The 58,143-nt window shown below is 33.8% G+C and overlaps 1 protein-coding gene across 1 annotated transcript; it reads right to left on the bottom strand.

Annotated features, from left to right (window-relative positions):
• Positions 1 to 27,919: 27,919 nt before the first annotated feature.
• LOC132746475 (MATH and LRR domain-containing protein PFE0570w-like) lies at positions 27,920 to 44,619 on the bottom strand. The gene is made up of 6 exons (XM_060735650.1): positions 44,500 to 44,619; positions 30,331 to 30,950; positions 29,841 to 29,999; positions 28,676 to 29,063; positions 28,278 to 28,472; positions 27,920 to 28,070 (listed from the first exon to the last, which is right to left on the bottom strand). The coding sequence occupies exons 2-6, from the start codon at positions 30,907 to 30,909 to the stop codon at positions 27,943 to 27,945; spliced, it is 1,449 nt and encodes a 482-aa protein (XP_060591633.1). The 5' UTR covers positions 30,910 to 30,950; positions 44,500 to 44,619; the 3' UTR covers positions 27,920 to 27,942.
• Between the last annotated feature and the right edge of the window lie 13,524 nt (positions 44,620 to 58,143).

Here is a 58,143-nt window from a genome sequence, read left to right as displayed (position 1 = left end):
TGCATATTTGTACTGAGATAAACGAAAGGGGTCAGAATTCAATAACCAGAACTTACATAGAAACTAGACATAGCCGCCACGCCAAATACAATAATTCAATGGAAAGGGACAATTGCCTAAACAACCAACCTTCCAACTCTGTAGGTGATATAAATAAATAATAACACAAACGCAATTTCAATTTGAACTGTATGAGATTAGAGACTAAGTACATTTATACTGAGATAAACAAAAGGTCATCATGCTTTAAGTCGCTCACCTGAGAGCCATTGGTAGAAAAATTTCAAGGTAAAAAGTAAAAATTTACATGTAATTTGGTTGAACGTAAAGACTATAAAATAGTTTTGAAATAAAACAAACATCTTATTAATTAAGAAAGCAGACTTTTTCAGTTATGAATCTGGCATTTTAGAATTCTGAAGAGACCTTTTTTAATTATGAAGAGGTGTTTATATTTAAATGATACATCTTATTTAAGGTCCTGAATATTACATTAAATTGACATTTAGCTCATTCTATTTTGTTTGTCAAGCTGAGATAAATTAGTTGTATATTTTAAAAGACTGGCTATTTTATTGCATTCAACAATAATTGATAAGCACAAATGTTTAGGATAAAATATAAAAATATGCCAAACATATTAATTGCTACACTTTCTTTATAGATTGAACATTTACGGATATTTTTAGATATTCATGCGAGTCAGATGTTATTGAATATTCAGTGTCAGTTATTATAAATGTTAAAACACATGTGGCAAAATGAAGATATTTGATTTTACCTGAACACTCACAATTTACTTTTGGATGGTCATTATGTCACTTTAAGGGATTTAGCTACCTTATATAAACAATGAAAAACAAGATACCACATACATCTTATGTCAAAGGGGTACAACTTGATATATAACCTGTAATATATGTATTTGTTATGAATATATTAAACTGCTGATACTTAAATTGCATACGTTTGCCACTACTGGTTACTGCACTCCTAGTACTTACGTAATACCTGTTGACATACAACTATCGTTCCTAAATGTGCAACAGTAATGTTGGTTTATACAGAATTTATTTTAGTATGATTTTATAGGAAGTTTTAAGCTTAAAGACATAAGCTTTGGAATCAACTAGTAGTGAGCAACGAGTGTAACGTTTCTTGATCAAGGAAACAATCACTTACCCCTGATACGGTTTGAACCCATGCGGTTAGTGATTATTAGGTCTTAAAAAAATTAGTCCGACGCGTTAACCACTCGGCCACGCCACCACTTAAAGATGTTAGGCTATGCCATCATTTTGATCTAGTAGTTGTTTTACACACCAACAAAATATATAATGACCTAAATATTCAATGCACAATAATCTTAACATATGAATAACCACCATAAATATATTTTTTAGTCTTATGTCTTCAACACACTGCCGTCCATTTAGCAGAATACTTGAAAATAGTTTTGACCAGATCAACAATCAAAGAACATTCTGACGGGTATATATTCAGCTTATAAATGCTCTACAGTAAACTAAAATAAGTTTTTCACAACGCATTGACCCGGCGGAAACAGAGAAAATGTTTCAAAGGTTCATCATATCACAGCGAACCCATTTATATACTGTGAAATGACGTTTAATGCTAACAAAACTGTTAAAAAGCGGCTTGAAGCGAGAACTATAGAATTGTTGAGGAGTTATTTTCCGGACAGGCATCTAAAAGAGAGATAACAGTGACGGACAGACAGACAGATGGCCACTATATACTCTTCTTTCGGAAAACATAAAAATCTTGTGTTATTTACCCGCTTTTTCCCGCACATCCCCACTCGTTGGGGCCTGAGTTACAAGTCACTTATTCTTATGTTCGAACTTTTCCAATTCAATAAATATAGTGTCTGCATCTATTTTATATAAAATGTTTATTCATTTAAGTTAAGTCTTATATCATAAAAAAGAAGACAAACCAGCAAAGAAATCCTTACCAAATTTGCAGAAAAAAACAAGACAAGTATCAAATCCATATTTTCCAGCTCTCGTCTGGAGTTTTTTTATGAACTGGATGAACTGCAACAAACACAATTTAATTGCTATTTCATGTGGAGAGGCAGCTCGCGAGCAATTATGAAATGACATATGTCATTGAATCTATTTTAAGCTTTTAGAAATTAAATGGCGCGAAAAAAAGCTTAAAGGCCATCGCATTAATGCAAACTGACGGAAAATAAAACTCGGTTAAGTTCTCCTGATTTTCCCAGCGGTGTCAAAAATAATGAAGTTTGAATGAGTTGCTAAATAATTTAATACAATTATTGACTACTGAGCTGTTGAATATAATATCATGTCCCTTAAGAGAGGCTTTAAAATGTTGTTAAACATCAAGAATAAATAGAATTCAGAAATATTTTTCCTCTCTGTGCCATTTTTCGACCTTAAGGCGTGATTCAGTCGTACACGGACCCGTTCAATGCCAAAGATGGTTACTTCATTTCATCATTTAGAGCGCAGACATCAACGTCCGGTCGAAAATGAAACGCCGATTTCCAGGCACACCTACGTACTGACTATAGATTCTAAAATTGATTAATTTTACTAATTAAGTCGTTAATTAAGTGTCAATGAGAAACGTTGATTTAAAATGTTGTTTCATGTCAAGACTGACTAAAAAAGCAGTATACAGTAAACTCCGCTTATAACGAACTCATTGGGACATTCAAAATCTGTTCCTTATATCCGGAGTTCCTTGTAAGCATATAGCGAATTAGTTCTTTGTATCAGAAGTTTTTATAGCGAACAGTTTTACATATAACGAACTAATTGTTTATCATCGTCCTTCATTTAGAAGAGCATTTGATTAAGAGAAATAACTCTTGGATTCGTCATTGTTGTCTCCCTTATATTGATTCAATTAAAAAAATGAATTATTGCAATTTTTTTCTTTTTAATATGATTTTTATGTAAAAATATATCTGTAAGATAATTATATGATATGTATCATATATGCAATATTGTTAGTATTAACGTGCAGTATCATGCACAAAAATAATCACTTTGCTTTGAAGAAGTCGCTAATTTTAGTTGGGGAATGTTTACAACTCATCAGATTAAATTCAATATCAAAAAACTTTTAAAAACTGTTTCTTCAACATGTGCATTAAACTCGAAGTATGACCTAACCTTGTGCAGACAATCAATAGCTTCATTTTTTGGCACAACCTGCAGATCATCTAAATAGATCTCGTCTTCGGAAGGTTGACTGTCATCGTCATTATTTGTTCCTAATATATCAGCTACATTCGGCCAAGTTTTAATCTGTGCCGATGAAAACGAAAGTAGAAAATGCGTGATCTGTTTACGAATAGCCGATATTTTTGAGTTCGTTATAAAAGTGTAATTTTCTGTACTTTTTATGACATTGGAACTAAAAAAATTCCTTATAACCGTGTTCGCTGTAGCCGTAATTTTTTCATTAAATAAAGAAGGGTGAAATTTGGAAGTTTGCTATAACCGTGTTCGCTGTATGTGAAGTTTACTGTATTTCTGATTTTAGTTAATGTGTGGTCACTATTAAACTTTTACCTGTAGCAAAAGCGTAATATTTGTACATGCATGTATTTCATTGTCAATGTGTTATATTTTCACGAGGGTGATCGAAAGCAGACGACAAATAATGTTCAGGCAGATTTAAAATTTCTAGAAATGGTTATATCAATATATTTGTCTACTTACAGACTCAATTATCTATGATCACTAAATTTATCTATGATCACTAAATTTATCTATGATCAATAACTTCGTAATCATGAGCCCGACAATTTAACACAACATCTTCAGCAATTTACTGTATTTCAAAACGGGGTAATGCAGAACGTTAATTGTGAGATGCAATGCTTAAAGGGCTAAAGCATTTAATAATTATTTTTGCCAAAGAGGCACTCCCTTTCGGCAGAATCTCATTTTGATCATTTTCTAATTATCGCTTCACAGCAAATGGCTGTCGGTACATTTGGAATAGAAAAAAAATGTACCTTTTTCCTTTAAAGTCACATTATGCAGTAAAGTGCAAGAGGTAAGTTCAAAATTGCCAAGATTTCTCACTAATATTGATTTTATTTAGAAAGTTTGCATACATCACGGAAGTTTTGAATGATCGATGTATGTGTGCAAACCATTTGCAACACAATTCGGCTGTTAATGAAAACACTTTTATACATGTGAAACATTTGTGTTCTTCATGCGATCATTTTCATCCTTGTCCGACAGTAAAGTTGTCGGAAGAAGTATGTCAAATGATAACAAAAAGCATTGACGCGAGCTGATAACATACCAATTCTACACAAATAATGCAATAATTGTAAAATCAAGAAAATTTTGATAAACACCGCATCATGCAGAACCACGGCACCGCTTCTTTTTGCGCGGTAAAATAGAGAGAAATAAGAATCCTTAAAGAAAGCCCAACACGGCCAAATTAAAAATGTTCCAGGCTCGGTTTGTTTTAGCCTGTTCATGGACTGTCAAGTGCATATTACAGTCCACGCCCCCTAGCACCGGCTTAAGCAGAATTCAACATTTAACATGACCTGGTAAAATTTAGAATTTTGAAACATCCGCAGATGCGTTCATATGAATACTGCATACATGTACTTTAAAATTTGATTCACCGTTCTTTTTTTTTTGGGGGGGGGGGAGGGGGTATTGCTATTTTTTATTGCAGGATTGACAATAGAGAGGTAAATGTTTAGTTACCGGTTAGGGTAAGCGGGGCACTGGATTACCTGGGTCTGGAAGCAATCTGGACATCTATAGTTTTTTTTAAAGCTAACCTCTTATTTTTTCGTAGCAATAGCATTTTATGTCTGTTGTGAAGTTAAACTTTTCTTTGGACTCGGGAATTGCATAATATTTGCTGATATCAGTAATTGAACTTTAACTCTCAAATTTGTTAATACAACGCACAAGCAAGCCAAAGCTCATATTTCTAAAATATCTTTTTTTTACATTTAAATTGTAGTTATTTAACCAATTGACTTGGCACGTAACTTATGTATGTTACTGAATTTAAGAAAAGTGGCAACTTTGTGCTTGAGTAATCCTCCCTGTATTAATATACGACTATACTCCCAGCAGAGCTATTCAAAAAGTGTTTTCTTACGTCTGAAAGATATGGTGGCTGATTTGGTACATTGCGCGTTGCTTTGTCGATAGCTACCTGTGTTGCTATCGCCTTTTCGTCTTGTCGTTAGCGACAACACGACAAAGCCATACACGACGCGTTGTCGCGCTCTCGTTTTGTTGTCACGTCTCTAGCACGCCAAACGGCGCGTTGTCGTGTAGCTTGATGTCGCCCTGTCACTTGGCTGATAAGCCAATCCTTCGATTTGAACCGAGCGACAAGGTGAGATCGCGACAACACGTCGCACGACAACGCACCGTTTGGCGCACATCCTTAGTGACAGGACGATAAGACCATTTGGCTCTTTGTCGTGTTGTCGTTAGCACAAAAACGTTCCAAATCAGCCACAATAGTAAGAAGACACTTTTAAATAACCGTTACTTTCCAGGTGGATTTAGCACAGTTGAAATATACGGTGTCCTTCTTGGGACAGTTAAAGGGCTGCTATTGACATGCACGATTTCTTCTTAAAATTTTGTCCCCTTTCTGTATTTTATAGACAAGTAGCAAACTTTTACATTCTCACAAGATACTTTTCGCGCCATTCAACATAAAATTTGTCTCATGCTTAACTTCAATCCTCGTGCGCATCGAAATATAAACATCTTCGTGATGATTAAACTTAATTTTCGAATGTTTCATTCGAGAACTGTAACTTATTTACAGTAACAGTGACTATAGAGAAAGTCTTCGAAAGAGAATGTTAAATCTCGCTTCTAATCTATTAAGAACAGCCGATATTAAAACAAGAGCCTTTATAATGTAGAATTTTCAATAGGGGCGATAGTTTGTCAAAATTCACAATTACAATAGCTCTCTCTATTTTTCGAATAGTTGAGCTAAGACAAGAGATTTATTCAATCTTAACAGGCGATATTTTTACTGCCTAAAACAGGACACTATAGGTAGTGCTCATCCAGTTTATCGAGAAATTGGATGGCCATTTCCAGGAACAAAGTCCATGTAACTGTTGATTTTAGCATTGACAAAACTAACAGTTGTTCGTTGGAAGATGATACAATACTTAGTTCTTTAGACATTCTATAAAAACAACATCATCGTGACATTTACTGTACCCACCACCCGACACACACGCGTTTAGGTCAGCATGTGAATAAGGAATATTATTCAAAACGAAATCCATTTAACATTGACGCAAAACGAGTTAGAGACAATTTCAATATTGACTGACATAATCGATTTTAGTAAATTTGACATTTTGTTAATTGATGGCTGTTTATCATGAATGAAAGTGAATTATGTCCGATTGACTAAATGCACGAAAGTTCCGTGCGAATGCAATTTACCTACACCTTTCACTGCGCCATGCAATTATTTTCTATAGTTTTATATTTTCAACGTGAACATTCATATATCTATTTATAATTAAAATGTTATTTTATACTGTTTTGGTGACTCTTTTGTGTCTCTTGTTGTTTTCTCGTCTACGGTAAGTATTTGCCCCGTTGCCCCTTGTTTTTATATATTCCATTTATTCCCCCCTATCCGGAACTCATGTCCCCTCCCCTGTGCCTTTTGACTCTATGGGCCTCATTTTCAATCATTTTTTTGTTTTCTTTTAGTTTCTTATCAGTTACTTATTATTTATTCTTAGGTAGTGGTTTGCCTGCCCGTACTCTGCCTTATGCCCTTTGCTGTTTTTGTTTGGGGTCCTCCTGGGCTCCTTGCCACTGGCTCTTGTTACTGGGTCGGGTGGGGGCTGCGTTCATTGAACGCCGCCTTTTCTTGATGGTCTTGTTTATCATATTTTAGCCAAAAATCATTCAACCTGAAATCTCGTGCAGTATGTACAAGTGCTTGAGCTACCGATCAATCCTGTAAAGCTTCAATGAAATTGCATCAGTGCTATAACATGAGTAGTCTGAACAATTTTTTAAAATATAAACTATAAATGGGCAATTACTCTGACGAAAATCATTGAACCAAAAAAAGCCGACGATATGCACAAGACCTTAAACTGATTATTCTTGTAAAGTTTGGATGAAACTGTACTTGTAGTTTTTGAGTAGTCCGGACAAGTTTTGTGACAGGCGGATGGACTGACAGATGGACGGATAGACAGACATACGACAGAGAAGTGATCCCTATATGTCGCCACTACTCTGTAGAGGCGACACAGAAACATGTCGACCATACACTAAAGAATTACGCGGAAAACGGTACAAAACGTCACGACAGTCGTGGCTCAATGACGTCACACCAATTCCTTTGTTTTGTTTGTATAAAATTGTTTGTATAATAAATCAAATTTTTATCCACAAAAAATACATGGATTTGCGTTTCTCTCTGTTTTCCAAAATTTAACACAAAGCTTATACCTACAACATCATCTTTATAAAAACTATAATTTTGTTCCATTTTAAATGCATCAGTACATATATTTAGTGTTAGTTTAATACTGAACTTAGTGAACGAGATGGATAAAATGATATTATACGAGTCCCTGGTGTACGAAATTAATTTTCTATTGATTACTTACCAAAAATAAAGATCGTTTAAAGTGAAACAGACCCTTTTTTATTTGCACACCTATAATAGATAATGAAATGATATATGCATGGCCGTGCAAAACCATTTTTACGGAGTCACAAAAGCGACACGGGTATGTGATTATACTCTTTTTCTTCGAACATACCACAAATTATCAAAGGGAGGTAAATGTAAAATATTTATTGTGTAAAATTTTATATTAGTTATTCACCTTCTTATGTCAATGATCGTTAGTTTTCTTTAAAACTTCGTTAATTTTTGTTGTTATTGATGTTGTAGTTGTTGTTGTTGTTTTGTTGTTTGTGTTAAGCATTTCTGAAATTCTCCCAATATAAAACCAAATGAATAGTAGTAAACATTTATAATGTTAAAATATCTTGACAATTCTTAAGCGTTATTCATAGATATTCAAATGTTTGTAAAATTTTCCGTTTTATTTAAGAAATAATCCCAACAGTGATTTTATCGCTCAATAATATCACTGTTCGAATGCGAGGAATTATATCCCGAGGGCGTAGCCCGAGTGATATAATGATGCGCAACTGTACGACAAACAGTGATGTTATCAAGCGATAAAATCACCGATTTGGATATATTATTTCGATTCTAACACAATATTGTCGTCAAACTTTAAACTGATAGACTTTCAAGTTCAGCAGACATACCTTGACCGCCACTTATCAATGACCTTGACCTTCAAGGTCAAATTATTTAAACTTTCTTTCCTTTGCTGTAAGTGGCTATAACTTTGTTTCTACAAAACTAAAAGTACCACATAACATGTATACACAACAATAATGTTGTGCTGAACGATCTTCAAGGATCGAAAATATAACATCATTGATTAAATGTACGGGGATATGTTTTACAGCCACAACACGGCACAAATAACACAGATGTAACAAAAATAGAAACAGAATCCCTAAAGAAATTCACATTCTTTTGGATTAGACCTTCATGTGTATCAAACTCAAATTGACCTTTGCTCTTTAATGCCCTTGCAGTTAGATACTTGCATTTTCACCGAATCTTGCTATAATTGACTGTAACTTTGTAATTGATAAATGAATTATCTTAATGTTTCGGCAAACAAAATTTTGGTTTTGTTTCTTTGTAGTTTGTTTGTTTCATTTTACGCCTTTTCTTAACAGTATTTTAGTCATATAGGCGGGTAGTTTCCTAACCATCGTTCCTGGAGTGTTACACCAGTACTAGACTACCTTCCTCCCTGCTAAACTACCAAAGCATCTCCCGGGGATCGAACCCACGCCAGAGAGGTAACTGGATTAGAAATCATTCACTCTAACCCCTCGACCACGGAGGCTTCAAAATTTTGGACATGAAATTCTAAAATATATAAGTGACCATGAGCTTTAAAAGACCTTGACCGTCATGGCCAAATAATTGAATTTTGATTGTCCTTTTTTTATCATGGATAAGTTTGGTTCATATGTGGACATAACAACACTTGTGATCAAACAGTCAAGTGGGATAATTTAGATATGTTCTCGACTTTTAAAAGACAATGAACGTCAAATGAATGAACTTTGATAATATTTTCCTAACTTTGTCATTTATTTATGGAAATGATTCATGCTTGGACAAAACAAGTGTGACTATACACATCTATCAAAATAAAAAAAAAAATTTCAACAACATTCCAAAAAAAAGCCCAACGCAGCCAGTGATTTTCCTCTGTATTTTACAGCCGAATAAAGGCTGTTTTCCCTAGCCCAATAAAGTATATTTTCCCCTAAAAAATGCATAAATTTCCCCTAAAATGCCCTGTGCACATTTTTCATGAGAGCAGCTGACATGTATCAGCTAGAAGACAGAAAGCTGTCCCAGTAGATAGCCGCTGCTATGAACCATGCATGTAAAATTGAAATGAGTTTGAAAATTTTATAAAATTTCATTCTCAGTTGTTTGAATTTAATTTTTCCCTTTTCTGATTTCACGCGCTATATTTTCCCCTTCAGAAAGCCACAGGTTAATTTGAAAATTGGAAAAAAAATCACTGGCAGTAAAATTGAAAATGTGGCGGCCTCAGTTTGATTGAGCCTGTTTATAAACTGTAACGGAAAGTTCAATTTACAGCCCCACCGGCTTAAGCAGAATTCCTCATTCAACATCCACTTTTGAAAATAAAAAAAAATAGATTTTTAAAACATTCGCATATTCTCATTTGCATTACTTTCTTAGTTTCAATGAAATTATACATGTTGTCCTACGTACCCAAGCATGTCCCACTGTACCATATATGGTGTCCCAAAGTTCCCCTAGCTTCGGGGCACTCTGGTACATTTTAATGACCGTATTCTATTGCATATCTCCAAGTCAATTTAATTATTTTATGTTCAGTTAGTTATCTGTTACATCAGGGCACTACAACGTTTGGGGACAGGTACCCATACCCTCAGGAAGGGGACTTTTTCGTCATTTTAAGACAAAAAGGGGAATTTTCAGTCATATATGTTCTTTAAAGTTAGGTTTTACACTAACTCTTGGCACTATTTCCTACCATTACTTACAATAGCTAGTATATTTATTACTATAGACCTAACAAATAAAACATATAACATGAAGTTGTTCTTGAAGTAGGCTCATTGTTTTCTTTATTGTTTTCTTATTGCACTTGACTGACTCAGACATCAATCAGAGCTCCAGAGAGCTTGTTGCACTGAATCAGTACAAGTTTTTTTTTTAAACAACAACAACAAAAGCAACTTTTTATCATAAACAAAAATGCATTATGCTTGTTATAGATCTTAATTTAACCCTTACGTTTTTCAGAATTTGCATTTGACCCCTCACTTTAGAATTTGAGGGGTATAAAACCCTTGCCCCAAAACATATTTTCCAACAACAACTGGCAGAAATTAAAATAGTTTTGTTTATATTCTAGCAGAAGTATGACAATGTATGTCTATTCTCTAAACAATTTGAATATAAGGTAAACTCCTACGATGATTATCTGCCACATTAATTTTGTCAATAATTTTACGGGAGTTACCTCCCTCCGGAGCATTTCTCACTTCCTGCTACTTTAGGTTTTAACATATAGCGATGTTGACAACTGTATCTTAGTTTTCAATCCATTGAAAGTTAAGCAGAAACATATTGTATTTTTATGAAAAATCAAAACATCACCTTCTTCTTAAATATCAAACATTGACACTACAATTTTTTTTTATTTTATTTTTTAGGGAAATTTTCTACTGAAATAGGAGAAAAAAAACATATGATTTTGAGAGGGGAATAGGGCCGATATTCGGCCCCAAAAAATGGCCAAACGAGTGCCCTATTAGCATATTGTCCTTGTCATCTACGAAAGAGCATCAATCCTTGGTAAATGATGATTTTTGTCCCAGAGTGCCTCAGTCTCCGCTAATTGCAACTTATATTGATCAATTTCATGTAACTCGATGTTCTTGTTGCTTATTATTCATGTTTTTTTTTTAATTTTTGTACCATGCATCGCAATTTAACTGTTACATATTGTAGATCAAGCTTGAAACGACCCCGAGAAACTCACGAACATTTTAGAAACATAACATGTGCTTTCTCCCATTCATCTTCAAATGAAGTGTACCTCGGCAATGTTTACGGACAATAAACATCGGCGACTCGTCGTAGAGAAATCAAAGTTTGCTTTTACAAGAAAGTAGACACATTAGAGAACATCCTGCAAAATCTCGAGAGTGACTTTTTAAGTTTACAAATATGGTTAAGTTTTATTTAACCTCGTTTTGTTGATTCATTCCAGGCAAAAGTTCATTTCCATTTTTATTGGACAGACTATAGTGTAGATATAATATTGGTTTTAGAGGATATTTGTTCAGTTCGGTGTAAGATCGGGATATATATCACCGAGTGAGCACCAAAAGGTATACTTCACATGATACATGATAAATAGAAAAAACATGCTACTGTCTTTTGATATAAATTTTATCAGGTTCGGCTGATATGGGCAAAAAGGCCTCGGCAAGCCTCGCCCTTTCTAGCCCTTATCAGTCTTGCCTGATATAATTGATATCAAAAGACAGAAGCATGTTATTCACTATTAAACGGTCTTCATTTTGGGTGTGTGATAAATAGAATATTAGATTCGTGTAAGTTACTGAGGCTCGAATAATATAATTTTTTCAACTTGTGCAATAAATTCAGTATTGAACTTACACTCATTCAATATCCTCTATTCATCACACACCCGTGTCGATTTTGCGACTCCGTAAATATGGTATTGCATGGCCGTGCATAGCTTAAAAGCTAGAAATGGCGGTGAGGTCTCGACAAACACCCGCTAAAGAAAAAATTGGATTTAAAACATTTCAAATGACATTCCGACCTGGTTTTATGTTACAAACGGTATTTAAATGTTGTTAGAGTTGGGTATCATACATGGGTCGTGGAAAAAAAACACAGGGATAGACAAAAACGCAAGAAAAGCAGTGACTCTGATAGTGATAACAGGTCAACAAAACTGTTCAAATATGGCGGACTATTGACAAGCGAAGTTCTCGGCGCAGCAAATAGTTTTTTATATTGCAGTTTTTTTTAAAGTAATTTGGAATACAGTGAGTGTGCGGATACAGTGTTCGAATCTATGGAAACCAGAAGACAAACTCCTAGCAGCAAATCATTGAAGGGCGCCGACGGTATAAATATGGCGGGAGCCAACACTTCGACCCCAGGTAGCATTTCTCAACAATCTATCATGACAGAAAAAGAACAATTAGCATTTTTAGTTAATACAGTGACTAAGATAAAAGAGGGCCAGGACTCTATGGTGGCTTTATTTGAAACTAAATTGGACAATTTGAAAATAGAGCTGACCTCAACTATCAACTTCAAAATACAAACATTAAAACGAGAGCTGACTGAAAACATTGCTCAAGAAACTCGCCGCGTAGATGGTGTATTGACAACAATTCAGCGCATGCCATCTAGATTAGAAACCCTTGAGCAGCAAGGATCAAATTTATTGAACAGTGGTGGATTATCTGACCAACCCACCGTTAATCATGGTAATCCTTTGAATGACCCGAATCGCACTCTCACGGCCAGTGGTATTCAGGTCACGGTCAATGAAAACTTAATTCAGAAAGCTCAAGAACTCGTAAATTCGCTGGGAGAAGAGGTTAAGTCCCAAGTCCCGGTTACCGACGCCATCCGTCTGCTGGCAAAATTTCACGACAAACCGCCAATTCTGAAATTCAGCGTGGGTTCATTGGATCAAAAGGTACTGTTTCTAAGACATAAACCACAATTAAGATTCATAACCCAGTATAAAAATGTACAGGTTCGCAGCAGCAAATCGAGAATTGAGCGAATCATAGAGATGAACGCACGTGCAGTCCTGCGAAATTTACTGGAAGGACGTTCGTTGCGCATTGACGCTTGCGGGCACATTAAACAGCATGTTCAACAACAGGCAACCCCGACTCAACAAGACTCGCAGGAACCACCACAGTTCAACAGAGGCCAGGCAACGGAAGCTGGTCACTAGGATGCACCCCGACCCAAGTCTATAAGTCTTGCCCATCTCAATGTGTGTGGCTGGACTACTGACAATAATGAATTGCAGATTAATTTAGTGAATGGTTTGAATAGCGATACAATTTCATTATGTGAAACGCATCTAGGTGGAAATGGTGTATTACTCGTGCCAGGTTACACGTTGATTGGGCACAATAGACAAGATATACATGTCAATGCACCAAAGCCGTCGGGAGGTGTGGTCCTTTTGGTCAAAGCATGGCTTAATGAGGAATATGAAATTTCTGTTATAGAAAAATCGCTTGACGGAATACTCGGCGTAAAATTTGTTCACAAAAATACAGACTACGATTTTATAGTATTTTCGTGTTATTTGCCACCAGAAAACTCTACTTGTGGTCGTGATGCCCAAAGTTTTTACGTTCACCTATTATCTCAAATATATATTTATAGTGAAAGTGACGGTATATTTCTAGCAGCAGATTTCAACGCACGAATCGGATCATTATCGGATATTATCGGAAATTTTGACAGTATCCCATCTAGGCACGTCTTGGACAAATCAGTCAACCAACATGGACGCGATTTGATTGAATTTTTGAACGATGCAAAATTTTGTGTCTTAAACGGTCGATGTTCGGATCAGTACCATGATAACAATTGGACCTCGATTTCACGTAAGGGTAGAGCGGTAGTTGACTATATATGTGTTCCACACGACCAATTCACGCAGTGTATCTCATTTAAGGTTTTATCAATGCAAAGAGTTGTAGATAGTTGCGGATTACACGAGCTATTGGGTGAAAGATCAAGATTACCCGATCACTCGGCAATTATAACGGAATTTAGCACGGTACATTCGCACAATATGGGTCAACAAACGTCTGCGGGTCATGAGATCAGACGACAACGGTACAAGGTGAGAACTGTTCCAGACGACTAAATGGATAGTTATATCGCGAGACTAGCAATTATAGACTGTATTTCAAATATTGAAAGTTGCCGAGAAGCGTAATGTGATATGGACGCAATTTATAGTAACCTTTGTGAAGCCATAACCGGCAAAATGAATAAGAAATTGCCAAAATATAAATCTCGGTCAACTAATAAACGTCACAAAACTAGAAAGCCGTACTGGAATGACACTTTATCAGAACAGTGGCAACGGTTACGTCAGCGGGAACTTGAGTTTCTAAAATATTGTTATAACCATCGAGTCAAAACAGCGTTGAGGCGTGAATACATACATGCAAGGGACAGTTTCGATAAATCATTGCGTCAAGAAGAACGCGCGTACAAGAACGTTAACGGAGATAAGTGACCTGGTAATGAAAGCTAAATCACGTTCAGTCTGCGGCTATGAAGACATTCCATACTTTGTGCTTAAATGCCCCGTTATTATAGCAACATTGAAAGAACTGTTTCGATTAATGTTTGACACTGGCATTATACCCTCAATTTGGAGAAAGTCGATCATTTGCCCTATTCTGATCCACGTGTCCCCAAACACTACCGAGGAGTAAGTCTACTTTCATGCGTGAGCAAGCTCTACACTGGATTTATTCATAAGCGTTTGACTAGGTATTTGGACGAGAACGAAATCCTTGAAGACGAGCAAAACGGGTTCAGGCGTAATCGATCATGCGAAGACCACGTGTTCTCACTTAACGGCATCATACGTAACAATACAACGGTATTAACAGCGTATATTGATCTACGTAAATGCTTTGATTTCATCGATATCGACATGTTGTTATACAAATTGTATCTAAACGGCATTGACGGTAAAATATATACATCAATAAAGAGCATTTACAAATATTCCACTGCTAGTGTACGCTTAAACAACATTCTAACTGACTGGTTCATGTTTCGACCGGCGTAAAACAGGGTGATACGGCGTCGCCGACGCTATTCTCAACATTTGCCAATGACCTTGTAAAAGAAGTGAATGACCTTGACCTTGGTTTTGAACTTAATGGTAAAAAGGTTTCAATGTTGTCGTATGCAGATGACATCGTTTGTATAGCTAAGACAGAGAAAGATCTACAACGTATTACGTGTAACGTGATTGGTGTAGACGTTGGCGCGTACTCATTAACACTGAAAAATCTAAGTGTGTTCACTTCCGCCGAGGCCGCGCTGCATGCACAGACTTTTCACTCAGGATCGGTGAAAACGTTGTAGAGTTTGTAGATAGTTACAAATATCTTGGTGTAACTTTCCATTGCAAAGGTGACTTCTCATCAAATGCCGACATTCTCGCAAAAAGCGCTGGAAGGGCCCTTGGCAAAAATATTGCAAAGTTTCGAGACCTAAAGCACTTTGGATTTAATACATTTGAAAAACTATTTGATTCATGCGTTGTGCCAACTATGGATTACTGTTTGAGCGTGTGGGGTTACAGAAAATACCAAGTTATGGACAATGTGCAGCATCGTGCGATCAGGTACTATCTTGGTGTCCACAGATTTGCACCTATACTTGCAATTACTGGTGACCTTGGATGGGTTCCCACCAACTACAGGCGATGGTTAAACATGTTACGAATGTGGAATAGGCTCGTATCGCTCGATGACAATAGAATAACAAAACAAGTCTTCTATGTGGACTATAGCCATTGTCAAAATAAATGGTGTAGCGAAGTGAAAGATATCATGTCGAAAATTGGAATGAATGATAACTTTATCAACCGCCAACCAATTAATTAAGTAACAGCTAAACATTCTATTATTGAACGCCACAAAACTGACTGGGCTACAAAAGTAACCCAAGTTGCAAAACTGCGAACTTACTTACGATTTAAAAGTGATTTTGGTAAAGAATCTCATTTGGATCTTAACTTACCACGAAACGAGCGCTCTCTTCTCGCACAATTGCGGTGCGGTATCCTACCGATCCGTGTAGAAACCGGGCGGTATGTTGGTGAAACACCAGAACAGAGACTTTGCAAATTGTGTAATACTGGTTCTGTTGAAGATGAACTGCATTTTGTAATGAATTGTTCTTTATATCAAGACACTTGACATAATTATCTCAGTGAAATCCTTTTAAGTGACCCATATGGAGATATGAGAGACTGTGATAAATTTGTAAACCTTGTAAAACATCACCCGAGAAGATTAGCAAAGTACTTGGTAGCCACATATTTGAAACGTAGAAGCAATTTGTTCCAAAGATAAAGTAAACATTTATCTAAATAAATGTTTGATCCGCTAATATTTGACACTATTTGTACTATGATGAGATACAAACAATTTTCGCATACTTTAATATATGTTCAATTTATGTGTAATGCGTATCACAATTTGCATTTTTTTCATTAGCCGTTTTCGTCAACCAGTGCTTGATACAGTTGATATTGTGAAAGTATATCTGTTACTCAGAATCTTATATTACTTTTTCATTTATATAAGCACGTTGTAATATTGTGCAGTATAATTATGTGTAACGCTCCTTTATATTACACACTTACATGCTGGTATTGACTACTAGATTACTAGAATGAAGTTTCGTTAATCGCATATTTAACATGTTTGAATATTGTTTACTTTCCTAGTGTAGAACTTGAATTTTCGTTTCGTTTAAGAACTACACTTATAAAACAAGTAATACAATACACACTTGCTCGATTCCATGTCACGGCCTTGCTAGATTTGTTTTTCATATAAGGCTGCTTGAGATCGTATATCGGCGATGTATGTTTCTTGATTGATTCACATTTTGCTAGTCAGTAATACCAGAATGACGTTAACGAGTTCTTAAATGATATACATTTTTTATATTTTTTGTATACTGTACTGATCTCAAGTAATACTAAGTAATACTAAGTATCTAGATATGTACGTTAAAAGTATGCTTTCACTGTAAACATAATGTTTCAATAATAATTGGTATTAAATCCTATAATAATTACACATAAATGAATAAAATTTTTCTAACTTGTACTGTTGTATACAGTATATTTACTATACTCATGACCATTGATTCGCTTATTGTTCTCATGTTTACTGTTTTGACAAGTATTATGGGACGGGTGCATGCCTTTATGTAACTGTATATTGTCATCATTATTTATGTTTGCACATGTCACTTTAATAAAATATTTACTTACTTACTTACTTACTTACTTACTTACTTACTTACTTACTTACTTACTTACTTACTTACTTACTTACTTATATTTTGTCGTGACGCCATTCACTGCCATTAGCGTTATACAAACATAATGTAAAGACGCGCTAAATGTTATCGCTATACTAAAGGCGCGACAATGAAAAATGACTCTTATTTCACTTTAAACGGAATTTATTTTGGGTGTGTGATAAATAGAATGTTAAATTCGTATAAGTCCATTACTGAGTTTATTGCACTCGTTGAATAAAATAATATTATGCGAGCCTCTGGCGATTTTATTCAACTCATGCAATAAATTCAGTATTGAACTTTCACTCATTCAATATCCTCTTGGTCTATTTATCACATAAACCGCGGCGCAGGAGTGTAATGAAGCCATTTAATAGAAACGATATAACACTAGTGTAATAACACTTTGACGTGACGTCATTTGCGCTATATAATGATTAGGGGGCAGGGGACATATTCGAATGATGTTCATTTTTTTAATAACTCAGACATGCTGTTTTGAAGGTACTGGAAACTTCTGATATTTATCTGTCATTGTAATGTTTTCTTCTTTATGTGTAGGAATTGAAAAGTATTTTTGTTTTTTTTTCACCCAAAACTAAGCATTTTGGTAGCTTTGCATGTATTTCTGACTCTGCGAATGGAGGTGAAAAAGTTTTAAAAAAATAAGGCTTTGACAGTTGGCGCCAAACAAGTAAGAAATTTCGGATACATTTTGTGAAAAATCTATACGTATGACAGACACTTTATTTATACATGAAAAAAACCTTTATAAGGTAATTCCGTAGGGTGAAAAAGCAAGATTTTAGTATTTAATCATTCAAGCGCCTTGTCCGGTATATACCAGAAAATAGTATTTAGTACCACTTAATGATTATACATAGCGTGTTAGCATTACACATTAGATGCGTCTATGAAAACTGACTCCTTTTAATAGTTTACCGTTCTTATTTTATATATGTGATAAATATAATATTGTATTCGTGTAGATTCAATACTAAATTTATTGAACTTGTTGAATTAAACTATATTATGCTTACCAAAGGCTCGCATAATATGATTTCATTTGAAACTCTTTCAAATTTAGTATTAAACCTACACTCATTCAAAATCCTCTTTTTATTACACCCCTGCGCCGCGATTTTTGTGATTAACTTCGTAATGTACCACAAACTATGAAAGGGAGGTAAATGAGCAATATTTATTGTGGGAAGTGTTATATCAATTATTCCCCTTCTTATGTTTTCTTTTTTCCCCGCTTTTGTTGTTGTTATGCATTTCTGAATTTCTCCCTGTATACAAAAGCAATCAGTAATCACATGTGTCGCCTCATGATGGCCAATTTCATGTTGGGACAAATTTTGTGACAGACGGCAGACAGACGGACAGTGCACAACTAGACTTGGTACTGATCATTCCTGTAAAGTTTGGATAAAATTGCACCAGTAGTTTATGAGGAGTAGTCCGGACAAGCTTTTGCGTATCTGGCAACACACAGAAAAAACACCTTTTTATCAAAGGGCCATAACTCGGCCAAAAATCATTCAACCGGAAAACCCGTGCAATATGCGCAAGGACTTGAGCTACAGATCAATCTTGTAAAGTCTCATTGAAATTGCTTCAGTATTTTAAGAGAAGTAGTCCGGACAAACTTTTAAAATAAATATCCATTAAAAGGCCAAAACTCTGACAAAAATCATTAAACCCAAAATGCTGATGATATGCACAATTAGACATGGTACTGATTATTCCTGTAAAGTTGAAATTGCACTAGTAGTCTTTCAGGAGTAGTTCGGACAAGCTTTTGTGTATCTGGCAACACACAGAAAAAGAAACCTTTTTATCAAAGGGCCATAACTCGGCCAAAAATCATTCAACCGGAAAACCCGTGCAATATGCGCAAGGACTTGAGCTACAGATCAATCCTGTAAAGTTTCATTGAAATTGCATTAGTGGTATAAGAAAAGTAGTCCGGACAAACTCTAATATTAAAAATTATTAAAGGGCCATAACTCTGACAAAAATCACTGAACCGAAAAATGCTGACAATATGCACAATTAGACTTGGTACTGATCATTCCTGTAAAGTTTGGATGAAATTGCACCAACAGTTTATGAGAAGTAGTCCGGACAAGTTTTGTGACGGACGGACGGAAAGACAGACAGACAGACAGACGGACAGACGGACAGACAGACGACGGAGAAGTGATCCCTATATGTCGCCACTACTCTGTAGAGGCGACACAAAAACCAAATAGTAGTTAACATTTATAATATTGGGGGATCGGGGGTGGGCGGGGGTGAGGGTAGTTTTCACCGTACCGTCTATGAACAGGCTCTATCAAACCGAGTCTGCAACATTTTCAATTTCGGCGTTTTGGACTTTCTAAAGGGATTCTTATTTACTCTTTTTTAGTTACAATATCTTTACAATATCTTAAAAATGCTAGAGCATTATTTGTATATATTCAAATGCTTGTAAAGTAATTTTCGATTTCATTTTCCCACATTCCAAAAAAACATTATTTTTTCAGTTATACATGTTCCTGCCATGCGTAATGTGTATATGTTATATTGACGAGCTTGTTATACTTAAAATATGCAATTAAATTTATGTTCTGTTCTGTAAAAACAAGAAAATTGGGTCAGAGACAAAAAAGGCCGTGTTGCATTTGTATACCAATTATCATGAGACTAATGAGGCATTCAATGAACGCATCCCCCAATACAACCCAGCAACGTTAGGAGCCCAACAGGACACCAAACAAAGTTTTCAATATTTTATCTAAGTCTACCTTATAGTTAAGGAGATATAATTTAAAGATTTTCTTTCAATACAACCAAGCAACGTTAGGAGCCCAACATACCGAACAAAGTTTTCAATATTTTATCAAAGTCTACCCAATAGTTAAGGAGATATGATCTAAATATTGTCTTTCAATACAACCAAGCAACGTTAGGAGCCAAATAGGACACCAAACAAAGTTTTCAATATTTTATCAAAGTCTACCCAATAATTCAGGAGATATAATTTAAATATTTTCTTTCAATACAACCAAGCAACGTTAGGAGCCCAACAGGACACCAAACAAAGTTTTCAATATTTTATCAAAGTCTACCCAATAGTTAAGGAGATATACTGTTTAAGCCGTGCTAGGCGTGGACGGTGAAAGCCAGTAAAAGCCAGACAGGCTTTTTTCTATTTTTAGTTATTGTGGCCAGTTTGTGCAATGAACCAGAACGTGATTGTGGTATGCATAACAATGGTTTATACTGATTACATCCGTGAAAATCCCTGATATTCCTTCCAGCAGTTTGCTGGGAAGTTTTGTCAAAATCCTGCCAGCAGTTTAACCAATGAAAGGCGGGCAATCTATGTATATTTTATATGTAACTGTTAAAGGCGGACAAGATTTTTCTTTTTTTAGTTCTGAATGCTATTTTGTTTAGCATTGTGGCAGCAATTCTCACAACTATGGTAAGTACTGATTACTCGTGAGAAAATGTTTCCAAAAACATGCCAGCACTTTGACCTTTGAAAACTAGACAATATTTTCTTTCTATTTTTAAAATCCCACTATGCTGCTGAAATGCTTTTATTTCTATTTCTCAAGTGATTTCCATTTTTGGTAAATTTAAATAGTTTCAAAATGTTATTCATTGGCAAATTATGTGAAATATTTTTTCTTCTTCTGCTGCTTTATGCATTTTTGTAGGGCTATAGGGATCCTAAGGGTGATTCAACAGTATTCAAGTGAGGAATACTGAAACCACCCAACAAGAAAGATGCCGAATAGAAAGAACAATAATGTCGTGCTAAAAAAAGAGAATTAAAATTGTCTGGCTCTCATTGGACAAACTGCTCGGGGAAATAAGCTGAAACTGCCCAGAAGTGATTGGTACCAAGCCTACATGTGCATCTTACTGGCATGTTCTGTTTCACTGTACAAAATAGACGCGAGAGCTAAAAAAAGAAATATGTGTCAAGTGTTCTTAGATCAAAATGCAGATAAGATTTCGGCGAAATTTCACAGAACTGATAAGTACCAACCCTTGTTGCGCATATCGCTCGCACGTTCCGCTTCGCTTTACAAACTGGCCGCCAGAGTTAAATTTCTTCAGAAACGAAAAATGTTTTATCTCTTTAGAAAGGAAAGGACAAAACGAAACTTTGTAAAATTTTATTAATGATTTAAGGGAAAGTTAAATTCTTGTAACCGGAAGATAGCAGGGATAAGTGTAAAACTGGAACTCCGCGACTCCAATGTGTCGCCTTGTGAACAATATAGTTTAGGAGAACTCGCCAGGACAAAAATGAAGTATGAAAACTAACAAAGGGCAATAACTCAAAAATAATAAGTGCAGAGCAGCAGTTTCTGTGCACTGCACTTCTTATCAATAAGTCCACATCTTTTATAATTTATGAGAAATGGCCGGGATAAAAATAAGTATGAAAAATAATAAAGGGTAATAACTCAAAAATAAGAATTGCAGAGTAGCGGGTCTTATACACTGCACTTTTTTATAATTAGATCTATCAGATTATGAAGTTTCATGTCCATAGCTTTCATACTTGAGGAGAAATGACCTGGACCAAAATACATTATGAACATTAACAAAGGGCAATAACTTTAACAAATAAGAAATGCAGAGTACCAGTTCTTGTGCACTGCACTTCTTCTTAATGAGATCTATCATCTTATGTAGTGTCAAGTCTATAGCTTTAATATTTTCGGAGAAATGACCCGGACAAAAAAAGTATGAAAATTAACAAAGGGCAATAACTAAAAAATTAAGAAGTGCAGAGTACGGATCCTTGTGCACTGCACTTCTTATTAATAAGATCTATCATCCTATGAAGTTTCCAGTCCATAGCTTTTATAGTTGAAGAGAAATTGCCAGGACACAATTTCAGTATCAAAATTTACAAAGGGCAATAACTCAAAAATTAAGAAGTGCAGAGTACCAGTTCTTAAGCACTGCACTTCTTCTAAATGACAGCTATCATCCTATGAAGTTTCATGTCCATAGCTTTTATACTTTAGGAGAAATGGCCAGGACAAAAATAAAGTATGAAAATTAACAAAGTACGGGTCCATGAACAGGCTCAATCAAACCATGCCTTCAACATTTTCATTTTTTTTTTCAATTTCTGCCGTGTTGAGAATTGAGTACCGCTCAAGCCTGTGCTAGGGGCGTGAGGGATGTTGCACTTATTCATTATCCCTCATGTACAGACTCAATCAAACCGAGTCTGCAATTCTCTTGTAATTTTGTTGTGATTAATGCTTCCGAGGGATCACTTTGTTTCAAGATTTTTTTTTCTTTAGGGATTCTTATTTCACTCTTTTTTTTTGGCAGTCATTGTGTGAAGTGATGTTGAATATGCCCACACTTGGCACAATTTTTATTAGTACTCCTATGACGTTTTATTGCAATCCCACAAGCAGTTTGACATGTGAAAGTCGGACACGAATTTTCTATTTTTAACTCTGGTGACCATTTTGTGCAGCAAAGCAGATATCCACAACTTAGGTAAGTACCGTTATAGTTTAAGCAAATTGTCGTCACAAGTTTGGACTGTTGCAACAGGACACAATTTTTATTTAAATTTGGCGGCCTTTTTGTGAAGCCAAGCGGAACGTGCCAGCGATTGCACAACCAGGGCTGGTACTGATAATTCCTCTGCAGTTTGGTCGGAAACCTGAGAGCAGTATGACCTGTAAAAGCCGGACAATGATTTTCTACTTTATGATTTGATGGCCATTTTGTGCAACGATGCAGAACTTGCTGATAAGATTCACAGTTAGGGTTTGTACAGCAGACTCTATATATATATCTGGTGGTCTTTTTTGCAGCGAAGCTTAACGTGCGACTATGTATGCTACTGATTACTCCTGTGAAGTAATGTTGAGATCCCGTTAGCAGTTTGACCTGTGACAGATTTTTTTAAACTGATAGCTCCAGTGGCCATTATGTGCAGTTAAACGGAACGTGCCGGCGATATGCACAACTATGGATGGTACAGATTACTCCTGTGAACATTCAATTGAATTTTATTAGAAGTTTGACCTGTGATAATCGGACAAGCTTTTTCTTTTTACAGCATCGGTGTCAATTTTGTGCAGCAAAGCCGAGCATGTCGGCGATATGTTGCACACAACTAGGGTTGCTACTATTCGATTCTGTGAAGTTTGGTTGAAATCCCCACAGGAGTTTGAACCTTGAAAGCATAAAAACATGAATGCGGACTTACAGACAGACAGACGGCGAAGGCAAAATAAATATGTCTCCCAAAATGTTTAGGGGATATAACGATGCACAGAACACGTAGGTTTTAGATAAATGAAACGCCGTATCACAATGAAATCAATACTGATAGCTCTAGCAAAACAAATCAACCTTTAAACTCGGCTGTTAGATTTCCTCATAAATCATTTAAATGCGTTTATTAAAGGTCGCCGCTGGAAATCCATCCTAGACTGTCCAGCCGAGATTTTTTCGTCGATTATAAACCAACTTTTATTGGTGGGGGAAGACCCTAGGTGCCGTTCGGGCATTAGTACAGGCACAAGCGGGCACCTTGGTAGGACCATCGACCTTCCGTTAGCAGCTGGATGGCTTCCTCACATGAAAGATTTTGACCCGAGTGAGGATCGAACCTACAGCGGTGAGGGACCTGTGATCTCAAGTCAGCGACTTTTACTTCGTTAAACACATGAGGCATTGTGCTTTTATCATAAGCAAATTCCTCCACAAACCATAACCTTGGTCAGCCTCATACAGATACCATTCCATAGTGTAAAAGTAGATGCATTTTTCATTGAGTCTTTTTACAATCGAGTACGTCTGTTAGATAATTCTAAGTAGAATATGTTTCATATTTCCTAATCCTTCTTGCTTTTTTAAATTAAAGATGACACATGGTAAACATTTGCCTCCTAATGGCATGCACACGCATCAAAATTTCGTCAGTGAAGGACAGTTTAGCATTTAAACGTTGTTATTGAGACGTAGATAGTTTCCCTGCCTAGTTTCCAAGACCCATATTCTATAGGTATAAGGTTTTGTAACGCTAACTGCAGTATATAGCAGCCAACAGCTTCAGATATGCAAGGTTAGGGTGTCTGGTGCATTGTCCTGTCATTTGGTACAGCACACACTCTCACTGTTATGCGCTCTAGCGACATCATTGAGCTTTTTTCCTCATTTATGGCACGGCTTTAGTGTTCTCTTATATTCTCAATGTTGCATAGCACATGTACATTTGAAAATAAATAAGAATGCAAATATCAAATTTGTATAATTGCATATCATTGGAGACCTCTGATGGATCACTGTTTAATACCGCATAATCATGTTGAAAAAAGCATAAAATGTCCACAAAAAACAAAGTAGATTACGAATAGATATATTTCTCTTAGATAAAAGATTGCAATACATTTGCAAATTAAAGTCAAGCATTTTGTAGGTACACTGTTTTAATCACAATATGCAGTGCTCAAAATTATTGCCGATCAAAACTGTAAATCATTCAATGGCACAATACTAGTAAAGAATGAGTAGGAAATGTTGTATCATTTGTCATTAATATTATGAAAAATTCAATCATTTATTCGCACCAAAATGGGCAAGGTTTTATGTTTTGTTAAACCAATCGTCCAATTTTTTAATTCTGTTTCCCTGTTAAGATACACATTTTTTTGGCTTACTATTATCGTTTGTATTTCAAAGTGTGTATACTACAAATGTATACCAATAATTGTTTTACAACCCTCAAGAAAGTTGAAAACAACAGCACAGCTTTTGAAAATATCTGATTTAGTTCTGATAGGATTTGTTTGTTAATAACAAGAGCCAAAGCCGGGCGGGGTAACGGTCGACTTTTATAACTTTTCTAAAAGAAAACATATAAATAGTTCAAAAAAATAAGAGAAAAACAAGACATCCGTAACGCCGATATGACTATAACATCTTTTAATCAAAGAACGACAAACTACGTAGAACATTTTTCTCATAACGGTGGGTACAAATTCAATACAAAATACTCCAAACTGATGTTGCTAGAATTTTACTAAATATCAACACTGTGTTTCTTGTGCATATTAACAAATCGTTTTTTAGCTCGCCTGACCACAAAGTGGTCTAGGTGAGGTATAGTGATGGGCTATGTCCGGCGTTCGAAAAATCAGTTCGAAAATAGGTTATCTCCAGTCAAAAACTATGTCACAGGAGCAAGAATAGAAAAAGCTCGTTAACACTCTAGTGGCTGCAGTTTTGATCCAAATGTTCTGGAAATGTGTCAGGAAGGTTGTTTTGATGATTTCTAGGTCAAGATCGAAGATGAGTAATCTCCGTTTAAAAACTGGGTCACAGGAGCTAAAAATAGAACAAGTTTGTTAACACTCTAGTGGCTGCAGTTTTGATCCAAATATTCTGGAAATTTGTCAGGGAGGTTGTTTTGATGATTTCTAGGTCAAGTTCAAAGATGGGTCATCTCTGGTCAAAAAAAAAGTCACAGGAGCTAAAAATAGAAAAAAGTTTGTTAACACTCTAGTGACTGCAGTTTTGATGAGGATATTCTTAAAATTTGTCAGGAAGGTTGTTTAAATGATTTTAGGTCAATATTGAAAATGGGTTATCTCTGGTCAAAAACTAGGTCACAGGAGCTTAAAATAGAAAAACCTTGTTTACACTCTTGTGGCTGCTGTTTTGATCCAAATATTCTTGAAATTTGTCGAGAAGGTTTTTTTGATGATTTCTAAGTTAAGTACGAAGATGGGTTATCTCCGGTCAAATCCTAGGTCACAGGAGCTAAAAATAGAAAAACCTTGTTACCACTCTAGTGGCTGCAGTTTTGATCCAAATATTTTAGAAATTTGTCAAAAAGGTTGTTTTGATAATTTCTAGTTCAAGTTCAAAGATGGGTCATCACCGGTCAAAAACTAGGTCACAGGAACTCAAAGTAGAAAAAGTTTGTTAACACTGTAGTGGCTACAGTTCTCATCCAAATATTCTGGAAATTTGTTAAAAAGGTTGTTTTAAAAATTTCTAGGTTAAGTTCAAAGATGGGTCATCTCCAGTCAAAAACTAGGTCACAGGAGCTAAAAATAGAAAAAGCTTGTTAACACTTTAGTAGCTGCAGTTTTCATCTAAATATTCTGGAAATTTGTCAGTAAGGTTATTATGATAATTTCTAGTTCAAGTTAAAAGATGGGTCATCTCCGGTCAAAAACTAGGTCACAGGAGCTAAAATAGAAAAAGCTTGTTAACACCCTAGTGACTGCAGTTTTGATGAAGATATTCTGGAAATTTGTCAGGAAGGTTGTTTTGATGATTTCTAGGCCAAGTTCAAAGATGGGTCATCTCCGGTCAAAAACTTAGTTACAGGAGCTATAAATAGAAAAAAAGTTTGTCAACACTCTAGTGGCTGCAGTTTTGATCCAAATATCCTTGAAATTTGTCAGGAAGGTTGCTTTTATGATTTCTAGGTCAAGTTTGAATATGGGTCATCTCCAGTCAAAAATTAGGTCACATTGCCCAAATATGGAAAATCTTTTTAACACAATAGAGGTCACATTTTTGACTCAATTGTCATCAATCCTGGCTAGGATGCTTGTCTAAGATATTGCTTGAATGCGGTTGATGGTTCAGGGGAGCGATCCAGGGCCATCATGGCCCTCTTGTTTAATTTCCTTGTCGTTTTATTTAATTTTTGTTAGGTTTTAAATTGACACATCGGCAATGCTTTGCCTTGTGCTCTGTCCTGTTTTTGTTAGCTGTCCTGCTGTGCATCTTGCTGGTAGTTCCATGTTGCGGTATGGGGATGGGCTCATTTAATGCCACCCATTCTCGTTGATCTTGTTTTGTCATACTCTTTCACAATGGCAAACTTCTTGAGTGATTGCCCTCTCTTGAAATTAATGTCGATCCACTTTATCTTGCAAATAACATTGTCCCAACGTTCCGTTTGGCTCAGCACAAAACCGTTCAAAGAGCAAAGTTATAAGCAAAATGAATTACTAACATTTATTCAAAGTGATCAAGTCATTGACAAGGTTGAACGAGCCCTCACAAATGTACTGGAACCAGCACTTTTATTCAGTAAATGTTAACAATGTGGAATTATGCCGATCAATATGCATTTATAGTCCTTATTGCATGAGTCGATAAAGGCTCACTTTCCTGAAATGGTTAATTGTTGTATTGAGCACGAAGTTAATTTCGTTAAAGCATTGTAACACGATTTTTAAAGTTTGTTGGATGCTTTATCACATGTAAGCATTACATTTTTTTACCAAGATTTGTAAACTTTTTTTGCCATTCGGCCAAAGAGATCCATGCAAGATAAAGTGGTAAAAATTTTACTTCACGGTAGGGATATCACGTAAGATGTTTCTTCGTGTAAACGAAAACAGACAAGTTGATATTTCATTCCAGCAACGTCCATTCGAGTGTTTCTTATCGGATAACGTCCAAAATGATTAGAAAAATGTTCTACGTGGCAAAGCATTCATCCTTTATTTAAAAGACAAGCATGTTCTTTCAAATCGGATGTTTACCTTCCCTAGCTTTATTTTGGCGGGGATCTTCAAAGGGAGTGTGAATGACTATAATTTAAACATGTAAAAGAGCCATTGTGATATTATAAACGAAGGTGGTACATTCATAAATGTTTTTCTTACCTTCTTTCTTCTTTTGATAGGTATCCTCAGAGATCTTAGCATTGGCATCGTTTCCTCTTGCTGCAAACATATTTCAATAAGCGTAATACATGACGAACTCGAAGAAAATTAACATATAGGTATGATCATTATTGCCAAGCAAAATAGAAATATTTGAATAAATTAGATGTATGGACAAAATTGTTTTAACGTACTTTTTTGTAATTTTTGATTAGTTAATGTTTGTAAGAATATATGTAAGCTTAGATAACTAAAGTATTGTCTTACATTTTTCTGCAGCTTTTTGTATCTCCTTTATTGCATTTTCTTTTTCTTTGTTGAGATTTTGAACGCCATCATTGGTAACACTTTCAATGGTTTCTTTACCTTTCCTTGTCTGACTGTCTATCTCTTGAATAGATTCTGTCACCTTAGCCTCAAAAGCATCAATTGACGATTTCACTGCGGCATCGTTACCTCTTGCTGAAAACATATTTCAATAAGCATAATGCATGTCAAACTCGAAGAAAATTAACATATAAGTATGATCCTTATTGTCCAGCAAAATAGAAATGTTTGAATAAATTAAATGTATGGACATTTTTTTAACGTACTTTTTGTAATTTTTGTTTAGTTTATGTTTGTAAGAATATATGTAGGCTTAGATAACTAAAGTATTATCTTACATTTTTCTGCAGCGTTTTGTATCTCCTTTATTGCATTTTCTTTTTCTTTGTTGACATTTTGAACGCCATCATTTGTAACACTTTCAAGAGTTTCTTTTCCTTTCCTTGTCTGCCTGTCTATCTCTTGAATAGATTCTTTCACCTTAGCATCAAAAGCATCAATAGACGATTTCACTGCACCATTCAGCTGGGCAAGTGAAACATTTCCCTTCTCTTCAATATCTTTTACTTTTAAATTTATAATGTTAATCAGCTCTAATTTTCTTTCTTCAGTCTTCTGTTTGTACTCATCCATCTCATTTCTTATTTGTTCCTGAATTGTTTTACCTACATCGTCCAAAACTTTACGTACAACGTCTTTCCCAATGATCAAATCGTCACTTTGAAGCTGAAATTATGGAAAAGGATTGAGTGCATTGAACTATTGATTATCAATCCTTACAGAATACTGTGTCATATACATGTATAATGACGCATTTCATACAACAATTAAGTTAATATTTATCTATCTATTTTCATAGTCTTTTGTCCCAAATGTTTTATATCCGGATTGTCCTAGCCGTTTCAAAGATGAAACAATTTGAAACATTTATGATTAAGTAATTCAGGGATGCTAGGAATGTCATAGAACATTTAAAAAAGATATTAATACAAGTATTTAAAAATAATATATTTGTCAAATTTTCTTAAGTTAATTCAATAAGTGCAAGAAAATCGGCCTTAATACTTTATTTCATTGAGGGGATTTTGTTTAAAAACAGTCAACAAACTATTTCAAGTCTGTTTTAGAGAATAACTTTTATGGGAACTAGGAAATAATGTCAGGATGACAAAGTTAAATTTGACATAATGATTGTTTTATTTGCATCATTTTATATAATTGATTTAGCCATTGTGTAAAGTTTGATGGTGGTTTTACTATTGAAACAGCTGAAAAGCTTTTGTAAGATAAATTACATTTAAGGCAATACCACTACATGCTAAGTTTATTTTATGGCCTCTTATTTTGAGCTAAAAACGAAAATTTAGTCAAAAACTATTCTCAAGGTATCAATTCAGTGGGTAAAGTAAGAAGCGAATAATACAGGTTATGACCCCTGTTGAGTAGGATACCCTCACTATTATTCGCATCGTCGTGATAGAAAATAGAAACAAAAATGATTACCTTCGCCAATTTCTGAATTGCATTGTTTGGTGATTTATTTATTGCTACAAATCCAGGATCGGTCAAAATGTTGTTTAAAATGGCAAAATAGTGTGTAAGATCTGTATCCTCGACCTCCAGATTAGGAGAATGCCTGACAGCTTTACCAACATCTCTACCCTAAATGGAAATATGTTAATATAGTTTGGTCAAGTGAAAAATTCAGAACGATATTTCTTTTACAAATAGACGTTAAAGATTAATCTCAACAAATTTCGTTAAGACACTTGTAGGACACGTCTTTACGGTACAAAGATTGACAGACTGAGATTTGAAACGAAAATAACAAAACAGTTTTATGTAGCCAATTGCTCGTTCATACTTATTTCAATAATGACTCACATGATCTTTCACTGATACCTTATATGAAGCAAACAGTTGTAATATTAAAGAAAATTTAAAAACAAAATTAAGTATACAATAAATATAAATTTCATTATTTAACTGTTACCTTGTCAAATATATTATTCTTCTTGGACAAGTCGTCTTTTATTTTCGCCTCAAATCCTTTGTGATTAATAATGACACTAATGATGCCATTAAAATCAGTCTCTCCAGCGTTCGATACATCCTTGTATCCGTCTGGCGGGAGATAACATTTGGCAATTTCCCAAGCATTGCTGCACCATTTTGTTGCGTCTGTATTTTTATACGATGGACCATGATATCGATGTGCTTTTTGAATCTCAGATTTTAGATTATGACAAATTTTATTCGGGCAACCAGACGGACGATACTGAGTTGCAACGTTAATATGATAATAACATTTTCCACGATTTACGTTGCAAATTCTGTTTGTTGGACAAACAATCAGATTTTCCGTACAGCAGTTAGAACAGGTGCTTCCAGCTGGTAAGAAGTTTGCTGAGGAAATCACATGTAGACAGTCCTGTTGGAAATCTTTGACTTCAGCAATAACAACTGGCTCTATTTCTTCTTTGGTATAAAACACAGCCAGTGCAGCCTTTATCCAGTTGAAAAATTTGGAGTTTGATAAAGGTTCAGACACAGTCGGCACAGATGCAGCCATGATTTGCTGTTTCTGATAAGTTAAGTTATCGTCTAATGTTCCTTAAATAGAAAATGTCTTGATTAATAATCGACAATATTGGCTACAAATCACGTTTTAACACAAGTTTAGAATAGCATGCTATGCATAATAAAAATGTGTAAGTGTATGAAGGACATAATTATATAACATAATTTGTATTGAATATGTTTGATACAAATTTTTCATTTTCAATGAGACATTACTACATGTATAACGTATTTGTAAGAGGTGAATAAGCAAAGTGAAGCAAAAAAATGTTATTTTTACAAATGAACAATATATTGCTCAAGATTCTTAGTATTCTAAGCTAGCAGATTATTAAATATCCTTTAATCCGTCTTTTTTGTTTTTATGCCTAAGCTAAATTAAATCATTCCATTTCAGCTTCATTAACTTCCGATTAAAACTTCATGAATTCAAGATTTCATCTTCATATTTTCAGGATTTCAACTTCATCAAGTTGAAATTTCGAATTCATGAAGTTGAAATCTCGAATTCATGAATAAGTTACCTTAGATTCGTGAAGTTGAAATCGTGAATTCACGAAATTGAAATCGTGAAGTTGAAACCGTGTATTCATAAAAATGAAATCGTGGAGTTGAAATCGTGAATTTGTTAATTCTGTAAATTGAAAACGGGAATTCACGAGGTTTAAATTGTAAATTCATGAAGATGAAATCTGGAGTTCGTGAAGTGGAAATGGCCCTACCGGTCTTTTGTATATATTTATCATTTTCCTAAACCACTGTCTGCACACCAGATATTGCTCACATGATTGTTCTTCAAAGAGGATTTGCTCGTCTATTAAATTCAAAGCTTGAAATCGGTGTTCGAAGTCAACAATTGTAATTTTTTACCGTTGGTTTTAGGCCAGTAATAATCTCAGTTATTACCTCCTATTTATAAAACGTACAAGTCCTCCATGATTGGTCTTTATTGATTCAGTTATCAATTTTCAGTTTGAAAATCGTCGATTTATTGTCTTTGCTCGCTCGCAAGCGAAAGTTTTAGTGGACAAGAAGTGTACTTGTGCTCTGTGCATGCTCATTTTGAAATCCCATCACGAAGCCATAAGTTATAGCGCACACATGAAGTATAAAGTAATACTATCAACAAACATGAAAAAAATGTGTTTCAATTTTAATCAATAGAAATACATTTGGTTTTCCTGTTATCATACAGCGTAATGGGTTTCTGGATTCAATTACACTTGTGCTGTTTAGTATACATTTGCTTTTACAGTCTTAGCTATTGACTAATGACTTTCATGTCTAGTAATGGTATACCTTTAGTGGTAATCATATATTATGTTCATTACTTAAAGAAATTTTGCTTCCAACGGGCGATAATATGCCTAACCGAACTAAGCTTAATGTTTTTATTTTTCATAAGTTGATTTGAACCTCTTTTCACATAAATTAGGCTTTAAACGAGAACTGTGGAATTTATTTGCGTTAATCTTGCGAAAAATATTGAAATTCAAAAACCGTTTTACTGGCTAATCATTTTAATTGCATTTTACCGATGACAGATTGCGATCAGGCTTTAGTCATTCAGTTGAGTACGGCGTTATCTATAGGATACACTTGAGTTAATAAAAAATAAAAGCATATTGCACTCTTAGGATGTTTGTTAGGAGAAAGGGTTTAGTTGACCACCACAATATTTACCGCCTTGAACTATGTGTTGATGTAGATAAGCAGTATTTGAAGAAATACAAGATACACCAAAGTTTGACTTATTCAATGAAGTTACAATTGAGACTACACTTACACAAGGTCAAGATACACAAATAAGGAACCTACTGTTAAAGCATCAAGATATATTTTCAGCGATGGGGCTTTCGCCCTGGGAGAGTACAACTGTGACATTGTATACAGAGCAGACCTTAAAAATTGAGATGCAGACGGAATGTCAAGATATCCCTATCAAAAAATATTGGTTGATCAAGTATGTTTAAAAGATCAAACAATAAAGTATGTCTGTTCAAGTCTGAATTGTACACCTTTTAACATCATAGAAGTAACAGACTCTCCCAGCTTACCCTTGGCTCAAATTGAAATTAGAGAATTGAGAAAAAGTCAAAGAGAGGATCCCCTTATTGGTAAATGGATAAAAGCAGTTGTGGATAAACAGTTACCTCATAAGAAAATATGTAACTCTAAAAGTGACATCTCCATGAAAAAGAATTTCCAACATTTCCTGATGATCAGAGGCATTCTTTACAGAGAAACCATTGATAATTTGACACAAGTAAAAGTTAAACAGTTAGTTTTACCTGAAAAATACAAGATGGACGTTTTAAGAGGACTACACACAGAAGTTGGACATCCGAGTAAAGACAGAACACTTTCATTAATACGAGAAAGATTTTTTTGGCCTGGTGTATACACTGATGTGGAAAAATATGTAGGATCATGTGACAGATGTTTGAGAAGAAAATCACCAACAAACAGTAGAGCACCTTTGAATAGTATTGAATCAACATATCCTTTAGAGTTAGTTTGTATGGACTTCTTGACAGTGGATCCATGTAAAGGTGGATATGGGAACATCTTGGTAATTACGGACCACTACACAAAATATGCATTGGCAATACCAACTCATAACCAAACAGCTAAAACAACGGCAGAGGCTTTGTATAACAACTTTATCGTAAACTATGGCGTACCATCAAGAATCCATTCAGATCAGGGAAGAAACTTTGAATCTAATATTATAGCAGAATTGTGCAAGTTATTCAATATAGACAAGTCAAGAACTACTCCTTACCACGCCATGGGCAATGGAATTTCCGAAAGATACAATAGAACACTTCTAGACATGTTAGGCACCTTACAACAAGATCAGAAGCCAGATTGGAAGAAATACCTGTCGACATTAGTTTTTGCATATAACAGTACTAAGCATGAGACCACAAAGTTAACACCTTATGGACTGATGTTTGGAAGAAAGTCAAGGTTACCTGTACATTTTCTATTTGAAACACCCACAAATGAAAGTTCTAACGATTCAGCAGATCCATAAACATTTGAAGAGGAATTAAAGCGAAGAATAAAATCAACACAAGAAGCAGTTAAAAAGATTTCTGATCAAGCACGAACCAAACAAAAGCATAACTATGATCGCAAAGCAAATGCAGCTCATTTTAAAGTTTGAGACACTGTTCTTTAAATAATCCTAGCATTTGAAGGGAAACATAAAATTGAAGACAAATTTGAAAAGGACCCTTGTAAGATAATAGGCCAACCCAACCCTGATATACCTGTATTTGATGTAAAATCAGAAGATGGTAGTGTAAGAAGACTACATCGTAATCATTTATATCCATTAGAGTTTCTGGAGAAAGAAGTAGTTTCTGAGTCGAATAATGGAGAAGTCATGATTAATGATACTAGAGTCAGGGAGAAGAAAAAGAAAGAAGATTAAAGAGAATGTTTAAATGATGTCGACATCAAAGACGAAGAAGACAGTAGGGGAGAAGAGATTGTATTACATACATTCAAATTTGAGGACGCCTGTACTCCAAATACTTAGAGTAAGACATTGACAAATGTACCAGAGAAGAAGACTACAGGTGATGAAAAAAGTGGGGATATAAATAAGAAAAAAGTAAATAAAGAGAAAGATCTGGAAAAAACATAAAGATGAATCTCTAAGCAGTCACACTGACAGCAAGAGTAAAGATTAAGGGACAGATTTAGAATCATGTGAAGAAGCTTATATTACCCAAGAAGATGCAAATCTTAAAAATACAGGTATAAATACACAAGGAGGAAGTAAAATTAAAGATTCAGGGCCAAGAAAATCAGAAAGGGTACGGAAAAAGCCGAAGTGGATGTCAGATTTTAAAACTTATCAGATGACCACAAGATCTGTTGATTCCAGACTGAAAAGTTTACAAAGCTTGTTTAATTCAGGCATTTTGGATGCCATGAGCGCAGAAATTGCAGAGAATTTGGTCAGTTCTGTATGGAAATACTAAATCTTGGATGTTTTAAGTTATGTGTAAAACATTGTTTTTAGAATTAATCTTTATGTACTTTATATTGTATATTTGATATTGCAGGAATACAATTTTTGAAAGTGGGGAGGAAAAGGGAAGTAAATTAAACACCTCTTTATTTATTTTCAAAGAGCATAATATCCAGAGAAGTGCTTTATTAACAAATGGGTCTTGTTTTTCAGAGTTTACTCAGAATTTGTTGAGAAAAGAATTATATTTGATTAAAAACTGAGTATTGTATTTAATATTGCAATACAATTTCTTTATTACAGTTTTTATGTGGTTTAATGTATTTTATTTCACAGGGATGTGTGTCCTGAAGTTGACGTACCTGCTTTAATCATGATTTTATATTAGGGTGACTTTTATTGCCTTAAGGTGGTTAAGGTGTTTCTAATATAAAGGTGAGTCAGATAGTTCTTTTATTAAGGTGGTGTAACCATTATTTTTGGAAAATGACCGTTGTCATTTTAATCAGGCCAGGGGAGAGTGTAATAAGGTGTAGTTTTCGGGTAATCTGTGTTTTCAGATGTACCCCAGCTTTCCGGTGTTTTTATCCATATTGTTAAAGTTACAGTTTTTTCCCCTTAACTTTGGCGGGAATTTGTACATGTCATGGGCATCTCGTTTTCATTCTGTTCAGTGCGTTGGTTGGTAGTCATTGAAAGAGGAATGTCTCTCTGTTAAGAAATTTGATGTTTCTTACACTTTAACATTTTTCTATTTGGTTGAAAACAGGTCATTGTTTTGTAAGGTAACTTTTGCAATGGCTCAAGTAATTTATTAAAGAATTATTTTCTTTGTTATTTTGGCTAAGAAATGTACATGCATCATTTTGAAGAAAAATCAAAGATTTACTACTTTCAACTTTTTATCCTAATTATTCTATCTTTTACTTATCTCGACGAATTTGCATGCATATAATAATTGATGCATTGTTCTTCACAGCAGCACTCGGTGAGATTCATTTGTGTGGATGATGGCGTATATCTTAATCGTGTAAAAAGGGCTAAAGATCATACAGATCTGTGAGTTGATATTTTATTATCTTTGGAAGTAATGTTTTATATATATTAGGTACTTTGATGAATTATTGAATTCTAATAACTTTTGCATTGTTATTAATAAATGTGAGCACAGGGACCACTGTATCATTGAGTAATGGACTGCTATGATAAAGAACTATGAACTTAGCTATGAACTATGTTATTGATATAATTGGAGATGTATTAATAGCTGTGGATTTGAACCATGAGTTCGTTTGGGTATTTTACATTATCCAGGTAAAATGTATATTTATTATGAATGATATAAAAGAGAGATAACTCTTTATATGACTTATGAAAATATCCATCATTTTAGTCAGGATTGTTACTATTTATTATTTCAGTGCCTACCTTGCTCACATGCTTACCAGATTACGTGAATGAACAATGTAGTACTGTATGTAGACTGATGGTTGCTTTACAAGTTGTATAGGTATTCTTTGTGAATATGATGAACTTTAATAATTTAAACATTTCATTTGTCAATAAACTACATATGATCGAACCTGAAGAGAAGATTTTGTATATATTGATACCTTTAAGAGATACCCAAAATTACAATGGATCTCCCAGTGACGTAGTTAACTAACGACAAGATCCAGATCGAAGATTGACAACTTTGACATTTATTATCTGTTACAGAAGTGTTATCTATATTAAGTGATTCAGTTTGGACACTGAAATAAGTTGTATTTTTTTAAAATTGAATTTAGTCTACAATTAACAGAAAATTATTATCTTAAGTACTGTAAAGACTATATTTAAATAACAACAAGTAATCCAATCCTTCACAGCAAAACAATACTTTTTATAGAAGATTAATTAGCAGTATTCATAAATAATGATAAATGTTTGTGCTATACAAATTTGAAATGTCTGTAGAAAAGATTAATCAACGTTTGACAGATGATACTTTTCGAGACATGGAACACATCTGGTTAGAAGATCACATTTCATTTCCCCTTTTTCGCAGCAAAATAATTCCTTTGCATTATAGACAAGTAAATGCACTAAAATACTTCGTTACGTGGTACCAATTAATAAGCATGTATCAACTATGTTACATGATCACAAATAGACGATGCGCTATCTGTAGATCAGCACGTAGCAAGGTTAATGATATGCATGGGCTATTTTTAGATTACCTCACCAAGAAGTTGAATTGCGTTCAGTAGATCTAAATATAACTCGATCATGCGTGATTTGGTAAGCAGGACCACCCTTTGAAATCGGAATACTACTACAGTCACCATTCTCTATTGTATAAAACAAATGCAGACAAAAACAATTATAAAAGAAACTAAATTTTGCGTCTTGAAAACAATTGAAACGGAACAATTTTGTTTATAATTTATTACGGTTTAAACCGATAAATCAAGTAAAAATAGAAATCCTATTTATATAAACAAACTGGGATTACCGAAGTTACTAAAATAGCTTAGATTTCCGTAATATTACCTCGTCTGATTCCGCAGTATGACGGAATCGCCCGAATTGTCACGATTGCAATCGGAACTACATCGGCTATTATCATTAATCCGAAGAGTGACGTGAAAGGCCGAAATGTTTCGATTGGCACGATTGCAGCTGGTTTCCCGTTCAATCATGCACCAACAGATGTAAGCAGGAAACCACCTAACCGAAACAAGTTTTCCAAATGAAATGGCTGCAAGCCAAAAATAAAATACATGTATGTATTGTAATAATATAGGTCACTTAGGGTAAACAAAAACACTAAGTACGGGTATTTTTTTTCTTCCAGTAATTTATTGTGCCCCCCTTCGAAGAAGAGGGGGTATATTGTTTTGCTAATGTCGGTCTGTCTGTCTGTCTGCCTGTCTGTCGGTCGTCGGTCTGTCGGTCTGTCCGTCGGAAGACTACATTGTTTCCGCTGATTATCTTGAAAAATATTCATCACAAAGTCTTCATATTTCAAATAGTGATTGGTCATAACTAGTAGATGACCCCTATTGATTTTGGGGTCACTAGGTCAAAGGTCAAGGTTACAGGGGCCTTAAATGTCAAAATGGTTTCCGCTGATTATCTTGAAAAGTATTAATCACAAAGTCTTCATATTTCACATAGTGATTGGTCATCACTAGTAGATGACCCCTATTGATTTTGGGGTTACAAGGTCAAAGGTTAAGGTCACATGGGCCGTAAATGTAAAAATGGTTTCCGCTGATAAGCTTGAAAAGTATTCATCACAAAGTCTTCATATTTCAAATAGTGATTGGTCATAACTAGTAGATGACCTCTATTGATTAAGGGGTCATTAGGTCAAAGGTCAAGGTCACATGGGCATTAAATGTCAAAATGGTTTCCACTGATTATCTTTAAAAGTATTAATCACAAAGTCTTCATATTTCACATATTGATTGATCGTATGTGGTAGATGACCCCTAATGATATTGGTGTCATTTGGTTATACGTCAAGGTCACAGAATCCTTGAATGGCTATATGATTTCCGCTTATTTTTTTTGTTTACTATTTATTACAAAGTCTACATATTTCACAAAGTGATTGGTCATAACCAACAGGTGATCCGTATTGCTATTTGGGTCACTAGATCAAAGGTCAAGGTCATAGAGGCCTTAAGTGTCAGAATGGTCTCGCATATTATCTTGAAGATTTTTTATCACAAGTAAGTGAACTTATTGATTTTGGGGTGAGTAAGTCAAAGATAAAGTTCACAAGGTTCTTGAATGTCAGTTTGGTTTCCGCTAATTATCTTGAAAACTATTTATCACAAAGTCTTCATATTTTTAGTATTGATTGGTAATACCTATTAGATGACCCCGATCGATTTTGGGTCACTACTTCAAAGTTCTAGGTCACACGGGCCTTAAATATCTCATTATCTTGAAAGCTATTCATCACAAAGTCTTCATTATTTTTCTTTTTTCCATAATTGAACACTTCCATGTACCCATTTTCGGCTAGTTTCTATAACAAAATTACCAATTATGTGAGTCAATGGCTAGAAAGGGTGGTATATGTGTCGTTCGACATTCTTGTTTTATTTCTTTTAATTAATTACTTACATATATTCTGGTTTAAAGTTACCTTGATTAACAAAACTGTAATTTGCATACACTTTTGATTAGTTTTTTTATAAAAAAGGGGGTGCGATATTGTAAGCGGGAGTAAGTGAGATCACATTGCATTGCACTTAACCAACTTTAAGTACTGCACGAGTTCAACAAATTAATTTTTTTTCTTGTGAATTGTAGCTTAACCACAATAATCTCTCAGCCATTTTGGATAAAATTATTAAAATAAAAAAATGTAAGATTCTTCAGCCATTGTAAAAGAACCAAAATAGACACTTTTCTCTTCCATTAAGGTGTTTATGGTATTGTGTATTGATTGACCTACTTCTTTCTAAGGTTAACCGGTTAACAATAGGGACTGTTTCAAGATAAACTTTTCTCGAGGTGTGTTTTGTTTCTGTGTTCTGATTGGTTGAAAACTGTCCTTGATTTATGTCTGACAATGACATTGGATATTTTGACAGCTGATTTAGTTGGCAGAATTTGGTGAATTGATATTTATTTGCAGTAGTAGACCTATTATCTATTTATAAAAAACAACATACAGATAATAATCAATTAAAAGATTGGCAACTACCCTTTGAAGTATTTATAAAATATTTGTTTAGATATTAATAATATTTTTTTTCTTACAGCGGAAGCATAATTCCATTGAATATAAAGTTTGATAAAATTATAACAGATAACTTTGTATTTACTTTGCAAATAAAAATAGTTCAGTACTCTACATTGACTAAGAATATAATGTGACTGATGTTTCAAACTCAGTAAATATTTATGAATTAATTGATTGTTTAAATGTTTTAATTAATTCATTCATTATTCAAATGTAAACAATTTGTTTGTTGAATGAAATGTATATTCATTTAACAAGTTGATGTCAAGTAATTAAAAGTATATTGACTAGGAGGTTATCATAGCATATTTATACAAATAAAGTGTACCATACAAGACAACCATTTGTGTTTATTTCATTTACCACTACCCACCCCATCAAAAATCATTTAAACACCCCTCCCCATCTACTTTCACATTAACTAAAGAACAAATATACACATGTACTTCATGTCATGAATACCTTCTAAAAAGCTTGACAGTATTGATGGTATATACAGGGATTCCTTGTGTTTAAGTTATTATTGCAAACAGAAAATTGATTACAATTAATACTTTAGTAAACTATGCAAAATTCATTGTGTTGATACTTGTTATTGTAAACAAATACATTGCTTGCAATAAATATAAAACTTTACGTAACATTATAGCGGTAATACTTTGTTACGGTAATTAATAAATCGTTCGCAACATATACTTTGGTGTGCTGCAGCTTTGCGTCTTTATTTTATACGGTATTTTAAATACGCTGTGAACATTTGTGATTATATGTTGTAAATATTTGAAAATATTCAAATACTGAAATATATCTGAAGTTATTCTTAAGCAGTGAATCCTAGTAACTTATTTTAAAAAGAAATATATATATTGAACATGTCTTCAAAAGCATCCAAAGCAATGGAGAAAAGGATCGCAAACTTCTTGAAGCATTTCATGAACTAGATGGAAGCGAAGGTTTGAAACAAAGGTAGATCTTTTAGCATTTACCAAGCATGTCGGGACAGGATTATCAGGAATCAAACCTGGTGCTTCGTTTCATATTTCAGAGACGACCTTTTCTAAATTTCCATGCATTTCATTATTTTATGGAGACCAGTCTTGGAAATTCTTAACATAGAATGTGCCGATGGCAAAACCTTACCATACCAAGGTAAAATAGAATCTATTTTAATACTAAAGGAATTCCAAAGCAAGAAGATCATGTTTGTTTATGTCTTGTCCTCTCGTAAACAGCTTGCAACTCGAATACTCCTGTTCTTCTCGAAACAAACATTTTGATTGAACTTATGGCATCATGTAAACAGAACTTTGGAGAGTTATTACTTCAGAAAGCTTCACCTTTTACACCATGATATTTAGCTTTTATGTGCATCACTGTAAGGAATCAGGATATAAAAAGAAACAAAGACAACATAGCAATAATAAGGAGTACCGAGCCCTGGCAGATTATCTTGGGATCAAACCAGACTAAGAATATAAGAGGAGTAATTTTCAAAGAATTGAACTATCACCCCACTTGTGCTTTCATAAAGGAAACAGATGAATCAAACCCACCTAATTGTAAAGACATCACACCTTCTGTAGTTTATTTTCAGTATGGAAAGAACAAAGAAATTACTGTAAATGTGTCAAATCTTACAACAAATACAGTTGCGATAACACGGAAAAGGCTATACTTGCGGATCAACAACCCGTTGATGTGGATGAAGCGGTATTTGAAAAAATGCAGGATACACCAAATTTGACTTATTCAGTGAAGTTACAATTGACACTATATTTACACAAGATCAAGATACACAACTAAGGAACCTACTGTTAAAGCATCAAGATATATTTTCTAAAAGTGACACTGATATTGGACATTGTAAACTAATGAAGCATAGGATTGATTTGATAAATGACACACCCTTTAAGCAAAGACACAGACGTATACCACCGGCCATGGTCGATGAAGTTAGGGCACACTTAGAGCAGTTACTTTCCAGTGGAGTTATACAGAAATCCAAGTCGCCATGGTGTTCAAATATTGTTTTGGTTCGAAAGAAAAATGGGAAAATCAGGATGTGCGTGGACTACAGAATGTTGAATCAACGAACAGTAAAAGATGCGTACGCTTTACCAAGAATCGAGGAGGTTTTCGACGTTTTACAAGGATCAGAGGTCTTTAGTACAATAGATATGAAAAGTGGTTACCACCAGATTGAAATAGAAGAAACACATAGAGAAAGAAGTGCATTCACTGTCGGTCCACTTGGATTTTATGAGTATATCAAAATGCCATTTGGTTTGTCAAATTCTCCGGCAACTTACCAACGTGTCATGGAAGAGTGTTTAGGTGACTTGAATATGAAGATTTGCATCATTTACTTAGATGACCTAATTATTTTCAGCAAGGATTTCAAACAACATCTAGAAAGACTCGACATTGTTTTGACCAGACTCAAAGAATGTAATTTGAAATTATCAGCCGATAAGTGTTTCTTCATCAAATCAAAAGTTAAATTTCTTGGACATGTGGTTGGAAAACATGGAGTGGAAACTGACCCAGATAAAGTAGAGAAGGTAAAGAATTGGCCAACTCCAAAAGATGCAGATTCCCTGAGATCATTCATAGCATTTGTAGGATATTACAGAAAGTTTATTAGGAATTTTTCAAAGATTGCAAAGCCGCTTACTGATATGTTACCCCCAACATCTACAAAAAAAAGGGAAAATTAAAGCACAAGAGCCATGGCATTGGGGACCAGAACAAGAAACTGTTTTTAATCAACTCAAAGAAACTTTGATGTCGCCTCCAATACTTGCCTATCCAAATTTTCAATTTCTATTTGAACTTCACATCGATGCCTCGACACAAGGATTAGGAGCAAATATGTACCAAGAACAAGATGGAACAAAGTGTGTAACAGCATATGCAAACAGAAGTTTAAGTAGATCGGGAAAAAAAACTATTCAGCATTAATGTTGGAATTTCTTGCAATTAAGTGGGCCGTACAGGACAAATTTTCTGATTATTTACAACTGAACAAATTTATAGTTTACACAGACAACACTCCTCTCACTCATATCCTTACGTCATCAAAATTAGATGCCACTGGCCAGCGCTGGGCTTCCGCTCTTGGAGAGTACAAATTCGACATGGTATACAGAACAGGCCTAAAAATGGAGATGCAGACAGAATGTCAAGATACCCCTATCAAGAAATATTGGATGATCAAGTATGTGTTAAAGATCAAACAATAAAGGTTGTCTGTTCAATTCCCCAGTGAGGATCGAACTCACGACCCCGGGTTTACATCAATTCTTAGTTGGTATTCTAGCTCGCAAATTATTAAATATCCTTCAATATGTCTGTCTCTTTTGTTGTTATGTCTGCGCTATTTAAAATAATTCTGTTTCAGCTTCATAAACTTCCGATTACAACTGCATGAATTCCCGATTTAAATTTCATGAATTTAGGATATCAACTTCATCAAGTTGAAATCTCGAATACACGAATAGGTAATCATGAAGTTGAAATTGTGAATTCATGAAATTGAAATCGTGAAGTTGACTTCGTGAATTCATGAAGTTGAAATCGTGAATTCAAAAAAATGAAATCGTGGATTTTAAATCATGAATCGTGAATTTCTTATGGCAAAAACGGGAATTCATGAAGTTGAAAAGGCCCTACCTTTTCCTATTTACAACTACCATTGTTTCCTAAACCACTGTTTGCATACCAGTTATTGTTTATTTTTCTTAAGGTCACATGATTGTTCTTCAAAGAGGATTTGCTCGAATATTAATTTTAAAGCTTGATATAATTTATGACCTCCATTTTATAAAACGTACAAGTTGTCCATGATTGGTCTTTATTGAACTTAGTTATCATTTTCAGTTGAAAATCGTCGATTTATTACCTTTCGCATAAAAAGTTATGGTAATCATATATTATGTTCATTACTTTAAGAAAATTTGCTCGTATATTAATCATATATTATGTTCATTACTTTAAGAAATTTGCTTGCAACGGGCGATACTATGCCTAACCGAACTAACCCTAATGTCTTTATTTTTTATCTATTGATTTATACTCATTTTCACATAAATGAGCTTTTTAATGAGAACTGTGGAATTCACCCGTGTAATTTTTGCGATAAATATTGAAATGCAAAAAAAAACGTTTTACTGGCTAATCATTTTAATTGCATTGAACCGATTACAGATTGCGACCAGGCTTTTCATTCAGTTGTTTACTAAAAACGAAAATAATATTATTTACGTGATATTTAAAATTGCACACACATTTCAGTAAGAAGGTTATATATAATTATCCTGTTCATGTAATTTATTTCGAAGTGATTTGTCAAGAACTTAAACAAAATATTATGAAAACTATGCTAGTCTTACTGGAGATGTTCATTTTAAATATGTATAAAGTATTTTTGAAGATGCAATTGCAAGTAATTTTAATGACATATATTATATTGATATTATCTATAGCGTTTAGAGTTTAAAACACAACATATTATTCCTGTGTACTTAAAAATCTTTTTTCAGTTTAAAAGATACTTTATAGCAATTATCAGTGATTTTCTTTCAAATACCAAATTCAAAAGGTATACCTGCATATCCTTCTATACTAAATAAGAGGAAAGTAAAAATCAAATTTATAAATATCAACAATAGTATAACTTAATCATTAGACATAATATTCATTACAAAAAAAAACAGATCCCTGTCAAGTCTTATATAAAGGCCGTGCACTCAAATAAATGAACCTTATCAAAATTTATACTAAAATTTAAAACTGAATTTATTTACAGCTTATGCAAGACAAATCGTGTGCAAAAAATTACAACTTACATTTGTCGATTTGTTTAATTATTCCATGTTAATGTTTTTGCTTTCTATTGGCAGCTTCCTATTCACTAACAAAATATTAACTAAATCTACTTTGACAGGGGGCGTATTTTGTTTACTTACTATTATCTGTACATCCTAACACGTGACAAGTCAAGATAGATCACATGACCAGCTACGCGAAAGTACTTGCCTGTTCTTTCTTTTGGACATCGAATCACTATCTTGTTCGATAATTTATATCTGACTAATGTTAATGGGATACTCAGGCGAATTATTGATAAAAATATTAAAACGAGCTAAGGGCATACAATTGATGAGATGTTTTGCGCTAAGTCGACTTATTTTTATTCGCATTTATAAAATGTTTTTGCAAATCTCAATCAAATTTACTGACAAAGATGAGGAGTTTCTTAGGCATTGTAACTTAACTTTTTTCTATATTCTTGATGTTTTTGTATCTCTGATAAAAATCAAGTGAAAAAATTACACTTCGTGATTTCACGACTTTGCTGAAATATTTAGTAAGACGCAAAGACGTTACTTACATTGACAAATAGTTCAAGTAATTCAACAAATTCTTTCGCAATAATTAAAACACTTCTTCGTATTACGTATTCATCATTACATGTTCATGGGTTTTTTTTGGTCAAAACGAGAAGAAATAAGTGGACAGGACGTGGTATTTTTGGGTTAGTGGAGGCACTGAAAAGCTTCCGTACATATGTACTCAAATCACGCTAAAATGACTTTTTTTGAAGTTCCAGCAAGAATTTCTCTATATATTATATATATGTTGGCTTTGAAACGTTAATATATCTATATATCTTAAACGAAATTTAAACGCCGACATAATCACCGAGTAGTTTTAAAACAAGTCATGTGACTTGAACAAATCCTGAAAGTTACAATAACTGATATTGTGGATATTGAATTATTGATATAAGTCATAGTCATTCATTTGACATGTTCCTTAACGTTTTAATAGTTCGCTGTTACAACTGTTGTAAAATCCTAACGCTCTAACCTGACCCACGCGGGTCAAATTAGGAAACCACCATTATATTCTTTATATGAATAAAAGTTTTGCTCCTGTTACTGCCCAGTGTATTCATTTTGAGGACATTTAGAGGAGGAAAAGGAATGAAAAATTCATAACGTCATATAAATGATGCTTTCGTTTATTTATCACTTTTTTGTATGATACAATTTTTATTTCGTTGGAAATGAATTTAATAACATAATTATCTGCGTGAGTGTTTTCTTAACTAAAACAGAAGAACAAAGAAACAAATATCTTGTATAAATGAAAATAGATTGTTAAAGCCAGTTGCTATGTCTAATGGTAGTCACCGATATAATTGACATTTATCTTTATCCTATATAATAATCTCTTGTTTTCAAGATAAATTTGACATGTAGTGATTGAATGATTTATGAGATGTTAAAAGCAAAATTGTGGGATAGTCAATGAATGAGTTTTTAAGGGTTTTCTACAATGAAGTCAAATCCCTAAGCAAAGTATTACAGGTTAGATAAAGGGAAGATAAATGAGTTGAGAAAGCAATTATTTAAGACTGTACTTCGACATTTGAACTGTAGTTCATTTATATATATTGAAACAAAACAGAGTTGCTTATTTTGTGTATGTGTCGTGTATATAACTGAGGTCTTTATTAAATACTGCATCGTATTATATAGTCTTATTTTATTGACCTGCCATTTATGAATACATTATAGCACTCATCTTAATATCCTATACCACTTCGGTCTGTCCGTATTGATTACGAGAATTAATTTGGAGTATATGACTAATGTTTTAAAAAGTCACACTATCTGAATGTTAATGTTCTGGTTGTATCCGCAATAGCACAGTCGGTTGAGTGATTACCTCAAGTGAGTGATAAGCCTATGGCTCGATCCATACTTTTTCAATTGTTTTAGACCAATTCTTTCTTTACTTTTTGTAGGTTGCTTTAATGAATAGGACTTGGAAAATAGTCTAAACGGATATGGAACAACTTAGAACCACATTTCTTTTTGAATTTTATGGCATTCAAATGACCTTATTGATTTTAATTTTAATTCTTAAAGCATGCTATTTAAAAGGTGTATTTTCTTTGCCAAAGTAAATGCAAAACATAAAAAAGAACAACTTAAAAAATATCAATCATACATTCAATAATGTGGCAAATATAAATTAGAAAAAAGCACGGTCTAGATCTTACATGAGGTGGGACATTTTGAAATTATTAACCGGTAGTTTACCCTATTGCGCTATTACGGCCAGTATAGCTATTTCATAGAAACAAATTAAATTTAATCAAATGTTACTGAGTACATCTCACGAAGTTTACCGATCATTTATCGAAGATTAATATACAAGTATTGTATGCATTGACCGTGTAATCAGTATACAATTGACTGGTTGATAAACTCAAACAATAGCTATGTACTTTTTTGCCATTATGTACAGGTATCTTAAATTAAAATACTAGGTACATTTTATGTGAACGGTTTGATAAATATATCAGCAAATAGAAATGTTTGAAGATTGTTCATCATATTTTATTAGTAACAAGAATAATCATCAAAGAGATTTTCGGCCGAAGAAAAAAAGTTTTTACTTGTATAGGTTATTTTGGAGTTTTAAATCTGTAAATATATGTGAGCTCAGCGGTTGTTTCCGTAGGGTAATTCCTATTTCCTATTTTCATTCCACTGAATACATTAACATAACAAAATAATTTTATTTTTAATCAAAATTTTCGCTTTAATTCAATTCATTACCCTTTTGAATGCCATGTAAAATGTAAACATAATATGTAATAAACGTACATGTAATATGTAGCATTATGTAATCCGATGACATGAAACTCAAAATTGATCACGAAATTAATTGATAACGTTTCGTTCATTTATCTAATCTGTTATATCTTATCAATGCAAATACCGAACGTTTAATCCGAAATATTCCAGGAGGTATCCTTCATTTTTTTTAAATTCTTTTGTTAAAACACCTTCATGCTGGTAACATCAATGAGTTTTAAAAAGGAGTCTGCCTTGTTTCGGTTATTGTTTTTTACAATGAAATGCGTGTCATTATAATGCAAAGATACATCTATGAGACTCGTGATGAACAACTCATTACAATAATATTATAAAATATACACCGAAAATAATCAGAAGAGTTGGGAAATTTAAAATGTTTTTTCGTTCGCTTTTTCCAAACACTTTAAAAACAGTTTCTACTGTTGTAAAATATTTCTTATGAGGAAGCATAGCTTAAAAGTCTCAAATATTCCTGACTCGATAATTGTTTATGAAACCCCTTTTAAAGTAGATGTTTTAGGAATTAAGGCACGTATTCGTTTCAGAAAGATCCTTTATTATTATATATTGTTTTACTTAATTTAGAATTACCAATGATATTACCTAAATTCAGTTTAGTTAAGTGTAGTTTAGAATGACTGATAGAAATCGTATCTATGTCCTTTTTATATTCAATTCTTCCTTGCAGGAAGTTAAACTGTTCTCAAACAGAGTATAATGAATCTGGGTTTAATGACGTAATCTTATATTGTGTCCATGTATTGAAGGCATTTATACAGAAACATTGTAGTTCATGGCAATAATGCAAGTATATTGCTTTATTAAATACTGATAAAAATGGTGTAAGAAAGACGTCGTGCAGCGAGCTATGATATCAAGTTCAACTTCACATCTGTACAAATGTTTAAATTAAGCTCTTTAAGTGTCCTTCATGCACGTCGGCAATAAGAATATAGGCTAAGAAACAATGTTACCAGAGCAAGAATAATATATTATGGGGTTTTATGTTACAAGAGGAACTAGAATATATGCTGGGAATCTACGCTATTAGATTAAAAAAATAATGGTTTGGATACTACGCTACTAGAGCAAGAAGAAAAAAGGCTGGAAAACTATGCTACTTGAGCAATAAGAATATAGGCAGGGAAGCTTAGTTACTAGAGCAAAAACTATATATGCCGGGAAACGTAGTAACAAGAGCAAGAATAATTTAGTTTGGGAACTTATGCTACTTTAGCAAAAGGATTAAAGGCTAGAATCTAAGTTACAAAAGAAGAATATAGGTTTGGAAACAAAGTTACAGAAGCAAGGAGATTATATGCTTGAAAAATTAGCTACTTAAACAAAAATAATATAGGCTGGGAAACAATGATTCTAGTGTAAGGAGAATATGGACTGGGAAACTATGCTTCTATAGCAAGAAGAAAATAAATTGAAAACTATGCTACTACAGCAAGCTGAATAAAGGCTGGGAAACAAAGTTACCAGAGCAAGAAGAAAATCGTCTTGATAACTCACCTACTAGAGCAAAAAGAATATAAACTTGATAACTATGCGACTAGATCAAGAAGTATATAGGCTGGAAAACTGTGCTACTGGAGCAAGAAGAATATAGGCTGGGAAACAATGTTACTAGAGCAAGAAGAAATTAGGCTTGGAAACTATGCTACAACAGCAATATTAATATAGGTTGGGAATCTAAGCTACTGGAGCAAGAATATTAAAGGCCGGAAACTTAAAAAAATACTAGAGAAAGAATAATATAGGCCCCAAAACTCTGCTACTAGGGCAAGAGGAATAAAGGCTGAAAACTATGCTACTATAACAAGATGAATATAGGCCATGAAACTCTGCTACAAGAGCAAGAGGAATATAGGCTTGATAACTATGATTCTGGAGTTAGAAAAATGTAGGCTTGAAAACTGTGTTACTAGAGCACGAAGAAAGTAGGCTTGGAAATTATGCTACAAACGCAAGGTTAATATAGGCTGGGAAACTATGTTACTAGAGCAAGACGAATATAGGCTTAACAACTATGCTACAACAGCAATATGAATATAGGTTGGGAATCTAAGGTACTAGAGCAAGAATTTTTAAGGCCGGGAAACTAAAAATTACTACAGAAAGAATAATATAGGCCCTGACTCTCTGCTACTAGAGCAAGAATATAGGCTGGAAAACTATGATACTAGAACAAGAAGAAAATAGGCTTGGAAACTATGCAACAACAACAAGATAAATATAGGCTGGAAAACTATGATACTGGAACAAGAAGAAAATAGGCTTGGAAACTATGCAACAACAACAAGATAAATATAGGCTGGAAAACTATGATACTGGAACAAGAAGAAAATAGGCTTGGAAACTATGCAACAACAACAAGATAAATATAGGCTGGAAAACTATGATACTGGAACAAGAAGAAAATAGGCTTGGAAACTATGCAACAACAACAAGATAAATATAGGCTGGAAAACTATGATACTGGAACAAGAAGAAAATAGGCTTGGAAACTATGCAACAACAACAAGATAAATATAGGCTGGAAAACTATGATACTGGAACAAGAAGAAAATAGGCTTGGAAACTATGCAACAACAACAAGATAAATATAGGCTGGAAAACTATGATACTGGAACAAGAAGAAAATAGGCTTGGAAACTATGCAACAACAACAAGATAAATATAGGCTGGGAAACTAAGTTACTATAGCAAGATGAATATAGGCCGTGAAACTCTGCTACTGGAGCAAGAAGTATAAAGTCTGGAAAACTGTGCTACTGGAGAAAGAAGAATATAAGCTGGGAAACTATGTTACTAGAGCAAGAAGAAAATAGGCTTTGAAACTATGCTACAACAACAAGATAAATATAGGCTGGGAAACTAAGTTACTAAAGCAAGAAAAATATACACTGGGAAATAATGTTATTACAGCAACAAGAATGAAGAATACAGCTGAGACCCTATGATTCTAGAGAAAGAAGAATATAGACTAGAACCCTCTATTACTAGATATGTTTTACAGCTTACAAACAGAATTATTTCATTTAAAATTAAAAATACATTGAATACATTGAATACGTCGTAAAATGGTTTTAAATGTGCAAGGAAATGTAATCGGTCGGATGAACCTGAATTATCATTGAATTGCTTGAGATCGTTTCGGCAGCTACATTTTGCTTTTGTAAAAAAGGTTTACACAGTAATGGTTTCTATATTTAGAGAAGAAAACAAAAGTAATTATGTTTCAGATGATTCAAATTTTAAAGCAAACTTTTAACTTCGTAGTAATTATCTAAAAACACTTAAACACTTTCCAACAGAATCTAACTAAACGAAATCGTATACAAAACCTCAAGCTCGTTATGTTTAACTACATGACATTGTCATTCATTCGGATTGTTGTAACACAAATAAGAATAAAACAAATGAAATGTTAAAACATTATGTGTTGGTCTAACAGTTATGCTTGTTTAATTTCATTAGATATATATTTTAGAAGAATAAAAACTGCAAATAAAACTTTAGTTTCAGGTACATTTACATGTACTTTTTCATCTCTGTCAAAGCGTCGATAACTTTTCACTTTATCTCAATGTCCCTGTTTGACATTGATACGAAGCCTTTTATCAAACACTTGACTATCTTATCTCTGACATATAGTCCTATATTTTAACATGGTTCACATTTATTATGTAATTGATGGGTATAATATGTAAGTCTAAACTCTATCAACACCAATGCTTAAACGGATCTGATATTGTCATTTTTCATGTCAATTAGCTCTAAATGCCCTCGGTTCCGATTTTCCCATTTATTGTTTCTAGCTCTTCATTTGTTCTTAAATATTTATTCGGAGATGAAGATCTATAGATCTTCGGCACAACTCAACTCAACTCAAATATTTTATTTAAGTCTCATCTATGTGCATCTTTACATATATTTAAGAAATAAAACACAAGATTTTTACACAACACAAAGCCACTCCTACATAAGGAGTTATAAAAGACTGTAAAACTATCAAAATAATCTCTAAAATATCTACTTTTTAAGAATAAAAAGTCAATATTTAGACACAATCTATCATGAATTATGTGGCCAAAGACGGCCAATTTGTGCCTATCTGTCTATTAATTATAGTATTATGACAATAATTGTCTGACGCAACCCTGTGTATTAATACTTTATAATTCATAAAATCGTTTAGCTAATACCCTTAAAGTTAAATATAAAATTCATGATAATAAAATTCCTTTATTACAATACATTGAAGCAGTCTGTACACCTGAAAATTCCAGGTTGCTGTTTAAATTGGCAAGATCAATATTATACCACATAGGCATTAAATCCATACAATTCCATTCCTGTTTTCTATATCAATAGCAATATTCCTATTTTAACCTATTAATAAAAAAATATCTTGATAAAAGAATTTTAAAAGCACCATACTCATATTTGTTGTACTTATATACATGTATACACATTAAGACCCTGTTTACATATACTTTTTTTCAATTTCTGCTGATTTAATTTCTACAGATCTGGGGAGAGAATATAACGACATTTTAGGACTTTTCAATCTAGTTTATAGAACTTCACTGTTCAAACTATATCGATGTCACTTTATTTGTCATTTAAATCTGAAATTTTGTTTATAAAATGACTCAAATGTTCGGTATGTCAACATAAGCAGCCACTGTAAAAGGCACTGATAGTTTTCTGCATCATTTTTACGTGCACTATGAACAAACAAAGCCAAGTAAATTCAAGGCGGCTTAAATCGTAGATTGCTCTAGATCTTGTCATACATCGAGATTTCCTACTAAATAAAGGAGTAAAGGTATAAAAATGTTGTTTTTTATTTGTATGTGGCAATTCACTTTCAAATAAAGAAGACAGGATACATTATAAATTGCAAGGACAATGACAAAACACATAACAAATCAAAGAAAGCACAATCACATTACAATTTATATGTTATTCTTTGTCTAAAGTCTAATACCTGATTTACATGAAACACAAAAAGCACAAAAAGTCAAACAGTACCAATGTTTCAGTTCGCAAACACAAAAGAAAAACAATAAATTAAAGCAGTTTACAGTGTAAAGAACAGGATCTTACATAAACCATGATTAATTTTGGTAATGCCGCCGGGGTCTTGATTAAAGCAATTTATCTTATTTTTATCTGTACTGTATATGTATTGCGAGTAAACTTGATTTAATGAAACACTGTATTCGAATCTACCGTACCCATTTTATTTACATAAAATTGTACACATACGTGTTATCAACCTATCATGTTTTTCATGACCGTTCAAGTTTAATCCAAACGTGTTCTGTTTTGTCTTGAATATTCGGTAACTTTACCCTATGGCGAGTTTAGCATGTAAGTTTTTGTGTAATGTTACAATTATACCTTTATGATTGATTGAGATACCTGAAATAACTTGCATCCTTATTACAATTACACAATTTTTCATTAGTTTGTTTTAATTTGACACGTTTCCAGGATCGTAAGCATGCATTACGGCCTTGTATGCCGTTTTTTTTACAGTCAGTCGATAAAATCGTTGTCGTTCTTTGTTTAAAATGCAACAAAAGTGCGAAAGTGAACACTAAACGGTACTTATATTACTGTAATTAAATGTTTTATCTATTTTTAGATATTCTTGCTATGTTTTCTATGTAAAAACGCCTCAGTATACAGTTATTTCATATTTGAATTGGGAACAGTCAAACTGTTTGCCCGAGGTGGAGTGTTTTGAACAGCTGAACAAGTCCGACATCGAGGGACAACTATTTGATTGTTCCCAAATTACATATGACATAACTGTTTTATTACCTTATTAATTACTGATTTAACAGTTCTTGCGGAAGAAAAAATGAAAAAGAATAGTTTGCAAATTTGTTATTAATTAAACTTTCTCAATTTAACAATATTTTAATTATGTCACGTCACGCCTGATTTTAACGCTTCAAGGGGGAATCCTATATGACATCAGAGCACGCTAGGGAAATAGTCAAAACTATTGGCCGGTCAACAGTTCGCGAGGGTGGACGTTTTTGAAATTTTAGAAAACAGTAAAAAATACCAAATAACATTTATATAAGGTATGAGGTAATAATCACCAATTTTTAGCCACTTGATCACCTCGACATATACTCACGTCACGGGGACCAGACTAAAAATGTCATTGATCCTTTTGAACCAAAATTACCAATTTTAATTTTTGGTTAATTTACCCCATTATTATAAAATGGTCAAAAGATGATCAGAATTCTCTCCGAAATTTTATTGTAAGCTTGATGTCACCACTTGCTACATGGAAAAGGCTCTTTACACTATTAATGTAAGAAACATTAATTATTTTAGCGGATATGATATTGTGCGGATATATATTAAGAGAAATCTGGTTATCAGAATTGACATAACTGTATTTACTACTCAGAGAAATTCATGTTTTCGGACATTTATAGAGTCTTTAGGATGAGCGTAATAAAACATGTGTGTTATGAAAGGATCACTTTGAAAAACAGACTTATGTAAGTTTTAGTCTTCACTTGTGAATGGTGTCACATGACAATTTGCTGATGCGTTCAAATTATTATATATATGAAACTCATGACCAGTTTTTTAAGCGTTATATGTGTGTTAAACATACAAAAGGGAAAAGAGTATTAGTATGTTATGTCTATTTAAGCCATCGAGAGGACCTGTCTAGCCCCAATGTTTATTAACATTACGCTGACAGGCCTATCCTAGACGCGTAACAATATAATATGTATTTTAGGAAAACACGCCTTATTCTTTTAAAACAAAAGCAAAATACAAAAAGCAACAATTGTAATCTAATACTTGCGAAGCCTTTTATAGAAGTCATATTTATTCTTCAAACTGCGTGTATTAAAATATGAACACAATATATATCTAACATTTTCCTCTATATGATTGATAAAAAATAGAATACTTATAACGATAATATATAGATTACCTTCCTTTTTTCATTCAATAACAACGATTACACTTCAATTGTTTAAAGAGAGACGACGCCAGTTGTTTATCAAATCTAATGATAGGTTATACATGTGTTATCTTTTTTCTACCGTTAAACTATTATGATCATAACTGTACTTACATATTGCTACATTGTAAAAACAATTTAAATCTGCTTTTTGATAATTTGTCATTCAAAGTATTTAAGATGATTTGAGATATTTAATGATAATATATCAACCTCAGTTCAGTTGTAGCTTTTTATGTATTCAGTTGAAATAGAAATATTAAAAAAATATGTGGCTTTTCTTCTAATCATTTTTTTTCTTTTCAAGTTAGTACTTTTTTGTATCCAATTAAGTGAAAATACATATATTGTATAGTCTAAACAGTACGGTAAAAGTAAGCTAGATGCACATGTTTTCTTTCTTGGTTGTATAAACAAACGTACATTTTGAAAGAAGTAGTCTCGAATTACAAATATTCATAAATGAATAAGCTGAGTGGGAATATACGCGATATTCAAAACATTAAGGTATGTAGTCCGGTACGTTCAGACGCAAAAGAATAATGGATATTTCTGACAGACATTTGAATTAATTCGAATAGGGTTTGTAAGATGTTATAACAGTTTTTTTTCTTCTTCAAAAGATTTGTTAGTTATAGTTAGTTTATTTATTAAAATCTTAATAGTTAAGAACCCAAATGAAGCGACCGGTAGTAAGTGATGTTGTGTTTTTAGTTGTTATAATGTTCAATCAATTAAAATTAAACTCCACCGGACAATTCGCGAAACGTTTGCCGTCGATCCTTTTGTAACGTTTTTGCAAATGACGTCACTAATATCCTGTCAATTTCCTGCTATCATTTTCGCCCTTTCCTGTTTGTGAGCTCATATTTGCTTTCTTTGAATTACTTGTCTATTATTTGTACTGTGCTAATTTAATATTTTCGTATGTATCTGATGGAGTATCGCAAATCTGATGACAAAGTTTAACAGTTTGACAGATTCTTTAACGAATGTCATGTTTGTATGTTTAACGTTATAACCACTGCTGTTCAAAACGTTTAAAACTGAATAACGCCAAACTGCAACTGGGACATAATGTCAAATAAATATGATAAAACGTATTAGTAAAACTAAGCTTTTACAGTTTTGTTCCAGTGCTGCGCCGGATACGTGTTACCATGTTTGTTCAATATCACAAGTAGCACGCGTTAAACACAATTTAATAAAATTATGCTTAATTTGAAGAAAGCATTTAACGATCACTGCACATATAAAAAATTCTTAATTAGATGGTATATGAAGATGCAAAACGCTTGGTCCTAATACTTTTTGAACAGCCCTCCAGTTACTATGTCATGTCTGTCCCCTACATCTCCATGTGCCTGCTCTGTAAGTCACTTGAAAGATTTTCCGTTAATTTAGCTAAAATGTTCACATCAACTAGGCAATGTGTAGAACCTTTGTTGTGATGGGTCAAAGTCACACTGTAGACAATTTCTTTTTACATATTCAGACAGGAGTTTCTACTATTTACGCCACTGTTAGTACCTACTAGTAAGACAAGTCCTCTGCTTAAAATGACCTCATACGAGTTTGCCTTTTATAAAGTATTGCATGTTAAAATTGATGTCATTTCGCTGTTATAAATGAAGTTTAAAATTCATTTTAAAAAAAAGTTTGAAGTGGAAAAATAAGATTTCGTAATTTGTTTCTAAAAGTTAATGTTTCTGAAAGTTAATTTATCAACAAAAATGTCTCCAGATTCTTTCATGTGAGAATGTTATGCAGCTAGCTTAAGGACCTTTGGTGGTTCTACTTATGGTTCTTGTATGTGCATAAAAACACATAGAGGTGCACCTAACGTCTTCCCCTACCAGTAAAGCTGAAAAGTCGCCATACGACCTATACTGTATTGGTGCAACAACAAAAACAAATTCAAATACTGAAAATGGTGATAAAATTGTTTTGTTATTTTGAGTATCTTCTTTACAGTAAAACTCCGTTGTATCAGTTGCATTACAGCCCTCTACATGCCAGGGGTTCAGCAAAGAAGAGGCTGGACTCAGCAGCACTTGAGCAGGTAAATAGTGGGTAGGATGATAGGTGTGGGGACGGGGAGATAACTTTAGACCAGACTGCTTGATAGTATTTACATGTTTGTAAGGAGAGTTTTATCAATCTGCTCTCTGTAAATTATCTCAAGCCTCTGTTATTATATTCTTGGGTAGTTGAAGCATACTGGGCTTATTTGTCAGTGGATAGTAATTTGACTTTCTAAAGAGGAGACATGACATTATGGATAAAGTGCCTGTCTATTTACCTAGGGATAATGGGTTCAAGCCCGAGTCGGATCTTAACCAAAATTTCTAAAATGACACCATTACTTTATTTCAAAAGTGATTTATAAAAGTTACACTTGCGTGAACTTGTTTCACAATTGGGCTTAGATAAATATTTTTTTTTTACCTATAGGGGGAGCCCTTGCTTTTAATTTTATTTTTGAAAAATTAATGTAATTTTACAAAACATGAAGAATAAACTTTGTCAATTGAGTTTCAGGGGAAAACTTCGTTTAATTTTCCAGAGGAAAAAAGGCATATATACACAGATAAACCTGAAACTTATTTGTTTTTTCTTAGTCATAATCATATCATCATACAGTTCTGTATATGGATTGTTGCCCTTTTATTATGTTAAAAAATAACGTACATTTATACTTTCAACTGATCACAAGGTTAACAGAGTTTTCCCCCTTGACACTTTATATTTTGAACAGGTTAATTATTGTCCTCTCTACAATATAAGGATGGGAAAGCTAATACATTTGGCCCTGTCTGTCTATCCCTGTCACTCATTTTATCTGTAGATCAGTTTGTGTGGCGTGTAATACTGTACCTTTGTTCAAAGCTCTGTCCTGAAAAAGACATTATTTCATGTGTGTGTTTTATAAAAAAAAACACAACAGTTAATCCGACTCAATTTAGTTACTTAAAGCTTAACGTAAGATTTTCTGTGAGGTTAATTTTTAAGCAGTAGATTAACATTTTCTTTTTAAAGGCAGTTAACTAAACAGACTGGTTCCCAGTTGATATTGTTCTCCGTTGCTACATTGCTACTTGTTCCCAATATGTGACTCGCTACCTATTGTTACTGGTTTACCAATTTCAACTGGTTCTCAGTTGCTATTCCTTCAGGTTTCTAGTTGGTACTGATGCCCAGTTTGTACTGCTATAATTATTTCTATCAATTTAATGTTTTCCATACTTGTCCTCTCCAAAATAACCACATTTACAACGAAAACATAAATAAAAAGACCATGTTAAGTGATTACAATAGCATTGCATGCATGTCTGTTAAAATTCAAAGTATAAAAGGGTGTAACTCCAAACACGCATTATGCTGTTTGAATAGTGGAATACATTATATGCACAATGACAACAACGACACCGTAGGCAGTTGCCTTTAACTTCTGAGCAGACAAGCTTAAGAAGAAACTTATTTGAATGCATTTTGTCTATTTTAGGGAGAATTTAAGTACAGTCCGTCCAAACAAGCTGTCATACAACAAAAGCCAGTTAGAAAGATTAGACATCTGACATTCTTTGAAGAACTTATTCCATCCAATGATTCGTTAATAGGATGTAATCACCTATTTAAAACAGAACTGGAACACTCTGCTGAAAAAGCTGAACAGAAAATGCGCGCAGAAATATGGAACAAATTCTTTGGAAACGTTTTTGATCAAAATGATGACAATAATGATGAGTCAGAAATTAATACAGGGACTTTATATGGTCCACCACTGTTTT

The sequence above is a fragment of the Ruditapes philippinarum genome, unplaced genomic scaffold, assembly GCF_026571515.1.
Source record: "Ruditapes philippinarum isolate M1 unplaced genomic scaffold, ASM2657151v2 ctg5633_1_1_1_1, whole genome shotgun sequence".
Classification (NCBI taxonomy): domain Eukaryota; kingdom Metazoa; phylum Mollusca; class Bivalvia; order Venerida; family Veneridae; genus Ruditapes; species Ruditapes philippinarum.
Note: the sequence above shows the minus strand (reverse complement) of the source record. Positions and strands in the feature narration are given on the sequence as shown.

Coding starts and splice junctions, on each gene's coding strand:
- LOC132746475 (XM_060735650.1), bottom strand. CDS start 30,909: ATGGCTGCATCTGTGCCGACTGTGTCTGAACCTTTATCAAACTCCAAA. Junction 29,064..29,840: donor CAATTCAGAAATTGGCGAAG/GTAATCATTTTT, acceptor CCATAATTTCAG/CTTCAAAGTGACGATTTGAT. Junction 28,473..28,675: donor ACAAAACGCTGCAGAAAAAT/GTAAGATAATAC, acceptor ATATGTTTTCAG/CAAGAGGTAACGATGCCGCA.